The sequence below is a fragment of the Pinus tabuliformis genome, chromosome 1_1 (genome assembly GCF_031772625.1).
Source record: "Pinus tabuliformis cultivar Carrire ecotype Pingquan chromosome 1_1, CPIR1, whole genome shotgun sequence".
NCBI lineage: Eukaryota > Viridiplantae > Streptophyta > Pinopsida > Pinales > Pinaceae > Pinus > Pinus tabuliformis.
Window position 1 is genome coordinate 656,148,458 of NC_142297.1, and position 72,089 is coordinate 656,220,546.

Consider the following 72,089-nt stretch of genomic DNA (forward strand, 5'->3'; position numbering starts at 1 on the left):
TGTAATCTGTTCAGAGAACCATGAGACCAAGGATTTTCCTTCAATCCCTGGGCTCAAAGCTGTTTTTCAAGAAGATCCAAGTACACTTGAATCTCTATGTTTTGTTGCAAGGAGACCTTGGCAAGGACAACAAAATCAAGGGTTCAATAACTCTATGAACTTTCAAAACCAGCCAAATTGGAATCCTTGGCAACAATCTTGGCCCCAATCTCAGAATCCTTTCCAAGCATGGGCGCAAGGAATGCAAAATCCTTATGGGAGATTCTCTCAATTCTACCAATATCCCCCATCCTTTCCAAGTCAACAAGCTTTACAACTTCCAACCCAAAATCCATTGTTATCATTACCATTCCCTCAACAACAACCATCTCAACAGAATCCAAACTCACAACTCTTGCTTCCATTCCAACAAAAGTCGAATCAACTTCCTTCCCAGCCATTGCCAAACCCCAACAATAAAAACCCTCAAAATGCCTATATGGTAGAAGGACAACAATTTCCTACCTATATGATTGTTCCTCTCAATGATGTACAACTCAGATCAGGTAGAGTTTTAGATAAACCTTCTACAGATGCCCAAAAACAAAACATTTTTGAGGAAGAATCTCTTGAAGCAAATAAAGGTTCTGAAGCATCTCTTCAAAACCCAGAAATTCAAAATGAAAAAGAAAAAGAAATGACCCCCACAACTCCCATAGTTGAGCAACCTACATCTTCATCCACTCCTCCTTTTCCTGAAAGATTGCAAATCGACAAGGGAGTGGAAAAACAAATTTGGTTGCCTGACTATAACTTTCTAGATGAATTGAAGAATGTCTGTATCAAGATTCCCTTGTTACAAGCCATTAAAGAGATTCCCATTCTAGCAAAGACAATAAAGGAGTTGAGTCTTAAGAAACCAGGAAAGAGACCAAGAGATACCAGAAGAATTCATCTGGTAGGAAAAATTGCAGACATCATGATGGGTAAAATTACCATGCAGAAGTATGTAGATCCTGGTAGTCCTATTGTCAAAACACATATCAATGGGATTGAAATCCCAAATACTTTGATTGACTTAGGAGCCGCTATCAACATTATGAGTAGACAGACCATGGACCAGTTAAAACTTCCTAACCTTCTCTTTACACCTACTTTACTGCAACTTGCAGATCGATCAATCATTAAACCTGATGGTGTATTGGAAGACATTCCAGTGTCCCTAGACTCTTGGGAATATCCATTTGATTTTATGATTTTAACTCCCAAGAACAATCTAGGAGGACATCCTCTTATTTTAGGAAGACCTTGGTTAGTGATCGCTGATGCTTTTATCAGTTGTAGGTCTAGGGACATGTATATTTCAGATGGTAATTCAACAAAGAAATTCAATCTGTATCCTCCAGCAAAGGCAATAACAGAAATAGGAGAAGATGAGTGGGTCGATGATGAAGATACTATACAACCTGTCCTTACCATCTCTGAGATTAGTGAAGATAGTCAAATTCTGAACACATTAGAAAACTTTGAACCATCTTCAGAATATGACTCCACACAATTTCAGTTGGATTCTGACATTGAGTGTCTATCATCTAGACAGATGTCTCTTTTCTCTATGGAAGAGTTTGGTAGTTCTGCCATTGAAATTTTTCCAAGAAAAACACTGAATATCAACAAAAACTTGGAAAAATCACAACAGGAAGAGCTAACCAAAGTCTTGCAAAAGCATTCTACTGCATTTGCATGGGAGTATACCGATATGAAAGGTATTGATCCTAAGACTTGCATTCATCGCATCTATATCGAGGAAAATAGCAGACCAATCAGACAACCTCAAAGAAGGATGAATCCAAATCTTAGGGAGATAGTGAAAGACGAGCTCCAAAAGTTACTCAATGTAAACTTCATTTACCCCATTTCAGATAGCTGGTGGGTTTCTCCTTTGGTTATAGTACCTAAAAAGAATGGTAAATGGAGGGTTTGCATTGATTACAGGGAATTGAACAAAGCAACCTTGAAGGATCACTTTCCTTTGCCCTTTATTGATCAAGTATTAGATACTTTAGCAGGCAAAAAGTATTTCTCATTTTTGGATGGTTTTAGTGGTTACAATCAAATTCAGGTAGCACCTGAAGATCATGACAAAACCACATTTACTTGTCCATGGGGAACTTTTGCTTACCGAGTACTTCCTTTTGGATTATGTAATGCACCCGCAACATTTCAAAGGGCAGTATTAGGAATCTTTTCCGATCTAATTCATGATTGTGTAGAGGTCTACATGGATGATTTTACAGTTTATGGTAACTCATTTGAAGAAGCATTAGAAAATTTGGAAAAAGTCCTTATTAGATGTAAAGAAACAAATCTTTCATTAAGTCATGAAAATTGTTTTATGATGTTTACTGAAGGGATTGTTTTAGGACATCATATTTCAGGAGATGGAATTAAAGTTGATAAATCAAAAGTTGAAGTCATCTCCAAGTTACCTATTCCAAATTGTCATAAAGGTGTTAGAAGTTTTCTTGGGTTTACTGGATATTATAGAAGATTTATTGAAAACTTCACCAAGATAGCATCTCCGCTCTTCAAATTACTTACAAAATACTGTGAATTCAAATGGGATCCTGAGTGTCAATCTGCATTTGAAACTTTAAAGACTAGAATATCTGAAGCACCCATTTTGAGAGGGCCAAATTGGAAACTCCCTTTCCACATTTCTACTGATGCTTCAGATACAGCTCTAGGAGCTGTCTTGGGACAAAAGGATTTGGTCCCTCATGCCATTTACTACACCAGTAAAAATTTGACTCCCACTGAGTTAAATTATACTGTGACTGAAAAAGAGTTCTTAGCCGTTGTTCATGCAATCAACAAGTTTAGACATTATATAACCGGCTATGAAACTTTTGTCCATACTGATCATTCTGCAATTAGATATCTTATGAACAAACCTGTTACTAATGGCAGAGTTACAAGATGGCTTTTACTTTTACAAGAATTCAATATTACTGTGTTAGATAGACCAGGGAAACAAAACAAAGTAGCTGACTTCTTGTCTAGAATCCAAAACATTAACGAAGATTCTCATGTAGAGGACAAGTTTCCAGATGAATATTTGTTTGCAGTAACTACTAAAACCCCTTGGTATGCAAATATTGCTAATTATTTGGTTACAGGGAAACTACCTCCACATCTATTTCCTAATGAGAGGAGAAAGATTATTCAGAAGAGTTCAAGTTATTCATGGATTTCTAATGAATTGTTCAAAACAGGGCTAGACTGTGTGATCATAAGATGTATTCGGGAAGATGAAATACCGGACATCCTTAAAGAATCTCATGATGAACCATGCGGCGGAAACTTTGCTGACAAGAGGACGGCCTATAAAATCCTTTCTTTAGGATATTATTTGCCTTCTCTCTTCAAAGATGCAAAACAATATGTCAAAAGGTGTGACAGCTGCCAAAGAGTTGGGAGACCAACTCTTTCAAATAAAATGCCATTACAGCCACAAGTATGCATCAAACCCTTTGAAAAATGGGCTTTAGATTTCATTGGACCTATTAACCCAACATCTAAGCAAAAGAAGTATATATTGGTTTGTACTGATTATGTTACTAAATGGGTAGAAGCAAAGGCATTGCCTTCTGCCACTGAAAATTCAGTTGTTCAATTTATTTTTGAGGATATTTTTACTCGTTTTGGTGTCCCAAGAGAAATTGTGACAGATCAGGGAAGTCAATTTACATCTAACTTGATGGAGAAGTTGATGGAAGAATACAAAATCAAGCACAGAACATCTACTCCATACCATCCGCAAGAAAATGGTCAAGTGGAATCTACAAACAAAGTTCTTGAAAGCATCATCACCAAAACTGTTCATCTCCACAGAAGAGATTGGGCAGAAAGGCTTCCTGAAGCCTTATGGACCTATAGAACTACATGGAGGAACACAAAAGGACATTCTCCCTATGAACTTGTTTATGGGAAAGAAGTCCTGCTCCCTATTGAGTTCCAAGTCAAGACCTTCAAGATGGCAATTCAATTGGGGATGAGCCTATCAGAAGCCCAAAAGCACAGAATGGAGCAGCTGAATGAGCTAGATGAGATAAGACAAGATGCAATTTTAAGGACTGATCTAGTTCAGCACCAAAGAACTAAGTGGCATGATCGACACATCAAAGAGAGAAAGTTTCAAAAGGGAGATTGGGCACTATTGTTTGATTCCAAGTTTAAGGACTTCAAAGGAAAATTTCAAACTCATTGGCTTGGACCATATGAGATTGATGAAGTCTTTAACAATGGAGCAGTTCGAGTGAAGACCGTTTATGAGCTTCAGAATCCTCTCATTGTGAATGGCCACCGATTGAAAGTCTACCACAAGCCACTCTCAAAGGAGGAATTTGTTAAAATCTTCCAAGAAGATTCTGCAATGAGGCTGGTGGAGAAGAATTCTTCACCTCCATTAACCTAGTCTTTATTTCTTTCAGTTGAAAAAAAAAAAGAAAAAAAAAATCTCTTGTATAAGCCTGAAAACCAATCTTGGATTGGCGGTCTTATGCAGAAAATATAAAGTGAAAATCAGGGTCACCTGACACTTTATATTTTCCAAAAAAAAATCTCTCTTTCTCTTTCCATCTCATCCGCCATTTTGTCCATCTCATCCGCCATTTCATCCATCTCATCATCTCCATTCCACTTCATTTTTTCTTCCAGTTCATTCATTCCATCTCATTTCCACCAATAAAGTCCCTCTCAGGACTATTCCATTCAGTTAAGTTTGTTCTAATCATCTTTGTGCAGGCAGAAAAGTGTTGTTGCAGTTTCCGCAGCTAGGAAACCGTTTCCGCAGCTCATACCAAGTTTCCGCAGCCAGCACACTCTGTCTCTGCAATCAAAGCAACTATGTTTTCAAAAAGAAAAATTTACAGTCAGAGGTATCATCATCATCAAAGGGCAGCAAGGATACATAACACCTACAAGGTCAGAAAGCAATCAAAAGTTAGCCACCATAATCAACAAAGGGATCAAATGCAAACGTATGAAGGTATGTTCCAAATTTTTAACCAATAGTTTAATGTCATTTATGCATGGTTTTCAAATCGTGGTAGGAGTCACTTAATGCAATGATTGACAAGATTATCCCACTCCTCGTCCACTCCTCGTCCACGATCACGCCTAATCCACCTCATCACCCTCCTAACGGTCCCCTAATTACTATTGATTCAAACTTAATACGGGCTGCTCTTCCATTAACTACTCATACCTCAGTGACATATACCAGTGTACTACGGCTCTACATGTGATCATTTCCGCAGCCAAGTGTACGTAGCCACCCGACGCTTAAGGATTTGGCCGTTGCTTCATCTACTCATATCTCCATTTCCCGCATGCATAAACTCATTGCCGTGTTGTTCTCTACTCTCTCATACCACCGTTTCCATTCTCGTTTTCATACACCACTCTCGTTTTTACTGTAAATCTCTCTGTTTTCTTTTTCCTCACCTCTCTGTTCAAAACCCCGATCACAAGTTCTGCACCATACCGTTTATTACATTACGGCTACTCTGTTACAGCCGTAATTCCCCTGTTTTTCCCGTGAGCATTCTCCTCAAGCGTCCATATACCACTGTCAGAGCTTCAAGTAAAACTCAGAGCCGAAAATGGGGAAATTGTTAAGAGCAGAATCAGAGGGTTCGAAATTTTTAGAGGATTACCCACAGACAAAGGAAGCACTGCAGAAAGCCAAATGGTTGAAGTTCATCCAGAAATTTAAAGGGTACAATAAAGAGGTGACAAAGGCATTTGCCAGGTCATTTAATGGAAATACCGTGGAGGTAGGAGACCTGCAGTTCACCATAACAGAGAGCACCTTGGCCACAGCAACCGGTTTGCCTCAAACAGAGAACGTTGGTTCAAAAACAGAACAGTTGAAGATCAAGAGTGGAAAAATATGCTCAAGAATCCAGGTATGGATACCTCCATTTTCACTAAGGGAATCCCTATACATGTCATTAAGGAAGAGTGGACTTCATTACTGTTGCTTGTTCAAAAATTTTTAACATGTGAAGGCCGCTTTGGTACCATGTATGTATACCATGCAAGAATCATGATGCACTTTATGGATGACCATGCTATCAACCTACCTTATTTCTTGTTAGCTAGTCTAAGGAAGATGAGTACCACTGTTCAGAAACACGTGGGAAACATTGAACCCCACTTGTATCATCATGGACTCATTAGAATTTTAATTGAGGAGCAGTTGAAAATTAAAAAGGATACGTGGGAGAAGTTTCTAGTTAGAAACCATTTTCAAGAGGTAGCTGAAGCCTCTAGAAGCTCTCCTAGGATACCAAAGAGAAATAGGAGAAGAGGGAAAGAAGTTGCTACCCAAGAGACTGTTGTAGAAACTGCCCAAGAAACTGTTGTAGAAGAAACTGCCCAAGAGACTGCTGAAGAAACTGTTCAAGAAATTGCCCAAGAAATTGCTCAAGAAGAAAGGAAAAAGGGAGGCAGAACTAAAAGAAAAAAGAGGGATAAAGGGAAAGCCATTGTGCAAGAGTCATACCCTTCACCTGAGCCCTCAATTGAAGAAGACTCCCAAACACTAGCTGATAGACTTGCTCAACTCCATGCTACTGCCCTCTCAAAGAAGAAACAAAAGAAAAAACAAAGTACCTTGCAAAAGCAAAAGAGCACTAGTGTCGTGAGAAGGAGTAGCAGACTAAAAGGGAAAATGAAGGTCACTAAAGAAAAACAGCCACATTTTATTGACTTGGCAGAAAGTACACCTGAAAAGGTTGCTACCCAGCTTGATTTTGAATCAAGTTCCCCACGTGTTGAGGTCACTCCTCCACGTGAAGAAAGCCCATTTCAGCAAGACCCTCAAACAAAGTTTGAATATGAACCAAGTCCAAGAAGATCACCTGACATTGACCCTGACCAGCAGGAGGTGTTCAATTACTTGGAAACCTTAGAGCAATCAATTGTCGGTCCTAGCACTATCTTGCCTCTTGATCAACAGGTTCAATCTCTAAAACAAGAAGTGTTCGAGCTAGAAGTCCTGAATCGCCATATTAAACAGGAAAATGAAGCATTGAGAGAACAGAGCAAGGTGGACAAAATTGTCCACGACAACACAATGCTTCACTTGGATCTTTGGCAGAAAAAGAATAGGAAATTGAAGAGGAAATGCAAGAAATTGAGCAGGGCCTTGATTAACTTGAAATTTAGGTGTTTGGTTAGAAAACCGAGAACAAATTTGGCAGCAAGAAGAAAAAGGAGAAGGTTGGATGTCTTGGCAGAGGCATCTGAGCATATGGACTGAAAAATCATGACAAAGTTTTGGTTGCATGAGGACATGCAACACCTTTACAGTGGGGGTATGTTGAGCCTCAAACCTGCACTCATTTACCCATCCTCCCAGTAGCCTTTTCCTACTCATTTCTTTCTTTTGTCATCATTTCCTTCATCAACTTGTTCAATTCATTGCATTATAGGACTTTTTAACATGATTTGCTAATTGTGCTAATGATTGACTGTTGGTTTAGATTTTTGGTTCAAGTGCTGCAATTCCGCAGCTTATACAGGGTTTCTGCAGCCGATCCCAGATTCTGCAGCCATTTTCTTATTTGCTGTGCTCCAGGTGTCCTCCAGGGGAAAGGGCCACATGGGCAAGTTTGTATGACTGTGTACCTAGTGCGTGTGTTGTCAGCTCAGCCAAACTGGTCGTCTACACCCCTGGTCAACGCGGAGGTAACTCTAGTCAAACGGCAAGGTTGCAAATGGTGGCACGGCTCTGCGTGTTCAAGTGGAGCACGGAACGCACAACTGGCCTCTTCTTTAGCCACAAAGACTGCAGGGGACAAGAATCCAACAGCGGATTTATCAACCACGATGACCGTTTCCTAAATCCGTGCACGGTGCTGCTGAACGTGTCTTTTGCACAGCTGTTAGTTAGCTTAGTTTATGCACAGAACAGTTTGTGTTTCTGCTATAAATAAAGCGTTTCCACACGCTGATTAGTTAGCCTTTAAGTTAGTCTTTTTCTGTTGTTATTCAGTTTGTAAAACTCTGTTTCAAGACTATTTTACACAGCGTTTACGCTCCCCACTATATTTTATTATGTGTTGATTTAATACCAAGAAGACAGTTTTGTTCTTACCTGCGTAGCTGATCTTTTTAATTGGTTGAAGTGGATGGAGGGCCCCTGTCTGCTCCAACCATTGTACAGTAGCTTTTAAATTTATTTTCCTACATTTCTTTTTTCTAATTTCCCATGTATATTAATGTACAGTTTGATTTCTGCAATTTTGATTTCTTTTGACATGTATATTATTGTACAGTTTGAATTATGCTGCTTTACATTTCCGTACTTTTCATGACTGATCAGTGTGTGTTTTTGCAGCTTTATTAGGAGCCCGGGACAGTGTGCTTTTCCTTCTTTTTATCACTAGTGGCATTTGAAGTTGTCTTATCTAAACTGCTGACTTTTGCTTTGATTTTCATTAGTTTCCTTGCTTAGTTAGTTTCCTTGCTTAGTTTACTTTATCAAGTTTTGTCAAGTTGCTAATCTCTTGATGGTTCTTTTTATCATAATTCACTAACTTTTATGGGACCAAAACATCATTTAATTGCAGCTTGGTTTATTTAGTTTTAGACTCATATTGCTAATTCACTCCTAACTCTTTTTCACATGATCAATTTAGCTAAAGGCAGAATGTTAAGGGAGAATTAAGTAGTGTGATTTGTCACTTAATTTTTGCATTGCTTTAGATTCAATAGAGGAGTTAGAGTAGTGTTCTTGCTTTCAATTGAGTTAATGTAGATGTCATTTTCATTCTTATCAGCAGTAAAGGTATTGGACTACTGCCATTGGTCTTTTTGTTTGATGCTTTACTTTCATTTCAAGCTTTAATTTCATTCCAAGTTATTGTTCAAGTTTTCTCTTTAAATTTCAAGAAGCATTTAGAAATCGCCACATACACACACATTCACTCACTTGTTTATAACTTCATCACATCACATTAGGAAGATAAGTCAAACATGAACTAAAAACGACAAAAAGAACTAGGAAAGGTTGCTTAAGTATATATTGTACACTTCACTTCATCAGCTTACGAGCCCCGGGTTGACAATTTATGATAGCAATTTAGACAACACTAAATTGACCAAACACCGGGCACTTAGCCTTGTGGCTAAAGCATGACCCAATCATCCACAACCATCATCAAGTTCCACCCTTGTCACGGGCCTTTGCACCTTCAACCATAAGGTCACAAGTAGCCCCAACAAGTCCTGCAATAGTTGACAATCCTTGCTTCTCCATACAAGGTTCCATCATAGTCATCCATGGCAAGATCCTCCATAGCATAGGCAAACTGGCTTTGCCTTTCACTGCACACGGTCCATCTACCAAATGTCCAAATGGAACACAAGTACCAATACTTACTTCATCATCATGAGGTTCCTCCTCATTCATCCATGTTGACAAACTGCACGATCCTGGTTCAACTTGATCAGCCTCAAGTTCATCCTTCACCGTAGTCATGTCTGCAACATCTTCATCACAGAAGGGGACAACAATAGCCTTGCTGCCCTTCAAGAAATCTCGTCCAAGTATCATGTCGAATTCATTCAACTTCATCACTATGAAGTCCAACTGACCTCTCCATTCTTCTATCTGCATAGGTACATTGTGTACCAAACCGACCACCTTAGCTCTAGGGTCCACTACCTTGATCTCCATAGTAGATGTCAGCCCAACCGCTTTTGCTAACCGTGCAGTCACAAAGTTATGTGAAACATTCATGTCTACCAGAGCTTGAATGGTTTTGCCATAAACCATCAAGTTTATGTAACCCAAACTATTCTCCATAACCTTGTCACGAGCAACCCTGCTCAAACCGAGTCTTGAACCCTTCACGAGCAAACCTTGCTCACCAGCTCCGACCGAGTTTTGATATGGTTCAACACCTGAACCTTGTTCAAGTCTCCACAAGCAACCCTGCTCTGATACCACTTGTCATGCCCCCAGGCCTACGGTAGTCTTCCAACCGTGTCCGGCGAGGTGCGGCACCACCATACACTTTCTTTTTAACAATACTCGTGCACATGGACTACGTCTTTCCACATTAACATACTTAGTTTGTTTTTCTCAACTGAGTAAAAATGCATTAACCTTTAAACTTAATGAAGCCCATACACATTCATTAACCAATATGCAATTAAACCGAGAACATAACAATTGCACACAAGTATAAAGGGAGGGGCAACTCCCGAGCAAGTCTGCCCGATAACAATATATTATGATAATCTTCAATATTACATCAACAAGTGTGCTTGGCAAAGTCCAAGCCAACACTTAACAATATTTACAACAAGGCATAAGACAACCTTCTATATACACATTTGTGCACCTTTGCCCAAGAGCGGGTACCCACACGGGTCACCAAGATGTTCACACATTCCTACACAAATCCCGTGTACAGAAACTCCTCAACCGTGATAAACCTTCACATAACCCAATCCAAAACATGCGAGACTTTCTTATCTTTCATGCGCATGAGGAATGCGCATATCCTTAATACCTTCGCACTTTTTCTTGTCCTTATGCGAAGACACTCCAAGTGAAGTTCGATGCCTCAAATGAAGTTTCATCATCTCATACTTATATGCTTCATCGTATGTGTTAGTCGGGTATGTAGCCCCATGGCCGACCCCCATATTATCACACATACGCCCATACATAAGTCATGTCGGCCTACTGCCATGTGTAAAGCACCCACGCATGGGTATAAACATTCGTTCCATTCCATTAATACATACGCTCCCTTTATATGTTTTAAGGGGGGTGCATCACTCACGGCCAACCCCATTATTTACATATAAGCCCATGTATATATATATTATGATTTATTCTTTTTATCATTCACTTATATTTATATGTTACTTAACACATGCGTATAAGCCTCCATAATACATGTTTTATGTGCATTAATATATGCACTCATCACTTAGCCATATTCAGCCTAAGTGCCTTTCGTCACATATTTCGTTGCACAATTTGTTGCATTGCTACTAAGTCGCTGTGAAGGGGCGCCCGCCTGGGTCGCCCTTCCTTTGCACTCACCGTCCGCTGCTCGAACCGCGCCCACCTATGCTGTATCGCACCCGCCTTTGTCGAACCGTGCCCGCGTCGAACCATGTTGTCCACCGCATCGTCTGTCGCTCGGGCCGCCCACCCATCGGGCGCGGGTCGCCCACGGGTCGCCCGCCCATCGTGCGCGGGTTGTCCACGGGTCGCCCACGGGTCGCCCGTTAAACCATCGCACCGGCTCGTCGGGTGGCCGCACCCGCATATCAACTCACTGCCCATCCACAGCTCGGGTGACCGCACCTCGGTTTGTCGTGCCTAATCGCCAGCTCGGGTGACCACACCTCAGCTCGTCGTCCCTAACCGTCGGCTCGTCGGCTCGCCGAGTAACCGCACCTGTGGCTCAGCTCATCGTGCCCATCGCACATCAACTCGTCGGGCTGCCCGCCCATCGTGCAAGGGCGCTCGCCTGGGTCATGCCCACTGCCCAACGCCATGTGAAGGGCGCTCGCTCGTCGTGCACCTGCTCGAGTCGCGAGGGCCTTACAGCACCCCTCGTGCAAGCGCCACCCGGGCCGCCCGCGCCCTCGCCCGGCAGGCAGGGCGATCCCAGGAATTGCCCTGCCTGTCGAGCGAGGGCGCGGGCGGCCCGGGTGGCGCCTGCACGAAGGCACTGTGGCCCTACCTGCCGGGCGAGGGCGCGGGCGGCCCGGGTGGCGCCTGCACGAGGGCGCCCCCCCTTGTGCAGGCGCCACCCAGGCCGCCCGCGCCCTCGCCCGACAGGCAGGGCAATTCCGGGAATCGCCCTGCCTGCCGAGCGAGGGCGCGGGCGGCCCAGATGGCGCCTACACGAGGGCTGCCCCCCTCATGGAGGCGCCACCCTGGCCGCCCGCGCCCTCGCCCGGCAGGCAGGGAGATTCCGGGAATCACCTTGCCTGTCGGGTGAGGGCGCGGGCGGCCCGGGTGGCGCCTGCATGAGGGCGCCCTCCCTCGTGCAGGCGCCACCCGGGCCGCCCGCGGCCTCGCCCTGCCTGCTGGGCGAGGGCGCGGGCGGCCCGGGTGGTGCCTGTAACGCCCTGGCGATTTGGGCAGAGGCGCGCCTTCACCCGACGGGCAACCCGGGTGGGCGACCCGTGCACGACGGGCGGGCGACCCGGGTGGGCGACACGCGGGCGACCCGTGCACGACGGCCGGGCGCCCCGGGCACCACGACCCGTGCGCGGCGAGCGATGACAGGTTTGGCGAGCAGCAACATCCGGCGGACAAGGGCGAGCTGCGGACGAGCTGCAGCAGATTTGGACGCGGGTGCAGCTACCCGAACCGGCGGACAGTTTACGGTTGAGGCTCGGGCGAGCCGAAACGGAGAGTCGACATAAGGGCGACCCGCGCCCGATGGGTGGGCGACCCATGGGCGGCCCATGCCCGATGGACAGACCACCGAACAGCGACATGGCGAACAGCGATATGGACGCAAGTTGGTTGACACGGGCGTGACATGATTGAGCGCGTAGATGTGGACAAAGGGAGGGCGACCCGGGCGGGCGCCCCTCCATACGGCAGACGGGTAGAACGCGACCACAACCGGATGTGCGACAGCAAACGGCAGTGCGACAAAGGGCAGGCAGCATGCGATGTTCCTACGAGCCGACTGCGACGTTTTGGGAGCACTTACATAAGACTTGGAAATAATGCGATGGAGTCACAAGACTTTATAAGGGTGTAGGGAGGCCTTGCCCTTAGGCAAGGGCCGACCTGCCCATAAGTAAATAAAGAGGCTCCAACGTATGTATTTTGGGGCTCGGCCTAAAGAGCTGACACCCCTTCGTCATAGAGTTGAGATGGCTATATATTCATGGCGCAAAAGGCTCATTTGACAACGAGCACTTCGCTCTCCTCTTGGTCATTGATCTAGAGATAAGAGGACGCAGAGAAGTTCGCATCTCTCATGCGCATAAGGGAATAAGTGCGCAGTTCAACCGGGAATTGATTTGAGGACGACGGTTCGCGGGGAAGGACGATTTGGTGCAGAATTGATTTGGTAGAGTTTTGCAGACTCGGGAGAGCTCGCTCTTACCAAAGGTAATTGGTATCGAATTGTAAAAGGCTCTCTAGCCTCGTTGTAAAAGTTCTAAGTGTTGGTCGTGGACTTGCCCGGCACACTTATGATTATATTATTGAAAAGAGATTCATAATATATATTTGGGCGAACTCGTTCGGGAGTTGCCCCTCGCATTATCATTGTGTGCAATTGTTATGTGCTCGGTTTTACATTGCATATTGGTTATGGTTGTATATGAAGATTAATGCCTTGTCTTAATTAGAGAAGATGAATTAAGCATATTAATGTGTAAGGCGTAGTCTATATGTACAAGTATTATGAAAAAGAAAGTACATGGTAGTGCCGCACCCCGCCAGATAACGGTTGGAAGACTACCGTAGACTTGGGGGCGTGACAGGTGGTATCAGAGCTCGGTCCAGAGCTGGCGAGCAGGGTTGCTCACACACTTGAAGTTGGCAGTTGACAAGGTTCTTGTAGGTGACTTGGAGAAACCGATGAATGGTCGAAACTAGGTCACAAAAAAAGATGGCCGCTAACTCTCAAGCCGGGTCTAGCCATACAATGAAGGATCTCGTGAAGGATCCTCATCTTGAGTTCATGGGAAAGGTGATTGAAAGAATGGAGACTTTGGAGTCTTCTTGGAACCAAGATGTGGACTCGCTTACTAAGGAACGAGAAGCCATCTCAAAGGTTAGAGAAGAACTTGGAGAACTCCGTACACAACATGAGGAGCTCAAGACACAATATGAATACACAGATCTTTTGTGTACACAATTGGAAGGAAGGGTCAAGGAAGTTGAAGAATCAAGAGATCAGGGTCTTGCAGAGATCACAAACTTGAGAGGAACTCTTGACAAGGTAAATAAAAGTCTTGATCAAGCCAAAGATGAGATTGCGGTATTGAAGAGAGCCATGAGGTATAACTCAGGTGGAGGAGTGCCTCATGTAAAGGTCAAGGAGCCAGAATCTTATGACGGTACAAGAAGTGCAAAGACTCTTGGTAACTTCTTGTGGGACATGGAGCAGTACTTGGAACGGTTAAGTCTACCTGATGGAGAGACACAAGTCAAGGTAGCCGCTCAATTCCTGACAAATGATGCCAAGATGTGGTGGTGAAGGAGGGTGGATCAGATTATCAATGGTAATGCTGATGACATCACTTCGTGGGACGACATGAAGAAAGCTTTGCAGTCCCATTTCAGTCCTCAGGATGAAACATGGGAAGCAAGGACAAAGATCAAGTTCATCAATCAAACCGGAAGCTTACAAGCATACCAGCGACAGTTTTCAAGTGCAGCTCTGGAACTTCCCGACATGGCGGAAAGAGACAAGGTGTTCAACTTTATTATTGGGTTGAAGCCTTGGGCATGCAATGAAGTGAAGAGGCAGAAAATTAGAACACTTGAAGAAGCTTTTGTTGCGGTTGATAGGTTGGTGGACCACTATGATGAGACTTCTAATGAGAAAAAGAAGTCCGACAAACCGAAAGATAAGAAGAAGGAGGATACTCCGGAATCAGATGATGGTGCAAAGATGAAGAAACCTTTGAAGTGTTGGTTATGTGAAGGACCACACACGGTGAAGAATTGCCCATCTAAACCAAAGTTGACCGCTATTACACAACCTGCCGAGGAGGATGACAATGCTTCTGTGGGGATGATGCAGATACTTGGTGCAGCTGCTACTATGGAAGTGGCTTCTAGAAGAGATCCGGAAAGGAACAGGTTGGAGTATGTTCAGATGAAGATCGGTGGAGCTGATGTACTCACTATGGTCGATAGTGGAGCTTCATATAACTTCATGAGTGAAGACACCGCAAGGAGACTTGGGCTGAAATTTGTACCTGTGAAGGCACAAGTGAAGACAGTGAATTCTCCTCCTATGGCAATCCTTGGTATGGCCGAAAAGGTGGACACCACACTTGGTGGATGGACCGGAAAGGTGGACTTCACCATAGTGCGGATTGATGACTATGAGGTAGTATTGAGGATGGAATTCATGAAACAATTTGAAGCTATGGTTGTGCCACATTTGAGGAAACTCTTTATTTATGATGGGAGGGAAGATGTGCCCATTGGTGTTCCAACCATTGGTGTAACAAAACCCGATCATAAGTTAGGAGGAATGCAGATGGAGGACAAGGTAAAGGTAGACAAGCGGTTGTCTACGATGGAGGCAAAGATTGCAGAACAATCTGTGGTCATCCGATCACTTTCAGATAGCATCTTGGACTTATCAAGAAGGCTAGAGTTGGTGGAGGACGATGATGATGATGAGGAGCTATATGTGAGGCTGAACATCCAGAAGGAAGATCGGGAGGCATATCTACAAACGATGGAGGTTGAGGATCCTGATAGATGGATTGAACTGATTAGTAAAGGAGAGCCTCCAAGCTCTTCTCGCTCCACATCTTCTTAGATGACATAGAAGATGGGGCTCATTGTTAAGCTGCTCATGGCAGTGAGCCCTCAAACTTGGTTGAGCAGGTATGGTGAACACAACGTGCTGCAGAAAGATGGGGTTCCCATGGACCTGAGCATGGGATCGTAGAGATGAGTGTTGACACATGGCTAGGATGTGTAACACTTGTTATACATGGGTAGTTGGCACATGGAGATGACTTGATGGAGACGGGGCCTTATATATGTTGCAGAGGTATTGCCTTATATGGAGGATCCTACATCATGGTCGACATTAGTCTTGGTGAAAAAGTCACTAAGATTGTATGTTTTCGGGACGAAAACGTCTTCAGGTGGAGGAGAGTGTAACGCCCTGGCGATTTGGGCAGAGGCGCGCCTTCACCCGACGGGGGACCCGGGTGGGCGACCCGTGGGCGACCCGTGCACGACGGGCGGGCGACCCGGGTGGGCGACCCGTGCACGACGGGCGGGCGCCCCGGGCACCGCGACCCGTGCACGGCGAGCGATGACAGGTTTGGCGAGCTGCGACATCCGGCGAACGAAGGGCGAGCTGCGGACGAGCTGCAGCAGATTTGGACGCGGGTGCAGCTACCCGAACCGGCGGACAGCTTACGGTTGAGGCTCGGGCGAGCCGAAACGGAGAGTCGACCCAAGGGCGACCCGCGCCCGACGGGCGGGCGACCCATGGGCGGCCCACGCCCGATGGACAGACCACCGAACAGCAACATGGCGAACAACGATATGGACGCGAGTTGGTTGACACGGGCGTGACACGATTGAGCGCGTAGATGTGGACAAAGGGAGGGCGACCCGGGCGGGCGCCCCTCCATACGGCAGATGGGCAGAACGCGACCACAACCGGACGTGCGACAGCAAACGGCAGTGCGACAAAGGGCGGGCAGCATGCGACGTTCCTACGAGCTGACTGCGACATTTTGGGAGCACTTACATAAGACTTGGAAATAATGCAATGGAGTCACAAGACTTTATAAGGGCGTAGGGAGGCCTTGCCCTTAGGCAAGGGCCGACCTGCCCATAAGTAAAGAAAGGGGCTCCAACGTATGTATTTTGGGGCTCAGCCTAAAGAGCTGACACCCCTTCGTCATAGAGTTGAGATGGCTATATATTCATGCCGCAGAAGGCTCATTTGACAACAAGCACTTCACTCTCCTCTTGGTCATCGATCTATTGATAAGAGGATGCAGAGAAGTGCACATCTCTCATGCGCATAAGGGAATAAGTGCGCAGTTCAACCGGGAATTGATTTGAGGACGACGGTTTACTGTGAAGGACGATTTGGTGCAGAATTGATTTGGTAGAGTTTTGGAGACTCGGGAGAGCTCGCTCTTACCAAAGGTAATTGGTATCGAATTGTAAAAGGCTCTCTAGCCTCGTTGTAAAAGTTCTAAGTGTTGGTCGTGGACTTGCCCGGCACACTTGTGATTGTATTATTGAAAAGAGATTCATAATATATATTTGGGAAAACTCGTTCGGGAGTTGCCCCTCCCATTATCATTGTGTGCAATTGTTATGTGCTCGGTTTTACAATGCATATTGGTTATGGTTGTATATGAAGATTAATGCCTTGTCTTAATTAAAGAAGATGAATTAAGCATATTAATGTGTAAGGCATAGTCTATATGTACAAGTATTACGAAAAAGAAAGCACATGGTAGTGTCGCACCCCGCCAGATAACGGTTGGAAGACTACCGTAGACTTGGGGGTGTGACAGCGCCCCTCGTCAGGCGCCACCCGGGCCGCCCGCGCCCTCGCCCGGCAGGCAGGGCGATTCCGGGAATCGCCCTGCCTGCCGGGCGATCCCGAGAGTTGCCCTGCCTGCCAGGCGAGGGCGCGGGCGACCCCGGTGGCGCCTGCACGAGGGCGCCCCCTTCGTGCAGGCGCCACCCGGGCCGCCCGCGCCCTCGCCCGGCAGGCAGGGTGATTCCGTGAATCGCCCTGCCTTCTAGGCGAGGGCGCGGGTGGCCCGGGTGGCGCCTGCACGAGGTCGCCCCCCCTCGTGCAGGCGCCACGCGGGCTACCCTCGCCCTCGCCCGGCAGGCAGGGCGATTCCCGGAATCGCCATGTCTGCAGGGCGAGGGCGCGGGCGGCCCGGGTGGCGCCTGCACGAGGGCGCCCACCCTCATGCAGGCGCCAACCGGGCCGCCCGCGCCCTCGCCCAGCAGGCGGGGCGATTCCGGGAATCACCCTGCCTGTCGGGCGAGAGCGCGGGCGGCCCGGGTACGCCTGCACGAGCCTCGCTCATGGGGCTGAGGGAGTGTGGGTGAGGCCGAGGGCGGAGGGTGGGTGAGGCGGGTGGGCGGAGGGTGGGTGAGGCGGGTGGGCGGAGGGCGGGTGAGGCCGAGGGCGGAGGGTGGGTGAGGCGGGCGGGTGAGGCCGAGGGCGGAGGGTGGGTGAGGCGGGCGGGCGGAGGGCGGGTGAGGCGGGCGGGTGGGCGGGTGAGGGCGCCCGGGGGTGGGTTGGGCGGGCAAGCTGAGGGCAGGTGAGGCCGAGGGCAGAGGGTGGGTGAGGCAGGCGGGCAGAGGGCAGGTGAGGCCGAGGGCGGAGGGTGGGTGAGGCGGGCGGGCGGAGGGCGGAGGATGGGTGAGGCGAGCGGGCATCGGGCGGGTGAGGCAGGCGGGTGGGCGGGTGAGGGTGCCCGGGGGTGGGTCGGGCGGGCGGTTGAGGGCGCCTGGGGGTGGGTCGGGCGGGCGGGTGAGGGCGCCCGCGGGTGGGTGGGGCGGGCGAGCAGGCGGGTGAGGGCGCCCGCGGGTGGGGCAGGCGGGGGGGCGGGTGAGGGCGCCCGCGGGCGGGTGTGGCGGGCGGGTGAGGGCACCCGCAGGCGGGCGGGCAGGTGAGGGCGCCCGTGGGCGGGTGGGGCGAATGGGAGGGCGGGTCGGGGCGGGCGCAGGCGGGTGGGGCGGGCGAGGGCGGGTGGGGCAGGCGGGTCAGGCGCCCGCGGGCGGGTGGGGCTGGCGGGTCATGGTGCCCGTGCCGTGCGGGCGGGCGGGTCAGGGCACCTGGGGTGGGTGGGGCGTGTGGGTGAGGGCGCCCGGGGGTGGGTGGCCCACCAGAAGGGGTGAGGTGCCCAGGTGAGGGCGCCAGGAGGGGTTGGGCGGGTGGGTGAGGGCGCCTTGGCCGGGCGAGCGGGTGAGGGGGGCGTGGGTGGTTCGACCGAAGGGGTGGGGCGGGCGGGTTAGGGCGCCTGGGCCGAACTGGGCAGGCGGGTGAGGGGGGACGGTGTGTGTGGGCCAGGCGGGTGAGGGGGCCCGGGCCGGGCAGGCAAGTGAGGGGGGGCTGTCAGGGCGCCTGGAGGGGCCGGGCAGGCGGCTGAGGGCTGGCGCTGTTAAGGCGCCTGGAGGGGCCGGGCGGGCGGGCGGGCGAGGGGGGGTGTGGAGCACCCATTGGTGTTAAGAAAATGAGGTTGACCGGGCCCACCATGCTCACGATTTTTCATGAAACTAATTTAATATGAAAGTTTTCAAGAAAAAAATTTAACTTACATTTTAATTGCGAGAACTCTTCGTTGATTATGTTGTTGATAGCAATTTAGCTGCTCCACAAATTCACGACCTCTTTAAACGATTTTCAGAAAACCTGGATGTGATGTTAGTAATAGTGATAATGAAATTTTAATATGGAAGTGAAGTTACAAGGATGTTTTACTGTACAGTTAATATGGGATAATTTGTTTTACAATATTATAAAGTGAATATTATTGATTTGTTTTACAACAGGTTGAATGTGGGATAATTTGTTTTAAAATATTTTAAAGTGAATATTGTAGTATTGGAAAGCGAATATTATATGGTTTAACTATTATAATAATTGTAGAAGTTGTAGTGTACAATTTTAATTATGATTTCATAAAAAAATTTAGTTTACATTTTCCAATAAATTGTAGAACAAAGTAATAAAGGTAAATAAATTTAACAGATTTTTTGGAGGGAAATATTTTCGCGAAACTTTTTGGAGGGAAATATTTCCGTGAATTTTTTTGGAGGGAAAATTTTTGGAGGGAAAATTCCATTCTTTAAGCTATATAATATCTTTAGGAGACTCTCCATTTGTATCATTCAACATCTTCTATTTGAAAGGGATGGATTGTTCTGATAGTGAAGTTTTGATTTATACACCATCAACTTCTGCATCGCGTAACAACTCTATTCATATTGATGAACATAGCGGGAATTCTTCCACTATGAATAGAAAGTCACTTCTTCCACTTAGTCCTGATTCTAAGGACTATGAGAGTAGCACTGATGAAAGAGGGGATGGAGAATTTCAAATAAATAAAGAGTCACAGATTCCACTTAGTCCTACTTCTAAGGACTATGAAAGCCGAAGTGATGAAGAGCATGATGGTGAAGTTCAAAAGAACAGAGTGTCACTTAGTCCACTTAGTCCTAATTCTGAGGACTATGAGAGCAGTAGTTTTGAAGAGCATGATGGTGAAGTTCAAAAGAATGGAGGGTCACGTTGTCCACTTAGTCCTAATTCTGAGGACTATGAGAGCAACAGTTTTGACGAGCATGATGGTGAAGTTCAAAAGAATGGAGTGTCAGGGTGTCCACTTAGTCCTAATTCCGAGGACTATGAGAGCAGCAGTTTTGAAGAGCATAATGGTGAAGTTCAAAAGAAGGGAGTGTCACGGTGTCCACTTAGTCCTAATTCTGAGGACTATGAGAGCAGCAGTTTTGAAAAGCATAATGGTGAAGTTCAAAAGAAGGGAGTGTCACGGTGTCCACTTAGTCCTAATTCTGAGGACTATGAGAGCAGCAGTTTTTAAACACATGATGGAAAATTTCAAAAGAATGGAGTGTCACGATGTCCACTTAGTCCTAATTCTGAAGACTATGAGAGCAGCAGTGATGAAAAGAATTATGTTGATTTTCAAAAGTATGGAGTGTCAAAGTGTCCACTTAGTCCTAATTCTAAGGACTATGCGAGCAGTAGTGATGAAAAGCATTATGTTGATTTTCAAAAGTATGGAGTGTCACGGTGTCCAGTTAGTCCAAATTATAAGGACTATGAGAGCAGCAGTGATGAAGAGTGGGATGATGAAATTCAAAAGATTGGAGTACCACAGTGTCCAATTAGTCCTAATTCTAAGGACTATGAGAGCAGTAGCGATGAAAAGCATTATGTTGATTTTCAAAAGTATGGAGTGTCACGGTGTCCAGTTAGTCCAAATTCTAAGGACTATGAGAGCAGCAGTGATGAAGAGTGGGATGATGAAATTCAAAAGATTGGAGTACCACAGTGTCCACTTAGTCCTAATTCTGCGGACTATGAGAGAAATAGTTATGAAGAGCGTGATGATGAATTTCAAAATAATAGAGTGTCACTCTGTCCTCTTAGTCCTAATTCTGCAGATTATGAGAGCAGCAGTGATGAAGGATAGGATTATGCACTTAGTTCTAATTCTAATGAGTATAAAGGTAGCAGTGACAAAGGAAGGGATATAGCATCTTCAATAAGTAAGTCAAATTTTCAACGTAGTCCTAATTCTATGGACTATGAGAGTAGCACTAGCAATGCATATGAGGAAGAATATCCATTAAACATCGAGTCAGATTTTCCATTCAGTCCGAATTCTAAGGACTACGAGAGTAGCACTGAAGAAGCAGAAGATGAAGAATATCCTCCAAGTCAATATTTGAAAAGCAAGGATGATCATAGTGTGGATAACATTCCTCTTAATGATGATGAAAAGCCTTATACAAATGATGATCAAATGATGGAGATGTTGCCAAGAAACATTGTATCAAGGAGTAGGAGCAGACCTTTTTGTATCCATGCAAGTTGTTCTAGTTATACAAGGGGTAGAGCAAAATATCTGATGAGAATAAGTTCTATCAGTGCTCTCATTTCAAGTGAATGTTGCCAAAAAGATTGCTTGAAACATATGGATTTCAAATTTGCATTAGAAAGCAGGAAGAGATATTTGTCAATGAATAAAAGCATGCAAAATTCATATTTAGTTGGGTGCATGCAATCTACATTGTCAGGTTATGATTATCATATTGGGACTTTTTTTATCTGTAGAAAAGGTTTCAAAATGTTTCATTTGATTGGGAATTTTCGTCTCTCGAGAATTCAAGAAAATTTGGAAAAGGATCCCACATTTTATTCAGAAGTACGTCATAAAAGACAGTTTGGTCCATTATCAAATACTGCAATGTCATGGATGAAAGATTTATTTTCAAAGCATGAAGAGTGTATGCCAAATGGAGAGACAATACATATTCCAGATACTTTTTCAAGACGAGAAATCTACAACTTATACAAAGAATATGCAGAAGGTGCTGAGGGACATGGCCAGTTTATTACATATCAATATTTTGTGAAGGTATGGAAGAAAGAATTCAACAATGTCCGTATTCCTAAGAAGACAAGGATGGGGATTTGCAGTACATGTGCTTCTCTTAAATAAAAAAGGGACAAAAGTGAAGGCTCAGAAAGAGGTAAGCGTTTATAACTTTAACTTTTAAAATTGTATAGTCATCAACTATGAAAACATATTTCTTAATGAATCTCTTTTATGTTGTGTAGATTTAATTGTCAAACAACTTCAGGGGAATCGCGAACAACAAACAAACGATAGGAAGAAGTTGTACAAGCATCGAAAAAAGTGCTATGATAATCCGAATAAATATTTGGGTTTGATAATTGATGGTATGGACCAGAAGAAAACACTTTTACCACATTTTGTTCGCACACCCAAAAATTTACAGGAGGAAAACTTTATTCAATTTCACTTGGTCGGTTGTATGGCCTTCAATGGGAAAATGTTGCCAAGGGTGTACTTCACAGCTCCAAATATTCACAATGATGCAAATCTGACCATAACTATAATTCATGATGTAATTTCTCATTGGTCTGGTAATCTTCCTGAAGTTTTGTATCTACAATTGGACAACACTTGCCGTGAAAACAAAAATCAGGTTGTTTTTGGATATCTAAACATGCTTGTTGAATTGGGAATTTTTCAGAAGGTAAAGGTTGGTTTCCTTCTTGTTGGGCACACTCATGACCATATTGATCAGATGTTCAGTCGTTTTTCAGTCACATTGAGGAGGAAGGAAGTTGGTAGCTTGCCATCACTAATTGAATGTATTAAGAAATCATACATGCCAGAGCCTACTTTTGATGTGTTGGAAGAAACTATTGACATGCGAAGGTTTATTCTGGGATCATATGGTGAGGGGAGATGCATTGAACAACTTAATGACATTAGCTTCCAACATCAATTTCCTATCAAAAAAATTGATGGGAAAACACTAATATGGGGCAAGAAGTATTCAACTACTACAGAATGGGCACCGTCATCAGGATTGCAATTTTTGAAGTTCATTCCAGATCATCCAATATTTGCATCAAAAATATTGTTATTACAATCAGTTGGTGAAGTTCAGAATGCACGTAGACAGAACAGGGCTATAAATTATTCTGATTGCCTGGAAGAAATTAAAAAATGTATTAGATATACATATGAGTACTTTGACATTGCTGATTCAGTTTGGTGGGAGTCGTTTTCAATAATCAAAGTGATATCATTTCGACAACAATAAATGAAGATATACCTTTGAAAAATCCATTTATTTGGCCACATAATGTGTCGAATGAACATGAGGAAGTAAACATTGTTGAACAGCAACAATCTCAAGGTATTATTAATTCTTCACACGCAGAGGAAAGAGAGATGTATATTGGTTCCAGAAGATCTTGTGCACAACGTGAAGCCATGGAAGACCTTTATAGGGGTTCAGTATGGGATATTAAGGAGGGTTGCATGATTGCAGTGCTAGCAGATGGAGATCCCAATGGCTATCCATTTTGGGTTGCTAAAGTTATAAAGGTCTTTATAGAAAATGAGGATGTTACAAGTGTTGAAGTACATTGGTATGCCACAAATACACACCCATTCAATGGTGTGTATAAGCCAGAGATGGTAGTTGACAAAAAAAATAGCGGAAAAAGAAAAAGAAAGTGTACAAATGTAAATCGTCGCCGCACAGACATATTAAAATTGGAGGATGTAGACATACTTGTTTATGACTTCAATTTAACAAAGAGAGGAACTCTTCGCTTCAAGACGATAGAGATTCTGAAAAGGTTGTTACCAGAAGGAACAGTGTTGACATGGGAGTCACCTGAAACCAGTCGTAGATCTAGAAGAATTTTGAAACATGAAATGTTGGGCATGCATGTGGACTCAGATGGGGCACTAGTTGATGAAAGAGAAGAATATGGAACATCTTCGTCAGCATCCAGTCACTCATCTGAAGATGTGAATTCTGATGGTGTGCCAGAAAACATGAGTGATTTTGAATAGTTGTTTAAGACAGTTTATATAACTGATGTATGCATCGTATCTTCAAATAAAATTAATGTTTTCCATATGGTGTTAAATGAGATGTTATGAGGCATTTTTATGTTGTTGGATTATGTCTTAGTTATGATAAATTTTATTGTTTAAAATATCTACAATGCAATATTAAATTAGAGATATAAAATATGTTTTATTCAATATACAAATAATGACTTTTGAATGCATTTAGTGATGTAATTTGTTCATAATGTCATGGTTTTTTTTATTTTATAGTTGAAAAAATTTCAATTTTTTTTGTATCTAGCATGTTATGGTTGAAAACATGTTAAATTTATACTTAGGAAAGAAAAATGATATTCTACCTGTTATCACAAAATCATGTACTGATGGATGCTAACCAGTTAGATTCCATGTAACTATTTCAAACCAGGCTTTAGACTAAAGCTTAGCCTCTTTAGTCAGAGAGGGCTCTCTCACAGCTTGTGAATAGGAATTAATAACAAGGAAAGATGGCTAACTCTTTAAACATCTCATGAAAAAAAAAAGTAAACTGGCTGGACACTATCAAGTCAACTCCCATTGGGCTTATGGAGTCTCACACATCTCAGCAAACTAAAACACTATCCTTTCATAGAAGTCAGGGCACTTTACATCAACTTGTTCAAACATTTTTCACATAAACACAGCTTGCAAAGCATACTGGAAGTCAGAGCATGTAACATGAATTATGAGTGATTATGCTATTACAAAACTATAAGAAAACATTAAAAGAATAGACCATCATCACACATTTGATTGAGACATATTGTGAATCCTAAGAAGAAACAACAACTGTTTGTATTATTGAAATCGGCTTTTTACACAAACCAAAATGGACCTGTTCTTTATCAAAATCTCCCACCCCAATTACATCCTAGTCTGATCCATTTATAGGAATACATTCTTAACTCTCTAGAGCTAGCTCGAAGGCTGCTATTAACTATCACATCTACTGATTAACTAATTCATTAATTACATAAGTGCTGAACTGTAAATTACAAAAGATCCTAATTAATTCAAACTCAGATCTGTCCATCCTCGTAGCATGATGACTTTCTGATCCTTGACACCTGTATCCATTCTGTTTTGGTCGAAATATATTGGAGAAGAATCCACTGAATGAACTAGCTTTGGATACTGGCTGCGTACATGGCTCATTTATTAATTAAGATAGGTGTCCCCTGTTTCCACGGTCCTTGTCTCCCATCATTCTTCATTACTTTAAGAACATGTCCCCTGCTCTTTAATTCTTCCCAAACAACGCATATCACCATACTCTCTAATGAGCTGGAAGCTTTATGAGCTGAACAAGTGTACAAACCAAATCACCGGAAACCATAACCAGAACCCTAACAATTCGGTCATAAAGTACCTTTAACAAAGCTTTAGCTAAAGACAAAATATTTCACCTTTTCTCCAAAAAGTACACTTGTCACTCTCTGAATAGCTAGAAGAGTCTTGTATGGTCTCCCTTACGTTCTTGAGGCATTTCATTCAAAAAATCACTGACCCCATCATTAAACTCTTTGCTTTTCTTATAAAACAGCACCTACAGCAGTTTCGTAGTGCGTTACGAAACTGCTATTTTTGCTAAAACAGAGTGCATTTGTCTTAAGGCATTCTTTGAATGAATTTCTGAATCTTTAGACTTCTTCCACAGGTATCAAAGACTTATATGACTTCAAAATAATGGAGCTTAAACAAAATTGACCCAAAACTAAGAATGGCACCTTTTTCTTCAAGTCAGTGAGCTAGTTGACCTAGCTGTATCTTCAAATTTACAACCTCCTTCTTCAAGGCTTTGTTTTCAGCTCTCAGGCTCACATTCATTGTCATCAAGGGTATCTTCAACAACAGCTTTAGTAGCACTATCATTTGAGAAAACTTCCTTCAGTTCAGCTTCATATTTAACCCATAAATCTGCAATCGAACCAACTACTCCCATATGTTCTGGCTGAAAAATATGTCTTGAGATAGAGCTCGTAATTTCTCACAGAAGAAGTATTTGGAAAAGATGAAGGAGGTTTTTGTGAAACAATCCGTACTTAACAAAAACCTCTTTTGGTTTTTTAGAACACTACTCCAGTTGCCCAGAATCTGTCTTTGAAGAAGATGTGTAAAATAGGAAATTAAAGACTGCACCTACAACAGTTTCGTAGCGCAACTTTAGTCACTCGTTTCTCCCAGTTCATAATCAATTTGAAGAAACTGAAAGAGGTTTTTCTAGTTTAGTCTGTTAGGAATAAAAAACTCTTTCCATTTCCCAAAATAGGTTTTCATTTGCTTTAGAGACCTCCTGGAAGTTGACTAGTAAACGCAGAAAGCAGAGTTTTTTATGCTGAAACAGGCTGCTACAGGGGTTTCGCAGCGCGCTGCGAAACTGTTCTATCATCTTTATGCAGCTGTGATGATGTTTCCTTCAGTAGTGAACCGAGCAATTTCGTTCCTCCATTGAATAATAGTTACCATGGGACAAACAACAGGGGTGCCTTTAACCTGATGTAGTACCAAACTTTGAAGCATATCCTGGAACTGCCATATCACCGACATAAAAGCATCCAGGTGGAAGAATAGGACGCCAAATAGAGACTTTTCTCTTTGCACTATTTCCTCTGTTCCACCACACTAACTCAAACTCTGCTACATTTTGATATCTCTGACTGAATAATATGGGTTCTGGGCTTTCCAACTTCATAACCTCTTTTATGCCATTGCTACCATGTGCGGGTTTTTGCATGGATGGATTGGCACATTCTTGATTGTAACCAAACACAACATAACGAAAATCATAGGTTCTCCTCTTTATATGACCAGTTGTCATCTGTAAGGGGTGTCATTTGGCCCAGTAATTCTGAATCCCTTATTCACAGCTGGGTGTGTTGAGATATCAACCTTTAATAGACAACCTTTAGGAAATAGATCGCTTTCAGTATCTTGTATTGCAGCATATATTAAAGGCAGACAGATTTCCACTGCTTCCTTGAAATCACTGTCGCTTCTCTCATCTTATTCCCAATTCAAAGATATTGCAATAGAAGGAACCCCTGACATGAGAGTTTCCCTTGCACTTGCAAAAGTGTCAAAATAAATGATGTGATACCCACAGTCTGATCCCTTGTTTATTCCACTGATTACCACAGAAGGCTTCTTCCAAGGAAAGAGTGCTCCAGATAAACCTAATGAAACACCATCTGCTGGGGTACTAAAAAACCTTATAAACTGACAACTGTTGATGCAAACCCAATGGATTTTGATAAACATGACAGCTGGGAAAGAATGACTATGTATTCGAACAAATCCCCAATTTCGTAGCGCAGCCAGTGCAAAATATGAATTATGCGCTACGAAATCACCTAAAACATGCTGCGCTGCGAAACTTCCAAAAGGATCTATGTGCTTTGTCCTCAAGCTAGTCTGAGAAATTTTGGCATTAAAATTTTCAGTGATAACACTACCAAAAACATTAGTGTGTTTTTTCCCGCATAAACAACTTTGTTTGACACATAGAAATTTGGTTTTATTAGCATTTTTTTTAAATACTGAAAATTGACCCTAAAAAAAAATCATTGTTCCAGTGTCATCAGTTTCATTTTGAAGCTATATTTTGAACAAAAAATTCATAGTAAATTTTGTAGTCACTGCCAATTTTAAAACATGTTCAAAATTGACGCCTAAAAAATAAAAACATCGTTCCAATATACACACTTTTCGTTTTGAGCACTGTTTTTGATGTTTTTTTGGGGTTTTTTGGCCAGAGTTCCCGTTTTGAGTTTATAGTTCCCGTTTCAAAGTTTACATTGTTTACAAGAAACATCTAAGGAAAAGGGGGAAAGCGCCAATACTCGGAGAACAGGGAAGAGATGCTCTCATACACAAATGCCGCATACAACAGAAACGCAAATTTCAGAATGTTACTAAACAGATACTGATATCAATAGGTGATTCGACACTCAAGGTCAAGAAACTCACAAAAGCAGCATGTTTACAAAATTCTGAAGCTCATGCCCAGTAAAGGAAAAAGAGATAAAGGTGGAAAACGCACCAGAAAGGCCCGGATCAAAGAACAGAGGCAGCTTTTGATGCATCGCTAAGAAAATTGTTCAGAAGGCAAAGTCCCTAACTTGCTTAGTCATCCACGAGTCCAGAAGCCCAGATAGCAAAAGCACAGGCAACTAAGAGGAATCTGGGTTGTTACCAAACATACACGCAGTAAATTCGCTCAACCAGAAGATAATTCTCAAAAATATCTTCCAGTTTACTAAAAAGAGGTGCCAGCGCTTGTCATTTCTATTTTCGTAGCTCAAACAAAAGCAGAAGACGACCAGCCGACTCTTCCCAGTCAAATGTTGCATACTCACAGCACTAAGGAGCAAATGCAGAAATAGTTAGAAATTAGATTCAATTTTTAGAAATAAGTTTACTTAGTTAAAGGGCGATCATTTTGAACCGTATCCGAAATTTATGTAATTAAGTTGTTTAGTTAGCAGTATTTAAACCCTTCTCATGCATTTGGAGAAGGATCCGGAAATTTGTCAAAAAACTTGTCCTTAGAACATGCACTTCTGCACCCTCAGAGGAGGTTTTGATGAATGAATGGATCAAGGTTTATTAATGTTTGCACTTGATGTCTGCTACTGATGTTTCACTTCTGTACTCTTAGTAGATATATGAACAAGGAGAGATAAATCATTATTACTTGAAGCTTATGAGTAGGACTAGTCATAAATGGTACTTTTATCTCTTGGCCATTTCTTCTTATATTCATGAAGTGATATACAATTTTTAGTTGTTTATATGTTATTACATGAATGTGTGAGTTACCATTTCGCACTTTTGTACGGTGGAGTCATTTATTTATGTTTGATATATGAATAACTTATTATGCGATATGCTGTTCACAACTGTTTTGCCTAACTTTTTACGCAAAGTGGTTCATCTTAATTGATTTCTATTCTTATGATAGCTGAATGATCTTTATTACCAGTTGTTGTTTGAAATCTCTTTAGATCAAAGAATAGAAGAAATACACCCCGGGTTAGCATAGATTAGATGTGTTGTTTTCATTAGTTTACAATAGCATAAAATTAGATTAAAGTAACTTAGATCAGAACTCTTAGATCAACATAATCCAACTCTGCACACACACACCCTTAGATTGGGAAACTGGTCCCATTATCCCCAGTCGGACCAGCTATACCAAACAGATAAGGAGCTACCAACCAAGGTCCGGACCAGGTGGGTATCCCCCTTGTTTTCAACCCGATTTTCGGGGCTTCAACACTGTCCCATTAGTGGGAAATTACCAACTCATTTTTCTAGGGCACACTCCCAATGTGCTTATGATTCCATATGGAAATGCTAATGACCAAAACAAATTTTTTCCTTTGCCTTCCCTTCTATACTACACATTCCCTCAAGAAATCCAGTCACCCCCTTCCGTGCAATCACACACCTTCCACGTTTTGTTGTCACCCCCTTCTCTGTTGCACGATCCCTCGAGCGATCCATCCCTTGGCAAGGCTTCCTTGCATTAGAAGGTCTAAAAACCAGGGCATATCACTGCCTCAACACCATGATTCTGGTTATAACATGCTCATGGAAATCAATGGACACTAATGGACACCAATGTTCCACAATGGCCTTGCTCTTGAAGTGATTTACCAACATAATGATGCCTTTTCCAATTCCTTTTGCTTTTGTTGCTAATTCTTGTAGCCAATTTCAACCACCCAAACTAGGAGTTTTCCATGCTTTCCTATACCAAGCACATAATTGTCATGACATTCAAAACCAATTGAAATAAATTCAAATCACACCTCATTGGTAGCTCGTCAATAAGGTAAACTTTCAATTTGGTTTACTTCCTATCACAACAAACCAAACTAACTCTTTGATAAAATCATCATGTATAAACTTATCACATCTGATTAGATCAAAACAAAACCATCATAAATCACATGTAACCATCATAAATGAGAGTGATAGATCACATGCATAATAAAAATGAAATAAAATATTGATACTTATTCCTTAATTGGTCCTTTGCTTCAACCTTTGTTCTTGTCCTTTTCCTACATACATCGAATCGGTTTGCAACACCCAAAAACCACCCATTGCTTCTCTCCTCTCCAATCATGTACACACCATGCACATCGCAATAGATACACCCACACATGGTGTCCAACACCACATAATTGATTCTACTCTACAAAGATATCATGATGAAGTAGCCATTCTGCAAAAGAAAAAACAGTGTTAAAGCAATATCAGGATAAAGTCATGATGGGCTATTAGGTCGAAGAATGTAAACAAGAAATTACAACAAAGCATCCATGAGAAGTGTATTCCGAAGCATGGAAGGATGATAAAGGAGTATCTAGATGATAAGAAAACCTTATGTATGACAAGAAAACCTAATGTACTATTTGAGGATGTGTAGGGCATATTAGTACAATGCAATATCACAAGTATATCAACTTATACATAAATATCATAACCATAACCATCTGCATAGGGAAATTTAGATTATCACAATACATATAACATCAAGATCTTAACTATAATGACCATAATTATCATTTGTATGACCACAATGCATATAACAAAAAATTAACTACCATGCATGACTATCCAATGCATGTGAATATGACCACACTGATCAACTAACATCTAACATGCATGTAACTACAACCACAATAAAATGACAGGAATGTACTTAACATAACAACCATTAACCAACATACCTACATGCCAAACATGCAAACTTGTATGATGAGTTGATCTTACATCGAGGTCCAATGTTGCAACCTTACTCTAACGATATGAATCTCTTAATCCATCTCAGCATACATATCAACATCATATCATACCAACAACACCATGATGACACAAGCATGCATCACAGACACATAGACAATCAGATGTGCATACACATCAACCACATCTACCCTAAGTTCTAGTGCTACAACATAGCTCTATTACCACACTATAACCATCCCTCCCACATTTACCCAATTTCACTAGCCTTCCAAGGTAAACATGAGACAAAGAGTGGGTCCTACAAAATGACCTCAAACCGATAACTCACAACACCTGTCAGGGCTACAGGACACTCATGGGCCAAAGTACCACCCTAGGTGATCAAACCTTAAGTTAGGGTTGTATTTATCACAAATTAACCCCTAAAAACATGCATGACGAGGCATCCATGTGGTTATAAGCCTCACCCTGCATGCGCAAATATTCTTGGGTGTGGTTGTGACCCAACTTACTCAATTTTGAGGTTGTAGTTCCGAGATCTGAGCCACAATTCTAAGCTAGCCTCTAAATGACTACCCAAAACTTCCCGAGGATTCTCAAAATGATAGATGGCATAATTTCAATTCTATTCATACAAAAATTAAATAAGAACTTGAGCTAACCATGCCTAACCATGATAGTCATTTCGTTAAACATATGGTTAACATGTAAGTTATAGTTCATGAATGCATATCTAATGATAGGAGTCTAAAAATTATCTGAGAATCACCAAGAAGGTCTAATTCCGTCTCATAATAGTTTCAATATCAGTTTTTATTCCATGCATTCATCATCCATTCATACATTCATCAAAATGTGTCAAGATTTGTAGACAATATACGTCATATCACTTGCATATAACCAAAAAATAACTAGCATAAAAACCAAAAGATAACAAACATATAAACCATGGAAACTCAATCGTAATGTCACAATCATAATCAATACATATGCTCATATATGACAATAGAAAATGTCTCATATGAACATATGAAAATGCCAACCAAGTCAGGGACTTCCACGTACCACCTAACCACAGATTGGGCTAAACCAATATATGAATTTTCTCCAATCACCCCCACACCATAATTCAAGCATGAATGTGGGATCTCATTGAATAAGCCAAACAAAACCAAACTAGGGCTTCTATAGGCCAAACCACCGCAAGCCTCAAGTAGTGATTCCACCTCATGGTCAAACATCACTAAGACCAACAGGATTGATCTCTACAAAAGTTATCGAGGGCTCCAGGAAATAGTAAGTCAATGCACAACTTTCCATGGCTCTAGTGCATTTCTCCAACCCAACTCTAGGTACTAGTAACTCAACCCACCAAGTGATCTAGAGAGTTTGTTCCAACCTAGGCTTCAGGAACAGTAACTCTACCCATGTTTCTCCAGGGCTTCCAAAGCATTTATTCCAACGCACAACCATAAGGAATTATGAGCACCCACCAAAAACACTATCAAGTGGAAAATCTCGTGTTTAAGAATATAGGGCACATGTAGTTAGTGAGATTCTTCTTGACTTGATAATTATTTGTGAGGCTTTTTAATTTTATTATTAACAAAATATTCTCTTTGAAATTATTAGAGTGTTTGTTTCTTATTTCATCAAATAGCTATCAAAAACAAAGAGACAAGAAGACAAGATGTTGGCGTTTTGCCAAGGCCAAAACCTCTCCCTCTTTGTTACACTAAAAAATGTCACCATGGCTATTTACAGTCGGTATGGCTCAATCAATAGTCATACTACCCTTTTGAGAAAGTCTTATGCCTCTACTATTCATATCAAACTCCAAGAAAGAGAGAAAGTCTTTATAAAACATGTTTATCTCTGGGTACGCAGGTTCTCTCAAGCCTTGCCTGCGGGTACGCACCTTTTGTTCATAAGGTCTGCGTCCAAGGACGCTCTGTATCTAAAGTGGCAGGTGCGTCCCTCTGAAAAGGTTAAAATGCGCAAGTTTTATCTTCAAAAACTTACTTGTGGTCATTTCTAGAGCATTCTAGAAGATTCTTGGATGAGTATTGAGCGCCTCCAGATGGTTCATGCACTCCTATCAAAGAGGAACTTATCCCATCAATAAGGGAGTGATTCCATCCAAAGAGGGGACTATCCCATTGATGGTGGACCTGATTAACTTCCTCTTGAGCACTATAAAAAGAGGCATTGAGCCAGAAGGAAGAAGGTTGAAAGCTATAGATTTCTAAGGGTAAATGCTGCAGGAATTAGGACTCCCATTTAGAAGCTTGTGAGGAGAGATTGTCATCTTTACTTGTTCTATTTGGAAGTGGGTGAGCTTTGTCAAAGTAGAGGAAGACTCTTGTGGACCTTGGAAGGAGCTTGCACAACACCAAGGCTCAGGTTGTAATGGTTCCTTTTGATTACCTTTAATGCAATTTGGTCCATTCTTCTCAATAGCTTGTTGTTAATGGGTTATTTCATGTACTCCTTGGTCTATGTGTTGAATATGCTTTGTTTTATGTTATAATCAGGTGCTATTTAATTGTTTGACTGTTGGTGATTGCAGGTTTTGGAGAAAGGGAGGAGCTCATCCGGATCAACAAAGCTTGGACTTCTACAACAGCGTTTGGATAGAGGTAAGAACGAAACACTTGATTTCTCATATCATAATGTATGTTTAGAGAAGGATAGCTCCAGTTTGTTTTGTTTGTCATTAGAATGTCTTAGACTTCTAGGAAGGTCAGTTGTGTCCACACCCTTGACTGATTCCGTGTGACAAATTGGCGACTCCGCTGGGGAAAGTTTCCATTAATGAGAAGAGTCTTTTCTTTTGTTTGAACTTTGCTTTGAGAAAATTGGTTTATTTTTATGGTTTTGGCTCTGTGATCTTGTCTCTGGGTGGGTTAGCTTAGGATTAGTTTTATTTTTGGTTTTCTTGAGTTTTTCAGTAGGACGCACCCTCTGAGTGTTGCACAGTGCGTCCCTAGACGCACTTTTGCTGTGTGCACAGAGCGGGCCCGCACCTGTGCTAACGGGTTGCCTGCGTCCCCTGCCAAAATTTAAGAAAATTCCACTTTTTGCCTTTTTTGCTCTTGGATTTTGTTTTTTCTTAGTTTTTTCTGCCCAGATTCATCAGTCCCTTGTCCAGAATCTTCACCTGAACTAGTTTTATTAGCATTAAGTGTTTTAGTGGATTTTGTCGAAGTGTAAGCCTTAGGGTTTGATTTTGAGTAGGTCTTGTAGTGACTTTAGCGGTAGGAATTGTCAAGCCTTAGATATCTCTGGTTTTGTCAACTTTCTAAGAAGTCAGACCTGTTCTAAAGTCTACCTGTAGAAGTAACTTACCATCAAGTTGTCTTTTGGGGCCATTTTCGAAGTGCTTGTTATTTAAGTCTTGAATTCCATTTTACGAAAAGAACAAAAAGATTTGAGTTTTGTTTTGGCTAGTCTTTTGATTCTGCATTAGCTAGTCCTTGATTTGATTTTGATCAAGTAAAACATCCTAGAATCGCCTTTATGAGCTTTCGCCTTGTTAGGTTTACTTAGAGTAATCTCTCTTTTGGTTTGCTTGTGAGTCAAATTTTCATAGTTTTGTAGCTTTTGAGATTGTTTTTTGTTAAAGGTAGGTTTACATGCTTTATTGAAAAAGAAAATACAAAAATATCTCCTTTGAAAAGTTTTGTTTCAAGTAAGCTTTAAAAGTTTTTGAAAAAAAGAAGAAGAGTTTTTCGTGCAAGTGAAGAGTGGTTATGTTTGTGTGCTCGAAAAGAAAAAGAGAATTGTTTCTTTGATTGTCTTTTCTAAGGAAGTTGTTTTCTTTAAAAATTGCATTCTCTCAACTCTCTTAGTTAAAGATTTTCATTGAAAAAGCAAAAGTAGTATAGATCATCTTAGGTGCATCTTTGTAGTGGTTGGAGTCGAGTCTGCACACCATTGGATTCACTTCCATCACCTTGTGACTTTAAAGAACAACCTTAAAAGTAACGCTTAAAGTAAAATTGAACTAGTAACTTTTATTTTCTAGGGCTCTGAAGCACCAACATAGCTTAGGCTAGTGTCTTGGAGTAGGTGAGTACTTAACTCTCCAAGGCAGTAAAACAAACAAGTAGTCGATCTTGTGATAGAATCAAATCCAATTGTTACATTTACACTCTGGGAAAGCTCCTCTTAAAGGAGAAGCATGAGCTCGTCTCCGAACCAGTGAGGGGATCATTCCCCCCTCGTTGGGAACGACGCCAGACAGTACGTATTACAAACGGTAAACCTCGGATTAACCATTGTCGAGGAGCCAGGGGTCACTTATTGGTAAACCTTGGATTACTGTCAAGGAGCCGGTAAGGGGATTGAGCTTGCTACTCTGCCCTTGCGTGCTGTCGGAGTTTAGACTGTTCTCCCAGGTGTACTTGTGGCCGTTGGTAACTTTAGTGACCATAATCTCTAGGATTCTACCCAAGGTGACGGTGGAGGGAAGGTCCCACTGTACCTGGAGCAGACGTCGGCTATACTCACTTGGATTTTCTGGGGGGTTCACTTCACTCGAGACGGTTAAAGTGGAGGAACTTGGTCCAGTCTATTCATTAAGCAGGTTGTCGGCGTAACTGTTCCACCCGCCATTTCTGTACTGAATCCTGCGAGGTTGGACCTAATCACCAACTAGCGCTTTTGGTCCGGAAGATACTGTTTGTGTTTGGTTTGACGCCCTAGATTCTTTAGGCGTGTGGTTCAAATTTGTTTGGTTCTTTAGAGACTTTAGGTGGTTTGATTTGAAATTTTATTTTGTTTTCGTGTGTAGTAGTTAAAAGTTTTTAGCTGTGGCGGAATTACCGAGACAGTCCCGTAGAATTCGGGGCCAGTCTCCTGAAGTTGTTTCTGTGGCCGAATTGTTGAGAAGATCCCGTAGACTTAGGGGTGAACCTCCTCGAGACGACCCCAGTAATTTAGAAGGTTTAAAGGTCCTTGTAACTCCTTCTAGTGGCAGTAGAGTAGGTTCACCTGAAGAAGGATAATCTTCCTTGGTAGTCCATCCAGATTACCAAAGTTTAGAAACAGGTTATAATCCCGAAGCTGTTACAGTTTCTGAGCTTGTTAGTAGTTTTTCGTCTGCTAGCGATACAGGCGAAGAACCAGAAATATCTGAACCTGTTACTCCGACTCCTAGTGTTCCTGATTCACCGAGAATAGAAAGAATTATCACCGAAAATCTTCCTGTTGGTTTAATTGCTATAGAAGAACTTGTTCCAGAGGAAGAAATAGGCGTCTCTGATCCTGAAGATCAAATTACCCTTGATCTAAGGGAGCGTGAATCCATATTTTACAGTCCTCCTAGAAGTACTACTTGGTACCTTTCGTTAACCAATTATTTAGACAACTTTGGGCTAGGTTTTTCTACACCTCGTACTCATTTTCCACCTGGAGGTATTCATACTCCTGTAAATATGTCTGGTCAGTCATCTGTGTTTACACAAAGTCTTGAATCTTTTTTACATGGCGGTCCTTATGTTCCTACTGGGTATCAATCTCTTTCTGGTACCTTTGCGGGAGCATCTCCTCAACCCATTGATCATGGGTTATTAGTTGGAAACAGTGGTAATGTACCATTGAGTGTAGGAGACATTTACATGATGTCAGGTTCAGTTCCCGTTACCCAACCTCAAGGTGGCCAATTACCGCCTGGGGGGCAGCCTTCGTTAATGTCTGGGGGCAACCTCAAGGTACTTCATTCGTGTCTGGGGGGCAACCTCAGGGTCAGTACGCTCCTATGGGGCAATACATACCTCAAGGTCAACCCCAGCCTCAATATGTACCCCAAGGTCAACCTCAGTATCAATATCAACCTCAAGGATGGCAACCTCAAGGATGGAAACCCCAAGGGTATCAACCTCAAGGATGCCAACCTCAAGGTCAAGGTCAACCCCAGTACCCGTATTTACCTCAAGGTTATCAACCTCAAGGTCAATACTCAGGTCAAAGTTATCAACCACCTCAAGGGCAATCATATGGGACTGCGCCTTACAATTATCAATCCTATCCTCAATCCGGCTATGGATCTCAGTACCCTCAACCTGTTATGGGTCAATACCCTGGAATGTTAGTGAGGGATCCGTCACAAGGTCAACAGATGTTGCAGCCAAGTATACAGTGGGTACCGCAAGCAGGACAACTTGTAGTTCCTGGTCCACCCCAGCAACCGCAACCTGTCTAGTCAAGTGTTCAGACCTCTGTAACTTCGGTAGTTACTCAGCCGCCAATTGCACCTAGTACTCCATCTCAAACGGCTGCAGCAACTACCGCTACATCTACCATACTTACTTCTGGAGTATCGACGGCTCCGGTTTCTACTGTCCCTGTAACCACTCCTCAGGCATCTGTACCATTGTCTGGATCTACGATTCAAACCACAGTCCAGATGCCTGTAGGCCAACCTGGTATAAGTACGGTTGTTACTACTCAACCTCAATTTGTTCAACCTCCGTACCAGGGACAGTATCAACCTGAGCAAGCTGTCCAACAACCGGTTTACCAGTATCAACCGTATCCTGGGTACACTTATCAACAACCTCAGCAACCCCAGTACGGTCCGGTTAATCCTGGTTTTCCAGGAGGATATAATATCCCAAATGCGACTCCTGTTCCTAGTTATCCTGGATATCCTCCTCCTGGGGCTGGTATTGTGACCCAGAGTTTTAGAGATCCTAACCGGCAGTTACCATTTATCGCAACTTTGGATTTACCAGACTTGACGCGCCTAACGAACGATCCAATTCAATATCTTCCGTTCTGGCTGCCAATGCCAAATAATTTGCGCAGCGATATACCCAAGTTTGAAGGTAAGTCTGGAGAGGATCCGTCCAATCACGTGATGACTTACCACCTCTGGTGTGCTTCAAATTCCATCTCGGATGATTCAATCCGTTTACGTCTTTTTCAGCGTACACTCATTGGTCTCGCGGCCAAGTGGTACATTGAGTTACCACGAGCCTCTTTTTACAATTTTAGCCAGTTAGCTACCTCGTTCTTAACTCACTTTCAGTTACCGGTCAAATACGATAACGGTACGGAGTTATTAACTTCACTAAAACAATCAACCTCCACGTATATTTCAGATCACATTCATGAGTGGAGACGTCGAAGAAGGCTAGTGAAAGTTTTTATCCCGGACCAAATCTTAGCTGAATGGTTTGTTAAATCATTATTACCAAGAATTACTGAAGATGTAGCTAAGGCCGGAGTAGTTACTGAGGAGCAAGTCATTGCTCAGGCACAATACCTTGACTTAGTTTACACGCAGTCGGGTACATTACACGAGAAGATTCTGGATCTTCCAAAGTCAAACCAAATCGCTGTTGCTCCTTCGGGATCTCATGCCGCTGATGGTATGATTGGTATCGTGAATACAAAGAGCAAGAAGAAGTCTTCCAAGGCTTCAACTACTCCTATTATCACTTTTCCCGATTCCCCGACAGGAGAGTCTTCTCCTGAACTTACCGCCGATATTCACGTTCTAGAGTCATCTACGGCCAAATAAAAAAATGGTGGAAAGAAGAAAGGAAAGAAGAAGGCTAAAGCAGACAAGGCTCCAAAGGAGAAAACTGAAAAGTCGGAAACCAATGACGAAAAGCGCAAACCTCGATATCCTTGTCTTATTTGTGAAGAGGATCATTTTACGAGAGATTGCCCTCATCGGGCCGAGGTAGTGAAAATAGTCAAAGGTTCTCCCACTCCTGCTGTGTTAAAAAATCCATTTCCAGAGCAGGAGAATAAGATGATAGGCTCTTCCTCGAATGCCAGTGAAGAACCCATTTTGATGATGTCTCATGTAAGGATTGCGACTCGATCGCAAGATTATGGTAGTAAGAATCCTGTTGATGGTAAGGAAGCATAATCTTCTCACTCTAATCCATCAACCTCAGCTCCTGGTTCCGATCCACTACAGATCGAGAAACCTAACCCAGACTTAGTCATTAAACTGCCCACCAAGGGTGTACTTCGAAGGTCTGCTTTCAATCCACATGCGAGAGCGGCCCAGAATTACAACATTGTTGAGGACTTAGCTGTTTCACCCTCAGCAATGTCGGCGTTAGAAGTGCTGCAATCATGTCCAGCACAACGAAAATTGCTTTTGTCGGCTATAGGAGCTGTTGACGTTCAGGATCCGAATCTGATGATCTTCGATCTAGAAAATAGTACACCACGACTCCCCCATCAAATGGCTTTCCAAATTCCAGTGATAGTAAAAAACAGGCCTATTCATCGAACTGTGATTGATGAGGGAGCTTCTACGTGTATTATGTCAATTCAATGTTGGAGATCCCTTGGTTCTCCTTCGTTGAACCAATCCCCCACCATCCTTAAGGCCTTTGATGGCCGTGGGTTCCGTCCGTTTGGTATTCTACAGGAATTGCCTATAGGGGTAGAAGGTAAAACCGTTAGTCTGGATGTGGAAGTGGTTGATGCCCCTCTAGACTACAACCTTCTTTTGGGTCGAAGTTGGTCATATGCTATGACAGCAGTCGTTTCATCGGTCTTCAGAGTATTTAAGTTTCCACATAACGGTAAGATCGTGACAATTGATCAGGTGACATACTTTTCATCCGATCCAGCCGCTTCAGAGAGTATCCAGCATGTCGGTAAGACGACAATCCCTTATCGGGACGTTGGTGTAGGTTTAGTTAAGGATTCCGGTTTACTGGGAACTTTTCCTCTCCCTCCACTCAGCGTAGAACCTTCGTTTGCAACGATTCATATGATTACGTCAGAAAACATTATTTATGATGATCCTTGGTATGTTCCATCTGACTCTGAGATAGACTCATTCGGTAATGCTATGCCTTTGAGTCCCTATGAAATTGCTTATGAAGCTCTTATGTCTTTTACCGACTTCATTCAACCGAAGTCGACCGAATGAATGTGGTCAGTGAAGAATCACTTTTCACCTCAACCTTAGAATGGATATCGTTTCCCGAAGTCGTGTCATCTGACGAACAACTTCGCGAAATCCTAAGTGTAGACAATCTACCATGGGAAGATCTCCATCACAGATCTTCGTTTTTACCTAAGGATGATGCATTTGAAAATGATTTTTCATCTATCTTTACCGCTGAATATGTCAAAGACGCTCAGGATCCAACGAAACATTCTGATTCAGAGTTGAATTTAGGGAATATTTCTCGTACTATTCCCATTGATATTTCAGTGAAGCCCGGAATTGAGGAGAACATTCATATAGGTGCCTCATGTACAGAAGAAGAAATCCAAACTTACAAGGCCCAATTCCAAGAATTCCGCGATGTGTTTGCATGGTCTTACGAGGAAATGCCGGGAATCGATCCTGCCATTGTTGTTCATGAAATCAAAACCAACCCGGATGCTAAACCCATTTGGCAACGGTTGCGTCAGATTCACCCTCGAAAAGCGGCTGTGATTAAAGAAGAAGTCGAAAAGCTATTGAAAGCAGGTTTCATTTATCCGATCCCGTGAACGGATTGGGTATCAAATATTGTTCCAGTCAACAAGAAACAAGGAACAATAAGAATCTGTATCGACTATAGGGATATCAATCGAGCTTGTCCAAAAGACAACTATCCTACGCCTTATATCGATCAAATTATTGATGATTGTGCCGGAAGTGAAATGTTTTCCTTCATGGATGGTTTTTCGGGCTATAATCAAATCAATATTCTACCTGCCGACCAACCAAAAACAACATTCATTTGTCCATGGGGGACATTTGCTTATTGCAAATTACCTTTTGGGCTCAAGAATGCCGGGGCCACTTTTCAACGGGCGATGTCTTACGCATTTCACGACATCAAGCACATTGTGCAACCGTATCTCGATGATTTGCTTGCTCATTCTTTACATCGAGCTGATCACCTTGACCACTTACGAGCAATCTTTATGAGGTGTAGGCATTATCGAATTCGGTTGAATCCCCACAAGTGTGTTTTCTGTATAGAAACAGGTCGATTGCTGGGATTTGTTGTTTCAAAAGCCGGCATTCGCGTCGATCCCTCGAAAGTCGAAGCGATCATCAAATTGCCTCCTCCTTCGAGTTTGCGCCAACTCCAAAGTTTGCAAGGGAAAGCGAACTTTTTACGTCGATTCATCCCAAACTACGCCGAGGTCACTAAAGGTTTTACACGGTTGTTGAAACAGAACATTCAATTCTTTTGGGACGAGATTGCCCAACAATCTTTTGATGCACTTAAACACGCGTTGACCCATGCACCGTTGTTGCATCCTCCCAACTACAACCAGGACTACTTCTTATACCTCGCAGCTTCATATTCCACTATTGGAATGGTGTTAGTTCAAGAAGATGAATTCGGAGCGGAACATGTGATATATTATCTCAGTCGAACCTTAAATCCCACTGAGTTAAAATATTCACATGTGGAGAAATTGGCCCTGGCAGCCGTTCAAGCTGTCCAGCGTTTTCGTCACTACATTCTTCTCCGTAAAACTACAGTTATTTCGGATTGCAACCCTATGATTTACATTTTGACAAAACAATTGCTAGGGGGCAAGTACTCTAAATGGATCGTTATCCTGCAAGAGTTCGACTTGGAGTTCGAGAAGTCCAAGTCTAAGAAATCCTTAGTCTTTGCGGAATTGATGTGTGATTTCCCGCGTACTGACACAGAGACTGTGGCAGAAGAGTCCATTGCCAACGAATCTTTGTTTCTTATCAGTAATTTAGATCCGTGGTTCGGGGATATAATCATCTATCTCCAAACCCAAACCTTTCGGCCTGAAGCTTCCAAAGAGGAACGGCGAAAAATTAGGTTTCAATCCCAGCAATACAAAATTATTGGAGATACACTTTATCGCCGGGGGGCAGACTTAGTTTTTCGACGTTGTCTAACTCACGAAGAGGCTGAGAGAGTTTTGAATGATTGTCACTCTGGAGCATGTGGCGGTCATATGTCTGGGTATGCCACAGCTCAGAAGGTGTTGCGCGCTGGTTACTTCTGGCCATCTATGTTTAAAGATTGTATCATTGCAGTCCGGAAGTGCCACAACTGCCAAGTGTTTGATCGAAAGATGCGCGCACCACCTGCTCCTCTCCACCCTATAATTGCCGTTGGTCCATTCGCCAAATGGGGTATCGACTTTATTACTTGTAACCCTCACTCGGCCGGGGGGCATGCGTATATCATCCTCGCAGTTGATTATTTCACTAAATGGGCCGAGGCGATGCCTACATTCGACGCAAGCGGCAAAACAGCTGCAGTTTTCATATTCAATCATATAATAACTAGGTTTGGTGTCCCACAAGCAATTATTACTGACCATGGAAGCCATTTTCGAAATACCATGATGACTAAACTTACGAGCCAGCTTGGTTTGCGCCATGACAGCTCTACTCCTTATTATCCGCAAGCCAACGGTTTGGTTGAGTCTATCAACAAAGTTCTAGTTATCATGATCCGACGAACCATTGGTATTCATCGGTCGAATTGGCACAACATGTTATTTTCGGCGCTATGGGCATACCGAACCTCAGTGAAAACCTCAACAGGGTTCACTCCTTTCCAGCTAGTTTATGGCTTAGAAGCAGTGTTACCCATTGAATGTGAAATCCCATCACTTCAAATGGCTGTCGAATTACTTCCAGCTACTTCCGAAGAGGAGAAACGCTTATTGTACTTAGCTAAATTAGATGAGACTCAACGTGACGCTGCATTGGCAATTGAGACTCACGTGAAACGAATGAAAGCTCAGTATGATAGAAATGTGACCCCTCGAAATTTCTCGGAGGGAGACCTAGTGCTCTTATATGATCAAGCTAACGATAAGCTAGGTGCTGGAAAATTCGTTCCTATGTGGCATGGACCCTATATTGTAAAGCGAAAGCTAGCAAAAGGGGCTTATGAGCTAGTAGATTTTGATGGGGACTCTTTGGATAAACCCAGAAATGGACTTTACCTAAAGAGGTATTATGCTTAAATGGTGGGTATGGAGAATTTTTAGTTAGGTTAGGTTTTCTTTCTAGCTAGTTTGATTGTTAGTTAGTCAGTGACAAGTGTGCTTAGCTTAGTGAGTGTGTTTTTCGTCGTTATTCTGGCTTATCTTGGTTTTTCTCTTGATATTGTAGATGTCGACGCCCCTCCAAACATACATTGGATTTGCTGATGGTGCTTGTCGTAGTACACGGAATATCTCTTCCGCAGCTTGGGTTATCTATTCACCCTCTGACGAGTTAGTTTCTATGCATGGGGTAAGCCTCGGTCAAACAACGAATAACATTGCAGAATACGGTGCAGTGGTTGAATTATTATCCGAATCTATTTCATTTGGAATTCGACGTTTGATAGTGAGGTTAGATTCTGAACTTGTTGTATTACAGCTTAATAGAGTTTATGCCATTAGAAATCCTGTGTTATTAAGGTTGTTTTTGAGAGTGCGTCTCTTGGAACGTGAATTTGATTACATTGAATATCAGCATATTCCAAGGTCTTTGAATACATTAGCAGATGCAATTGCTTCTCGAGTGTTGGACAGACATTTACGATAATCATGCAAGTAAATTTTAAAAACATTTCATCACACATGTTAAACAAGATAAGCCGGTAATAGTGATATATATATAGATAGGAGTGTGTCAAAAAATATGCATCGTCTTCTATCATAGGTTGAAAAACACCTTATGATCGGAAAAATGATAAGTACAAAAAGACAAAAATGTCACATGTGTCTACAAAGTGACTAGCCAATCACTGGTGGTGCTCCCTGTACGACACCACTGCACGGGCTACTTTGCGCAAAAATCTCCTCAACGGTCCAGGGACCGCGACTACGTAGCGCTGATGTCTGATAGGAATATCATCCATAGATGTCTCCGGTATATCCGCCGTCAGACGCTGTAGATCATGCTCCAACTCAGTCAGTACCTCCGCAGCCGCCGCGTCCTGTGGGGCCGGTAGCGGTGCAACTGGATGTCGCCTCTCGAAAATCCGGAGGTTGGTTGGACGCTGTGGACCAACATCTGCATTTTGAAAATTTTACTGTCAGTTTGAGACGATATATATAAAAAACAAAAAAAAAATACATAATTTGAAAACTCGTGAAAAATAAAGTACCTCTGTCATCCCATTGTTCTCCCTGTGGAAGAACCATGTCTGGATCACCTCGAAAATCTATTCCGGCATACGGAAAGTCCTGAATCGCGAACACCTGGTCCTCTAACCAGTGAAAATAACTATCAGTAAATCGAACAATTGCCGCACCCTCGTCCGGATGCCGGGCCATCACAGCAACCCATCGTACCAGCTTTGGCTCCTGAGGACCCGAAATATGAACAGTGAGATGTTGAGGGATCAGCATTGGTATCCTCTCTAAGGCAAAGCTCACGACTATAGGCCCATATCCAAAGGTCTTTAGTCTGCCGGTCTTTGCCTTGGTCAGTTGGGCTTTCAAGTTAGCCAACAACGCATCACACCAGTTGAAAATGGTGCCTTGGAGACAATCAATTGCCATCCGAAATTGAGACCCAGTAGCAATATGTAAAGTGGCTGAGCCACAAATCTTGGTCACAGTGAAAGCTAAGACCATGAGTTCACGTTGAGAGACATATTTGATCTCTATGCCTTTCTTGTGCTCTCGATCAGGTAGGCACCAATCTGCTCGGAGACTATCAAGGGATTGGCCACCCGGCCTAGTCCCAGCCAGATTGAGTTGCTCACCTCTGTTCGGCAAGCCAGTAAGAAGGTAAATGTTAGCAGGCTCTATCTCGAGTTGTTGCCCGCCGATATAAAAGCATTGTTACGGAACGTTCCATCTCTCAACCAGCCACTCCAAGAACCTTACCTGAGCTCTCATATCGGTATGGACCAGTATTTGTATAAACCACATCCTCTTAGGGCATCGAGGGAAGGTTGATGATTGATTGCAGCTTCATCAACCTCCTCATGCTCTCTTTCTCTCCAATCCAGCATGATAAGTGCCCTACACATGAATAAACAGGCATTAAAATTAGTTTTGAGAAATTTCAATGGTTGGTTTGGGAGTTTGGGGTTTCAAAACCCGCGTTTTGCGGAGGACGCACCCCGCGTTTGGCGCACAGTGCGCCGGGACGCAGTTGGCCTGAAGGTAACCTGCGTCCCCCGACCTTTTCCCTGTGTAGGAAAAAGTCGGGGGACACAGGCCAGCCTTTAGGAAACTTGCGTCCCCCGCAAGGCGGTTTCCAAAACCCAAAACCCCCCAAAAATAAAAAATGAAACTTAAAACAAAATTCTAAACGGATGAAATTGACAAGGAGGATGTTGTGAAATACCTGGAAGAGACGGCGTTCGATTCTAACGGTCGGATTTTCCGCAGCGACCACGGGAAGTTTCTTGTCAAAAGCTCCTTTTTCAACCTCAACAGTCAAACGGTAAAAATGACATGGTAAAAAGTCTTTTTATAGGTTTTTTGGATGAATTTGTTCATTTTTCACCATGGAAAGATGTTTTTCAATGAATTTTTGCCTATCTTAAACAGGTATGAGTAATGTGTCGCTTTTGTGCAGGACAAAGGGACTTAGAGGGAAAATTGTAATTTTTCACAAACAAATATCAGAGTCATCTTTTAAGCCCTTTTCTGACTCCTAAAATATGAAAAGATTTCCGAGCGTTTCTTTTACACTCGTTAAAATGGAATTAAAAGACGGTCCCCTTATAGCTCTTTTCTGACCGTAAAATCAGGAAAAGATTGCCGTGTTTTTGTCGTTTCAAACTTGATACGGAAATAAAACGACGTGTCCTTGATCGCTTTTTACTTTTCAGGTCAGTGACACTAATCATGAAAGTACTCCTTGGTCGCAAGATCAAGCAGTTCCCCCCGGTATTATTTTATACTTTTTCGGGCTTGAGGGACACAAATTTACGAAAAAGTTCAAGTTGGAGTTTCCTTAAGTTTTTCAGACTCTCTAAAATTGAAAAACGCTGAGCTTCTCCTATACTGGGCTCGTTAAACATTTCACAGTAAAGGACCTGTTCAATTACAAACAGGAACGAACCACTCCTTCCTAGGGTTCGAATCAAAACTGGGTTGGACTCGTCCGAAGGATGAGCTTATAATCAAGCATATTTTATCCTCCTCAAGCTTGTTAAAAATAAAGAGGTACTTGCCAGAAATGGTGGGGGAAAAGAGAGAAGAACGAACCTATTTGTTACCTTTTGTCTCAAAAGAAACTTTATTACCACTCTTGGACACGACACTTTTCATTCACCTGGGTTGGGAAATCTTTTACCTCACAGTCAATCAAACCACTTTTGAAAGTCTTCAACCGGGTTCCGGGGATTAACTTTGAGTTATTTAGCACCAAACCATCTGTCGTGTCGTTATGTGTTCAAGAGGTCTGCAAACAAAATTTTCATCTGCAAAATACTTGTCATCCATTTGACCATCCCTGAGTCAGTCCTTACAGCAATATTTCTTCAACTTGAACAATGATTTCTGTTGTGGGCTTGCCTGCAACGAGTCTCTTTCTATCGACATCAGCACATTATCTAGAGAGATGACTTAGAAATCGTCAGTGCCTTGAGGTCTGCATGCATCAATGGCAGGTTTCTCGCCTTTGACGTTAGTTTACATCATTGACTTTCGATCGAAGGATTCCGTGAAATGTTCGACATCAACTCATTCATTCACATTGCATGGATTCAACTGGGTACTTTGAGAACCATTGACATTACTGGTGGTCTCTCTCACGCTTGTTAACAGTTCACATCATCGACTGGTAATCAAGTGGTTTCTACCATGTTCGACATCGACTCATTTATTCGCATGGCTAGAATCGTACCAATTCGAGAAGTAGGAATGAAGACCCTGGATCAAATCTTTATCGTCCAGGCTGCGAGGAATTTTGTATTCATTATCTAAGTAGACTAATCATAAACAGATGGTTGCGCCCATACTGTGTCTACAAAAGTCTATGATTATGATGTACTACAAGATCATTTCTGTATCAGAGTAGTTAGTCTGTTAGTTAAAGTTTTTATCTGAGTATGGGAATGCCTACCTCAGTGATGATATAATCTTATCCATGTATTTTGTGTTGAAAATTGCAGGTTCCAACCAGGTTCTCCATGAGATAATCCTCGAAATGATAAAGAGCTTCACCCTTCCTAGATAATACAAAACCCTAATCTATTCCAGGCTTCTCACTTTAGGGGGCAATCTGTTACACTAAAAAATGTCACCATGGCTATTTACAGTCGGTATGGCTCAATCAACAGTCATACTACCCTTTTGAGCAAGTCTTATGCCTCTACTATTCATATCAAACTCCAAGAAAGAGAGAAAGTCTTTACAAAACATGTTTATCTCTGGGTACGCAGGTTCTCTCAAGCCTTGCCTACGGGTACGCACCTTTTTTTCATAAGGTCTGCATCCAAGGACGCTCTGTATCTAAAGGGGCAGGTGCGTCCCTCTGAAAAGGTTAAAATGCGCAAGTTTTATCTTAAAAAACTTACTTGTGGTCATTTCTAGAGCATTCTAGAAGATTCTTGGATGAGTATTGAGCGCCTCCAGTTGGTTCATGCACTCCTATCAAAGAGGAACTTATCCCATCAATAAGGGAGTGATCCCATCCAAAGAGGGGACTATCCCATTGATGGTGGACCTGATTAACTTCCTATTGAGCACTATAAAAAGAGGCATTGAGCCAGAAGGAAGAAGGTTGAAAGCTATAGATTTCTAAGGGTAAATGCTGCAGGAATTAGGACTCCCATTTAGAAGCTTGTGAGGAGAGATTGTCATCTTTACTTGTTCTATTTGGAAGTGGGTGAGCTTTGTCAAAGTAGAGGAAGACTCTTGTGGACCCTGGAAGGAGCTTGCACAACACCAAGGCTCAGGTTGTAATGGTTCCTTTTGATTACCTTTAATGCAAATTGGTCCATTCTTCTCAATAGCTTGTTGTTAATGGGTTATTTCATGTACTCCTTGGTCTATGTGTTGAATATGCTTTGTTTTATGTTATAATCAGGTGCTATTTAATTGTTTGACTATTGGTGATTGCAGGTTTTGGAGAAAGGGAGGAGCTCATCCGGATCAACAAAGCTTGGACTTCTACAACAGCGTTTGGATAGAGGTAAGAACGAAACACTTGATTTCTCATATCATAATGTATGTTTAGAGAAGGATAGCTCCAGTTTGTTTTGTTTGTCATTAGAATGTCTTAGACTTCTAGGAAGGTCAGTTGTGTCCGCACCCTTGACTGATTCCGTGTGACACTCTTGGAGAGGAAAACTCTCACATAATACTTCTTATAGAGATTCCAATAGATGAACACCATGGCCATGCCCCTTGACTATCTATGTCACTCCAAGACCAAGGCACCAATCCTCTTCTTTGTCACTGTTGAAATATTCTTCATCATTGTTGCTTCACTAAGGTCATCATTAGAGTAGTACCATTCTTGCACCTTCATCTAGATGATTTCTTCCATTTTACTGAGATCATCACTATGTCAACTAGATCTTTATACCTTCATTGTCTTCATCAAGATCACAAAAATGTTGAAAAATCTTGGGCAAGTGGTATTAATGTGATTCTTATAGACTTCATAACAATTTGTGAAGTGCTTTGACAATTTATCTTAGCTTGATCTTCTTCTTATTATTAGTGTGTGTGTTTACTTCATCAAAATGCTACCAAAACAAAGACACAAGAACACAAGATATTTAGCTTTCTGCATGAGCTAGATCCTCTCCCTCTTGGAGATGAAAACCCTCACAAAATTCTTCTTATAGATATTTTAATTGACGAACACCAAGACCTTCACCCTTGACCTGTTATGCCACTACAAGACCAAGGCGCCAATCCTATTCTTCTCACTGCTAAGATCATCATCATTGCTTGACCATTGAGACCATCACTACTGCACCATAGAGACCTTCATTATTGCTGCACCAGGACTACAACTTCATTGAGATCTTCATCTCTGTTGCATCGATGATACATCTTCATCGAGGTCTTTGTTATAACAATTAGATCTTCATTCTGAGGTACATATATGATAGTTGAACTGAGTTTTTCCTCATGATTTCAACTATGCCAAGGTCATGACTATGTTTAGGATATATGCCACATCGAGATCCTCCTCATGAGACAATAACTATGTAACTATGAGATAAAATGGATAATCCACATCACACATGACTATGTTAGGTATGTCGAAAAGGAGATCATGATGTCCATCCGAGAAACATAGGACTGTTGTCCTCATATGATATTCTGAGCCACTTAATTTATCTGAAATATTGTCCCAATGGAATTTATCCAATATGTCTGCTCCCTTGTACCTTGTACAAGATTTCATAGGTTCGAGATAATATTCTCCTGTAGTGAAAATTATAGTCCTGGTTATTCATCGAATCATCTTAGAAAAATGTGAGTTTCTACAGCTCCGAAGTTGCAGAGATATCAGAAATTATCTTACTATAATTCTAAACTTTACACACCTATTTATAGTGGTTTGAACTTTTATTTGTGCCAACATGACCAAGTTATTTGTTGTGTCATTTATATGATACGACATGTAATCTTTTAGTTTTTTAATTCATTTTTGCAGATCGACATGATGTTCTCTTCATCATTTTTCTTGTAGTCTTGTTTATTTAGGAATGGTGCTTGTCTTGGAGGGCTTCTTGACACAACTTCGACCCATGCACATTAAATAAATGTTCATAAAGAGATTTTTAACATAATCTTGACTCTTTGACTTTCCTAGACCTATGGAATCAACAAGGAACCCATTCATATAATTATATGAAAATAATATACAAAGAGATTTTCCCTAGATCCCAAAACCGAGACTACCATTTTTTTTTTTCATTATGTTCCTTTCAATGTTACAATACACATATATACATGCCGAAGAATCCATAAACCATAATCCATTAACACTGGATTAGAACATAACCATAGTTCCCTTCACCGCATCTACAAAATACCATGGACCAAAAACCATCGCGCCTAAAACCATGTGTGAATCCATGCACAAAACCATAGGTAGGTCCACCCACCTAATATAGGATCCAAAAAATATTTTCCTGGGGTGCTACACCAGATCCTGTAGAGGGGTAGCTGCTGGCCCCTGCTGTGCCCGACACAATGAGGGGGGGGGGCCTCCATCCCTGGCTTAGCTACTGGGGATTGTCGTGGAAAGAATATAACACAACCCAACATTCCCCCACTGTTTTTTTCTTTCCATAGGTGGCTGCAGGAGAACTTAATATTGATCCAACCCTGAAACACCCATTGTTTCTGTACACCAAGAAAGCTTCTCATTTCTCACAAACTTTGTCAATGCATTTGCATTATTCTTCAAAGTTTCCACCTTTACCAGCAACACCTTTTTGTCTTCTACCATATCCCTCACCATGTGATACTGAACATCAATGTGCTTTGTCTTTGAATGATAAGTAGGGTTCTTTGCCAAGAAAATTGCACTTTGGTTGTCATAGTCTATCCTTATAGCTTGTTGTACTAACCCTATACTTGAACACAATCTCTGCAACCAAACTTCTTCCTTGCTTGCATGAGTGGCTGCCATGTATTATGCCTCTATAGTTGACAATGCCACTACAGTTTGTCTTTTACTCATCTAAATGAATGCACCTCCAAATAAGTTAAACACATACCCACTTGTCGATCTTATTTGATCTAGATCTCCAGCCAGAGCCTTAAATTATTTAAACCTATCAAAGACTTCATATTTATTCTTGAGGAAATATATAAAATTATTCCTTGGGAAGTCATCTATAAATGATACATAGTACATAGACTTACCCAGTGATGGAGCCGACACAGGTTCAAACACATCATTATGAACAAACTCTAATATTTTTTTTTCCCTCTTACTACCAGAGGGGAAACTCACCCGATTCAGCTTCCCATATACACAATTTCACATAAATAATAATCCAGAGAGATATTAGACATACCTTCTACCATACCTTTACCATGAAGTATTGGAAGGCCCTTCTCTCCAATATGTCCAAGCCTTTGATGCCATAACATGGTCTTTTCTCCAGAGACCACTATATTTTCTGCTCCACTTTCAGGAATCACAGAACTGTTGAACCCATCAATAACAATGCTACCTTTCAACTTGTATAGAGTTCCAATATGAACTCCCCACATCAACAACAGTGCTACCTTGCAGCTTTCATAGAGTTCCAATCTAAAATCCCTGCATCAATAACAATGCTACATTGGAGCTTATACAGAGTTCCAATCTGAACCCCCCGCATCAATACCAGTGCTCCCCAAACCTTCTTGCAGGTATCTTTCTCAAACACTATTTTAAAACTTGCATCATCTAGCTTTCTTACAAAAATAAGATTTCTAGCTAATGTAGGAATATGCAGAACACCCGTAAGTGTTCTAATCCTTCCACCTTGCAACTTCAACTTGAATATCCGCAACCAATTATTCTAGCCTTCCTTTCATCCCCTAAGAAGACATCACCACCATCATATTTATCATACTCGTAGAACCACTCTCTATGGGAGTGAAGTGAAGGAATGCACCTGAGTCAATCAACCATGCCTCATGATATACATGTGTACTTGAAGAAGAAGCCAAGTACACATCCCCACCTTCATCTGAGGTGGTTTTTTCCTCTACAGAAGGAGCATCATCATATCCATTTCGTTTCTCAGGAGATTTAGATTTACAGTCCCTTTTGTAGTGCCCTTCCTTTCTGCATTTCCAGCACACCTTTACAGGTTTTCCCGAAGATTTAGATCTCCCACTTGAGGAGTTAATTTTATTTATTTATTTATTTATTTTTTATTTTTTATGGTTCTATCCTCATACATACAAGGCATCACCATTTTTTTCTCCATATTTTTCCCTCTCATCTCCTCTGTTATCAAGGATGAGACTATTTCATCAAACTGCAATTGCATTGCTACTTATTGCAACAACTAGACTATCCCACGAATTTGGTATAGAACACAACAAACTGATGCACTTATCCTCATCTAAAATTTTAATATCAATAGATAATAACTAGCTTACCACAATATTAAATGCGTTCAGATGCTTTGTCACTGAGTCTCCATCTTTCATCCTCAGGTTATACAACTTTTCCACAGGAACACTTTATTCACCAAAGACTTAGATTGGTACAAATTCCCTAACTTGTCCCATAAAGCCTTTGTCGTAGGTCCCCCTGATACATTTAACAATAATGAATCTGAGACAGACAATCATATTGAGATTTTTCCTTCCAATCCAACTTCTTCCATTCTTCATCGGACATTTTCGTTGGTTTGGTACATAGATCTACTATGATCCATTGATATTTATCCACCAATAGATCCTCCATCTTGAGTTTCCACAACTCAAAACTCTGAACATTAAATTTATTGATCTTTATCTTTTGAATGCTCACCATATTCTTTCACCACAAGAATCGATCTCACAGATCTCCCATTGAGCAGGGTCTACCACAAGCCCAAGCAAAACCCCTCAGCGGCAAACGTTTCCCCTTGAAGCCAAAACAACCTTGATACCAAATGTAGGTTTTAACCTCGTACAAAAATTACTTGCATACGAATTCTAAAAACAGAAAATAAACAACGGCGAGAGCATAACACATGAAACAAATACACACAAAGATTTTCCCTTGGATCCCAGAAATGGGACTACTAGATCGATTTTTCATTATATTCCTTTCAATGTTACAATACATATATATACATGCCGAAGCATCCATAAAACTTAATCCATTAACCCTCTATTATAACATAACCATAGTTACCTTAACTGGATCTACAAAATACCATGGACTAAAAACCATCGCGCCCAAAACCATGTGTGAAATCGATGCACAAAACCATAGGTAGGTCTGCCCACCTAATATAGGGTCCAAAAAAAAAATTCATGGGGCACTTTCCTAAACCCCATAGAGGGGGGCTACTGCCCCCCTCAAATACCCCTACAAGGGGGGCTGCTACCCCCCCCACTTCACCCCACACAATGAAGGGGGGGCTTCGCACCCCCTCCAACCCCTTGGCTTAGCTATTGGGGATAGTCGTGGAAAGAATATAACACAAACAAATAGGATATAACAACATTAACATTTTAGTGCAAGATTTGTTGGTGTTTGGGCTAGACATTATGCCTACAAGGCTTCCCAACTAAAGTGAGGAAGTATCTCTCTTTAGCGAAGTTGAAAGGACCCTAATACACCAAGCGAACCCTCCACACGTGAGAAAACTAGGGCAACATAACAATGTTACAATCATACACCCATATCTAAAGAAGGATCTCATTTGGTCAAAGAATAAGTCTACTTGAGCAAGGGATAGTAGAGGAACATCTCATCTAGAAGGCTCACTCAAGGAAGTTCTTTCTCTAGATAAGAAATAAAGAAGGAGGGCAAAGTGTTGGAAGGAGGAAACCTATGTGGTGAGGAACAAAGTGCAGAAAAGAGGAGAGGACTTGACTTGTGCTTGAAGGACATCCTAGTCAATGGTCTAGGGTTTCAGAGTGATCAACAAGAAGCCTCAATAAGAGAAACTTATCAAAGGTTTTTCCTCTCTAAGAGAGAGAGTTTTTGGCCCTGGAAGAGAGCCAACATATGTGTTCTTGTATTTATGTTTCTGGTAGTAGTTCGATGAAACACACACACTAATAATAAGAATAAGATCAAGCTAAGATAATTTCAAAAGTTCTTGACAAATTTATATCAAGCTTAAGAAGAATCACACTACACCTAATTACCCTAGATTCTTCAACATGGTATCATAGCTAAGGTGACACATCAAGGAAAGGCATCTACAAGGTTGAATCATCAAGCCAAATCTACTCAAGGACAAGAAGGCCTACCATCTATCATTCATAAAGGAAGACTAAAAAGCAAGAAGAAGAGCCTTACATAAAGGCACTTACAAAGCAGAGAAGATAAAAGAGGGACCTATATCATCTGCAAGTCAACAAGAAAAATATTATCATCAAGTCAAGTCCACTTGGAGAAGACAACTTGAAAAAATCAAGATCCTAGGAAGGCAAGCCATCAAGTATTCAAGGAGAAAGAAAATCCAATACATCTCAAAATATATCAAGTAAGTATATGCCCCCTTCTAAATATACATCAATGTATTTTTGCAAGGAAATCAACAAATTGGTAGGTACCAATAACTTTCTTGCATGGAAGAAGAGGCTTGGTTTACTTTTCAAGGAGAATGAACTACTAGAACATGTCAAAGGGAATAACACTATCCCTGCTAAGGAAAAAACTCAAGCCTTAGCCAAGTATAACAATTATGAAACACAAACTCAAAGGATTATAATAGAACCAATCAAAGACTCTCTATTTACTTATGTCTCCAAATTTGAAACATCAAAAGAAATCTATGATAAGCTAGTAGAGCTATTCTCAGTATCCACAAGCATAGAAGTGATATCTCTAAGAAATAAGTTGTACAAGATGAAGATATCAAAGGAAGGAATAAATCCCTACTTCACCAATATCTCTGAAATGGGGGATCAACTTCAAGAGCTTGGGGAATTCATGTTTGATAGAGAAATGACTACTGTAGTACTCCATGCTCTACCTGAGGATTGGGGAAGCTTCACATCAAGCATATATACCAAGAAGGAAGAAACAACACTCAATGAAATGTGGTCTCTATGAAAGACAAAAGAAACTAGACTTAAAGAAAAGGAATATGTGGGATCGAAGGAGAAAGCATTGATTACCATGGCCAAAAGAAAGGGAAAATTTGGTCCACAAAGAAAAAACAACAAAGACATGTCCAAAATCCAATGTTATAGATTCCAAGAATATGGACACTACAAAAGAAATTTTCCTAAGCTTAAGAAGGAAAAGAACAACAAAATAAAGAGGGAAGAAGCTCACAAGACTCAAAAGGTGAAAGAAGAAGAAAAGAAGCAAAAGAAGCAAAGGAAGGAAGATCCTCCAGATCTCTACTATGAATAAGTCAAACTCTTTACTTCAAGTATTGTTTCAAGGTTTTTAAGTAGGATATGAGGATGTAGGAATAACATAAAAATTGCATGGCCAGAAAAATTTTCTAGAACCTAGAAGCATGAAGTACATAGAGTTCTAGATGCTCATGAAGAAGTAGCATTTATAATGAGAACAAAATGCACGGTTAGAAATGTATTCTATAATATAAGAGCACGGTAGATATAGCTCAATATATTCATGTAGAATTAGCATACCTAGTATAGGACTTCATCCACGATGAAATAAAATTGATCATGATTAAGAATATTAGAAGACTTCCATCATTAAAGGAAAAGAAACATTTTCAAGGAAAGGGTCTTGTTTACGGGCCAAAATGTACCACCAACGACCAGGGATCTCCCTGGTGTGAAGTCCCAATTAGTCCTCGCACCATTTGGGATAGGAGCCCCATCCGGTATGTGGACCTGACTGCCACCATGAATGTTTTCTTCTCTTGTTTATCAAATGATAATGTGCCAGAGTGGGGCAGTAATGAAATGCTCAGGTAGCAAAACAAAATCAGCTCAAGGTTGAAAAATTATAGAAATAGGTGCAAACAATTCACATCAACGATAAGAAGAGATAAACAATGAGAGGGATTATTGAGCTAAAACCCCATCATACATAATAAACAAGATCATGCCAAAGGTCAATTGCGAAGTAGATCACAATAGGTCACAGACATGGCAAGGAACATGTAAACACAAATTTGAAAGCAAAACATACATGCAAACACTATGTATTAGTACATAATATCTTGTGTATATGAAAGCACACATACAAATGTGGTGAGGTACCAGATAACTAATACAACCACCATGAGTAAGCATGGGAATCATTGCCAAAGATAAAATAAAACATCTTATTAAAATGCTACAACTTCAAATACATATCATGCAAATTGTCAATACCCAATAGTGGAACATGGGCTATTCATACCATTAGCCGATGCTAAAATCCTAGCCCAATTGCAAGTCCACTCTTCTAGATACCAAGAGATTAGTGGCCCTAGCTCTCAAACATAAATCATCTTCTATATTGGCCTCAACTCAAGTGCTAAAGTCCTCTTCTATGAGGCATGAGGACACATTTAAAAAGGTCAGGTGACTGTTCACCTACCATGACCCTTGATGTTCCCACATGCCCTTTCGGCTACCCTCTCGAATCTTGAGCTTCCCCACTTCTTTCTCAAGCTAAGAATGATTGTTACATGCCCACATCAGTCCCAACACAGTGGATGATATAATGGTGGCTGAAATTTAAAATATGATGAAAAATATAGGGGAGGGATGTAGAGGTCTATTGGAAACCCTAGAATTCTTGATGCCCATATCTCACAATGATGCAGATGCTTGGTCCTGAAACCAACTTGTTTTCTTGCTACCATGCTTCGCTCTCATTCATTAATCTTCTGGTGATGTGCCTTTGATTTACTGAAAGGTCCTTGGAACTTGGGAGGGCCCATATGGCTTGCTGAAGGAAACCTTAGTCGTGCAAGCTCCACTAGGAACCCTAATCCCTTTGTGTAGACAAACATTTTGTGCCTTTCCTTCCACCGCGCAAAGGTAAGATAGCTTGAAATCACCTATCTCATCCTTGTTTTTCACTATCACCCGTGGAATCTCCTTCAACAATTCTCTTTCCCCTTTTCCTGCCATGGATTCCTTGGAGCTAGCTTGACTTCAATATCTGTTATTGACCAAGATCATGCATTTTTGCGACATTGATACCTTGGGTCCTTTTGGCAATCAATTCAGCTTAAGTGTTAGCATAAATGGTAGGGATCTGCCTCCACAACTTTCGTCCTACACATACACAATCATTAATTAAGCATCAAGAAAAAATTATTCTGATGAAATACAATTAATAATGAACAATAATTCTTAGGCTTGAAATTGTTTGCGATTCTTGGTCACAAATTTGTGTATTTCTCTACTCCATGTCATGCGATCAAGGTGGAAACAATGGTTTCTAGCTCCTTCAGGCACATTTTTCAACTCGCCTACCCCATGATAGGTCACATAGTCGCATCCAAGTATAGGTTGCATCTTTTATATACTTTCATTGAGGTCTAATAATGAAATGGCGTGACCTGGGTAGAGATACAACTATCTGGAGGTCGCATAGTCATGTGTTGGCCATATCACACTTTTTTGAGCCTTTCTTGGTAATTTAAATGCAACCATATGAATTTGGGAGGGAGAGAGATCTATGGGGTAGCCTAGTCACAATTTGTTGATATGGCACAACCTAGGATTTTTTACCTAGACTAAACTACGATTGAGTCAACTAATTGAGGCAGCGACCTCCTTTGGGGAATGCGCTCTGATCACACTCAACAGAGTCACACCACGAGTAGGTCACATCCTCCAAGTGTTCGGGAGTGATCCAAAGATGCGACCTAGGCAAGTCGCATAGTCGCCCTCCAAAGCAAGTTGCACTCTTGATGCATTAGTTAGAAATGAGATTTTGCAACCTGTTTGAGAGGGGCTTGTGACCTTTGGGGCTATTGGTCGAGAGTCAGAGAGGTCACACTCTAGTGGTCTAGAAAATTTTTCACTTGACCACTTATGAGGATACCTAACTCGATGGAAGTTATGTGGTCACATCGAAGCTTGGAATGTGTCTACTGGAGATCACTTCTATGATTTTCTCAGGCGTTTCTCTCCTTTTCGTCTGAATCTAGCAGTGCCATAAGCTTCCTGATTACATCGCTATTTCTTCATTCCTGCAATTCCCATTGACAGTTTTGCATGCACGGCGGTGTCATCATGACTTTACGATTTTAGTGGCTTATTTGACCTTGAGTCTGATCTGCTTTCCACCATAGATGTATTTCCAACTACCATCCAACGTGATTATATTACGGATTCTTCAATCTAAGGAATATGTATTTCCATAAATGGTCTCGGTAGTAGCATTCTCCAAATACTTGTCACCATCATTCGAACATTTGTTGTATACCATGAAATTCATGTATTTGAGGGTGAATTAACAGTTTTCTGGTCTAATGAAGGCCATGCAGTGTTAAGTTCTTGCCAAGACAGCTCAACCATTTGAGAGCATGGGAAGCCTTTGAACCAAAACTATAATGCATTTTCTTTGTATAGGAACCACGAGATATAGGTAGGTGAGGTCCTAAAGATCCGAAGGCATTCCATGCAGTTCCATAGTTTAACTATAATCGTCAAATCGATCTCTTATGCTCTGCTGAATCTCAATCACATTGTGCTCAATCATGATCTCCCTTTGCGATTTGATATTCCCTTTGAAGCGTCAAATTTGGTGGTGAAATAAGAACTCCTCAATGCATAAGATTTTATTTTACAGGTATGGTTTGAGATCTCTTCCTAATGCATCATTTGGGCCACCCAATGTTAATTCCATCATCACCTTCTCGTTGCCCTTGAGTGCAATGCATGCCCTTGCATTATTTTAATGGGAGGAATTTTAACAACTACCCCATAATGAGCACTTTCCTAACTCCTTGTATTAGTGCTTAGCTTGAGAGAAAGACGATGGCAGAGTTGTTTCTACACACACACACACACACACACACACACACATATACACAACAATCAATTTTATGCCCAATGTATATATGTATATTAACAAAACAGTCTTCCATTCTTACATTTCCTCGTTGTCAAAACCCTTCAAGTCCATGTTTGACATTAGTTTTTTGGTAAATAGTTGCCTCATTGGATATGTGCCTAAGCCACCTCCCCTTGATCCCTATAGAGATGGTGAAACAAAACCAATCAATTTACGTAAACAACATAGACATGTATACATTTGCACGTGGAAGCATGGAACTTAATGAAAGTCATGGCAATAACTCATTAAAGGAACATGCATCCCAAGTATTCCAAATTAAGGTGTCATAAATTGTATGGTTGAGTTCGAAATTCAAGCACCTTAATAGGCTTACTAATTAAAAGCAATCATGGTATTATATGAGGCCCAAGGTAATTTCCTACTCATAGGATAAACACCTAACAATATCTGTTAACACACATCTTAGAGACTGAGGACTAATTCGGAACATGGTTAGACCATCAATCACACATTCTAGAGTTATAAGGATGTAAGGGAAAGCTATAATTCCGACAGACCCTAATTCAAATGCTGAGGTGAAGGATCTACCAATGGCCTAAGGAAAATGTGTTGCTATGACTCCCACGGTGATACCATGTGATTTCGATAAGAGTATGCCCCTAGAGGCATGCGAATTTGGTGACAATATGGAGGGCATAACTCTTCTGAAAATCTAGGGTTTCTCCCAAATCCTAATATTGTCACTCTTATGGGAAGCCACCTTGAATGCGTGCTTGTTCAAAGATAGGACATCCACTAATGGTGATGTGTATCATGTGATGATCAGTTTTAAAATCATGAGAAACTCTTAACACATCAATGAAGCCATTAACATTCAAAACCCTAATGTGATCCTAAGGCCTATATCTGAGGCAATACATGATGCATGAATGCAATGCATGAAACATGAGTGGAAGCACCAAAGGGGTTGGATCAACAAGGTTGTGTGGAAAGAAACCAGTTGGGGGTGTTATCAAAACCCTAGTAGCTTGGGGCAAGTGGTGGGGTACCTGAAATTTTGAATATGCCCAAAAATTTGGGTGGTGTTGTAGTAGCTACAACAAGTCTTTAAGATCCTATGATGTAATATTCAAAAATAAGGTTCATGAACCAAAGCAGATGTATCACTGGGAGTCCCATTCATGGGGTTCACAAAAAGGATGATATGCATGCAAGCTAAGATGAAGCAAGAAGTGCCACACCGAGGATAACATAATGAAGCTAAGATGATCAAAGGATAATCAACATGAGGTATATATGCATCGAATTTTAGTCATGTTATCATTTTTATATTATTGACTCATGGGAGTAGTTCTATAACATCATCAAATATGAAAGAATCTCTTTCACCATGGACATGATCGAAGTCATGTGCTACATTGCAATGAATGTCAACAAAAGGATATGCTCACATAGGGAGTATAAGATTGCTAACAAAGAAGCAAGAAGAAATGTTGGCTAAGCAAGCGATGAATAAGTGCTCTCATAAGGAGCATAAGCTGGTTGACCAATCTATCTAAGAAGAAGCAAATGAAGAAAAATATCCAACATGTGAAGAACGCCATGATCACTCAAAATCACTATCTCACGAAAATACTTTGAATATATATCATGAAAGAAGGAAGAAAAAATCTAACAAAGGAAGGAAGGAACCTTGAAACATATGAAGGCCTTGGAGATATGAAATATGCAAATAATTGATTCTACTCTACAAAGATGTTGTGATGAGGTAGCCATTCTGCAAAAGAAAAAACAATGTTAAAGCAATATCAGGATAAAGTCATGATGGTCTACTAGGTCGAAGAATGTAAACAAGAATGTAAAACAAAGCATCCATGAGAAGTTTATTCCGAAGCATGGAAAAACAACAGAGGAGTATCTAGATGAGAAGAAATCCACTTTCCATGAAGGAAGCAATGTCATGACAGACCAAGAAGGAAAGTGATCAATGGATGGTGCCCTACCTATAAGAAGTTCAAACAAGGACTTCATGACATCAAAGAAAGGAAGGAGATCAAGTACTTGGAGGACCCACGAAAAAGAAGTTTTTTATGATTGAAATAGTCCCTAGTTAAGAGGGAGATTTGACAAGTACCTTATCAAGAGGGAGTTTTGGATCACCTCTGATTACAAAGGAGTGACAATGTGTTTTTCCATTTCATGCGTCATGCACTAGACCAGGACTAACAACCATAAGTCTAGATGAAGGCCATGAATGGAAATGTAGACACAAGATAGACACAACATTATTGTTGTAGGTTTTAACCCTGTATAGAAATTACCTGCATACAAATTCTTAAACAAAGAAAATAAACAATGCGAGAGCATAACCCATAAAACACATATGCACAAAGATTTTTCCCTGGATCCCAAAACCGGGACTACCAGCTTGATTTTTCATTATGTTTCTTTCAATGTTACAATACATATTTATACATGCCAAAGCATCCAATACCATGGACCGAAAACCATCGCGTCCAATACCATGGACCGAAAACCATTGCGTCCAAAAAACATGTGCGAAAATCATGCACAAAACGATAGGTGGGTCCGCCCAACCTAACATATGGTCCAAAACCAAAATTTTCTAGGGCGCTACCCCGGACCCCATAAAGTGGGGTTACGGGTGCCCTTCGAACCCCCTATTAACTACGTGGAAAGAATATAACACAACCCAAAAATCTCCCACTTGTTGTTTTCTTTCCACAGGGGGCCACAGGAGAGCTTAGTCATTTTTTCAGCCTTGAGATTCCCATTGCCTCTCTACACCAAGAGAACTTATCAGAGCTCACAGATTTTGTCAATGCATCTGCAATATTCTTCAAAGTGTCCACCTTTACTAGCAACACCTTTCTGTCTTCTATCATATCCCTCACAAAGTGATATTGAACATCAATGTGCTTTGTCTTTGAATGATAAGCAGGGTTCTTTGCCAAGAAAATTGCACTTTGGCTGTCACAGTCTATTCTTATAGCTCCCTGTACTAACCCCATACTTGAACATAATCTCTGCAACCAAACTGCTTCCTTGCTTGCATGAGTGGCTGCCATGTATTCTACCTCTGTAGTTGATAGTGCCACTACATATTGTTTCTTACTCATCCAACTGACTGCACCTCCAAATAGGTTAAACACATACCGACTTGTATATCTTCTTTGATCCAGATCTCCAGCCCAGTATGCAACAACAAAGCCATGAATATCCAACACTCTGTCCAATCCTGGTCTTCCTTGGTAGCACAAACCATAATCACTAGTGCCACGCAAAGACCTGAAAACCCTCTTCACTGTTGTCCAGTGCTCCTTCCCAGGTTTTGACATAAACCTGCTCAATACTCCCACTGCATGTGCAATGTCTGGTCTAGTATAGACCATTGCATACATCAGGCTACCCACTGCACTTGCATATGGAACACGGGACATGTCCTCTTCCTATTCTTGTGTCTTGGGACACTGTTCAACAGATAACCTCACACCTACAGGAATAGGAACCTTCACCGGTTTACTATCCTGCATATTAAACCTCTGGAGTATTGTCTCGACATACTTCCTCTTGTTTAACCATAGCTTCCTCTTTGACCGATCTCTTTTAATTCCCATGCCCAAAATATAGTTTGCAGCACCAAGATCTTTCATGTCGAATTTGGAGGACAATTGAGTCTTCAAATCCTGGATAATTTCTTTGTCATTTCCAACCTGCAACATATCATCCACATACAAGACCAAATAAATAATACGGTCACCAATTAATTTAAAATACACACAATGATCTGCTTTGCTTCTGGTGAAGCCAAGTCCCCGTATAAATGTATCAAATTTCTGATACCACATCCTTGGTGACTGTTTTAACCCATACAGAGACTTCTTTAACTTGCATACCAGTTCTTTCTTACCCTTTACCGCAAAGCCTTCAGGTTGCTTCATGTAGATTTCCTCTTCCAAATCCCCATGAAGAAATGATGTCTTCACATCCATCTGTTCTACCTCAAAACCAAAAGCAGCAGCAACAGATAAAAGTAATCTAATAGAAGTTACCTTGGCAACAGGAGAAAAAATATCACCAAAATCAATTCCCGGCACCTGGGAATAACCTTTTGCTACCAACCAAGCTTTGTATTTCTCCACCTTTCCTTCTGCATTTATCTTCTTCTTGAACACCCATTTGCTACCAATGGGTTTCCTTACAGCCGGCAACTCCACAAGATCCCAAGCTTCATTTTTGTGCAAAGATGTCATTTCATCGACCATGGCCTCTTTCCAGAGTTTTCCATCCTTTGAATCCACTGCTTCCTTCACAGTTCTAGGATCATTATCAGTAACAGACAAAGAAAAATTTGAATTGAAAGCAGATAGACTATACCTTTCTGGCTGCCTTCTTTCTCGAACTGATCTTCTCACAGCCGAAGTTTGTGGCTCTTCATCTTCTGATTCATCCTCTGCTGCAAAGTCTGATTCTTCCTCCTTTGGCTCAAACTCTATCTTCTCAGGTTCCTTTGGTTGGAATTCATGTTGAATAACATCTTTTACCTCTCTGAACAACACATCTCGGCTATACACAACCTTCCGTGTGACTGGGTTCCAAAGCTTATAACCCTTTAAACCATCCTTATACCCAATAAAGATGCACTTTTCAGATTTACTATCCAACTTGGTTCGCTTCTCCTTTGGAACATGTACATATGCATCACATCCAAATACCCTTAGATGTGAAAGAGAGGTTTTCTTACCAGTCCATACTTCTTGTGGAGTCTTATCCTCCAACGCTGAGAAGGTGATCTGTTGATCAGGTAACATGCAGTATCCACCACCTCTGCCCAGAATTCCTGTCCTAACTCGGCGTGCTTCTTGCCCTTTCCATCAACGTCTTGTTCATTCTTTCTGCGACTCCATTTTTCTTAGGTGTATATGGAGTAGTCTTCTGCCGTGCTATACCACACTTCTTACAAAATTATTCAAATTCCTTGCTACAAAATTCTCCACCATTATCTGTCCTCAACACCTTTATCTTCTTCTCTGTCTGATTTTCCACCAGAGCCTTAAATTCTTTAAACCTGTCAAAGATTTCAGATTTCTTCTTAAGAAAATATATCCATGTATTCCTTGAGAAGTCATTTATGAATGATACATAGTCACAAACTTACCCAGTGTTGGAACCTTCACAGGTCCAAACACATCACTGAGCACAAGCTCTAATATCTGTTTCGTCCTCTTACCACCAGAGGGGAAACTCACTCGATTCTGCTTCCCATATACACAATTTTCATAGAAATCAAAATCCAGAGAGCTATTATTCATACCTTCTACCATACCTTTACCATGAAGTATTCGAAGGCCCTTTTCTCCAATATGTCCAAGCCTTTGATGCCACAACATGGTCTTCTCTCCAGAGACCACTAGATTCTCTACTCCATTTTCAGGAACCATAGAACTATTGCACTCATCAACAACATTGCTACCTTGCAGCGTGTATAGAGTTCCAATCCAAACTCCCCGCATTAATATCAGTGCTCCTCGAACCATCTTGCAGGTATCTTTCTCAAACACCATCTTTACACCTACATCATCCAACTTGCTTAAAGAAATTAGATTTCTGGCCAATGCAGGAATATGTAGAACACCCAGAAGTGTTCTAACCCTTCCACCTTGCAACTTCAACTTTACTTTTCCTCGACCAATGATTCTAGCCTTCCTATCATCTGCTAAGAAGACATCACCACCATCGTATTTCTCGTACTCGCAGAACCACTCTCTATGGAGAGTGAAGTGAAAGGATGCACCTGAGTCAATCAACCATGCCTCATGATCTACATGTGTACTTGAAGAAGCCAAGTACACATCCCCACCTTCATCTGAGGTGGTTTTCGCCTCTGCAGAAGGAGCATCATCAAATCCCTTTCCTTTATCAGGAGCTTTAGATTTACAATCCCTTCTGAAGTGCCCTTCCTTTCCACATTTCCAGCACACCACCTTTGTAGGTTTTCCTGGAGATTTAGATCTCCCTCTAGATTTAGATCTCCCACTCGATGACTTATTTTTGTTTCTGTTCTGGGACCGTCCCTGTACAGACAAGGCATCACCATTCTGGTTGTCCATATTTTTCCGTCTCATCTCCTCCGTCAGCAAGGCTGAGACTATTTCATCAAACTGCAAAGCAGTTGCATTGCTACCTATTGCAATAACCAGACTATCCCACGAATCTGGTAGAGAACACAACAGACTGATGCACTTATCTTCATCTGAAATTTTAATATCAACAGATAATAACTGACTTACCACAGTATTAAACGCATTTAGATGCTCTGTCACTAAGTCTCCATCTTTCATCCTCAGGTTATACAGCTTTTTCCGCAGGAACAGTTTATTCACCAAAGACTTAGATTGGTACAAAGTCCCTAACTTGACCCACAAAGCCTTTGTTGTAGCTTCCCCTGATACATTCAGCAATACTGAATCCGAGACACACAATCGTATTGTGCTCTTTGCCTTCCGATCCAACTTCTTCCATTCTTCATCGGTCACTCCTGATGGTTTAGTACCCGGATCTACCGCGATCCACTGATCTTTATCCACCAACAGATCCTCCATCTTGAGTTTCCACAACTCAAAATTCTGACCATTGAACTTCTCAATCTCTATCTTTCCACTACTCGCCATCTTCTTTCACCACCAGAATCGATCTCGCAGATCTCCCACTGAACAGGGTCTACCACAGGCCCGAGCGAAACCCCTCAGCAACAAAGGCGTCCCCTTGAAGCCAAAATACCTCTGATACCAAATGTAGGTTTTAACCCTGTACAGAAATTACCTGCATACGAATTCTTAAACAAAGAAAATAAACAATGCGAGAGCATAACCCATAAAACACATATGCACAGAGATTTTTCCCTGGATCCCAAAACTGGGACTACCAGCTTGATTTTTCATTATGTTCCTTTCAATGTTACAATACATATTTATACATGCCAAAGCATCCAATACCATGGACCGAAAACCATCGCGTCCAATACCATGGACCGAAAACCATTGCGTCCAAAAAACATGTGCGAAAATCATGCACAAAACCATAGGTGGGTCCGCCCAACCTAACATATGGTCCAAAACCAAAATTTTCCGGGGCGCTGCCCCAGACCCCATAAAGTGGGGTTACGGGTGCCCTTCAAACCCCCTATTAACTACGTGGAAAGAATATAACACAACCCAACACTTGTCTTCAATTTGGAAGAAAGAATGGGAGGATTGGGTAATAATCTGGCATCTGATACTCTTTGAGGATGTGTAGGGCATCCAAGACAAGAGTAGGCAAGAGGACTAATATTCTTTGAGGGATGGAAACCCAAATAAGAATAGTCCTAGAAGTTCATACTCAGGAACACCTAGGTGGGTATGTACCTTGAGAGAAAATGACTAAGGTGTCTATAATTCATTGGTCTTACCAACATTGTGCTCTAATATATTGATAGATAGAGCTGTCAGTCAAGGCCTTGTTGTGTAAATAATGTTGGTTATTATGATGCTATAATAAATGGATTGAAAATCTGTACACCTTGTAATGTTGTATGAATACCTCCCTAGTTGATAGTGAGTGTTGAAGGAAGTATAACTAGGTCTGGTCTTCATAAATGTAAGTTTGAATTTTATATTTATTGAAGAAAAGAAAAAATATTTTTATGATATTTGTCAATGAGTCTCTTGCTCATTGTATTAGGTCAAGCACCTGTTTAAGTGCTTCTAGGAAGTCAAGAGTTAATGTATTTATGTAAGACCATTTGAAGGCATGTTACATTATGTATAAAATAATATAAAGGTCAAAGGAATACCACCAAACAAAGTCCAAGTCCTCTCTATGTAACTCTGCCATCAAAATGAAGTAAAATGAAGAAAGTAATGAAGATACGTTCAAGTTGTCTTGAAGACAGAATGTTAGCCTAGAGGAGGGGAAATCCTCTATAAATAGATGTTGTCCACACCCTCATAAAGCGTATAACACAAGTTATGAAATCAGCGAAGGTGGAAGTCAATAAAGTGAAGGGAAAAGCCAAGTCTATGGGTATCCAAGAAAAGTGAAGAAAGGAGGAAGAAGACTGAAGTTTAGGGATTGTTTCTAAGGCTAGAAACTGTCACACGTGTGAGGATAAGGAGGATAGATTATGGATTAACAAAAGTAACATTTCAGTGCAAGATTCATTGGTGTTTGGGCTAGCTATTAGGCCTACAAGGCCTCCCAAGTCAGGCGAATAAGTCCCTCTCTCTCTAGCGAAGGTGAAAGGACCCTAATTCACTAAGGTTACCCTCCACAGGTGAGAAAGCTAGGGAAACAGAACACCAATATAGTCATACACCGATATCTCGGGAAATATCTCGTTTGGTCAAAGAAGAATTATACTTGAGAAAGGGATAGAAGAGGAAAATCTCATCTAGAAGGCTCACTCAAGGAAGGTTTATCTCTAGATAAGAAACAAAGAAGGAGGACAAAGTGATGGGAAGCAAAGTGCCAGAAGGAGGAAGCCTATGTGTCGGGGAAAAAAGTGAAAAAAAGAGGAGAGGACTCGACTTGTGATTGAAGGACATCATAGTAAAGGGTTTAGTGTTTGACAGTGATCAACAAGAAGAATCAATAAGAGAAAATTATCAAAGGGTTTTCCTCTCTAAGAGAGAGGTTTTGGCCTTGGCACAGAGCCAACTTTTATGTTCTTATCTTTATGATTTTGCTAGCAGTTTGATGAAACACACACACTAATAATAAGAAGATCAAGCTAAGATAATTTCAAAATTTCTTCACCAATTGTTATCAAGCTTAAGAAGAATCACACTACAACTAATTACCCTAGATTCTTCAACACAAATAACAAAGCACCGAAAACACAAAACTAGCAACATGCACCATGACTTGATCCCGATGGGTTCCCACTACTTCGAATGGAAATATCAACCCAAACCTTCTTCAAGATTTCATAGAAATCTATTTTTCCATGCAATCCCCTGCATCATATTTCCATAAACACATGTTAGTTCATAAATAAACATATCAATATACCAATTACCTTACCTTGTTGTACTAAACACATTGTCATGTAACTGAACACATGCACATATCATCTCTCAGGGGACTCCAATTCCTTGATGAATCTAGCCATAAATGGAAACCAACTATTATACCTCTCAAATACATGTTCTAGAATATAGCACAAATCCACATAATGTCAGATAGAATCAAGAATAAGAAGATTTCATGTATTCATGTAAAGCATTCATTAATTTGGAATTGTAGTTTCCAATCATAGCCAAAGGAATTCTCACCCAATTCCTTTCTTTTAACTTTTTCCTTCCTACAATTTTGTCTTATTATGTGTTGTCACATTACCCAACTGTTATTTATATAAAAAAAGTAACTGTTATGTTATCATGCTAATAACAAGCATGTTTCCTTGCAACTGTTCACACATGTCAGTCACATGTTACAAAGATCAAGACAACATATCTAATAATTTGAAATCAACCTTTACCAAGACTAACAACCACTTCATAATATACAATCAAATCATAGTCATAAATCATAATACTACCACTAGCACCCACTTGCACTCAATTACATATCATCTATCTTAGCACATAATGTGTTAGTACAACCGTCTTAAACAAGATCATTCTTCATACAATTTCATAGAAACATACTTATATCATGAAATTAATCACAGATTCAAAAAACTTGTAAACATACCATGTTAGAAAAACCAAATAGATGACATAATCAGACTCATACCTTAATGTATCTGAGGGGAAGCTATCACATCCACAAAATTCAGTCCATATTAGTACAATGCAATATCACAATTATATCAACTTATACATAAATATCATAACCATAACCATCTTCATAGGAAAATTTAGATTATCACGATACATATAGCATCAAGATCTTAACTATAATGACCACAATCATCATGTGTATGACCACAATGCATATAACAAAAAATTAACTACCATGCATGACTATCCAATGCATGTGCATATGACCACACTGATCAACTAACATCTAACATGCATGTAACTACAACCACAATAAAATGATAGGAATGTACTTAACCATAATTCTTATAACAACCATTAACCAACATACCTACACGCTAAACATGCGAACTTGTATGATGATCTGATCTTACATCGAGGTCCAATGTTGTAACCTTACTCTAACAATCTACATCTCTTACTCCATCTCAGCCTACACATCAACATCATATCATACCAACAACACCATGATCACAAAAGCATGCATCAGAGACACATAGACAATTAGATATGTATACACATCAACCACATCTACCCTAGGTTCTAGTGCTACAACATAGCTCTAATACCACACTATAACCATCCCTCCCACATTTACCCAATTTCATTGGCCTTCCAAGGTAAACATGAGAAAGAGAGTGGGTCCTACAAAATGACCTCAAACTGATAACTCACAACACCCCTCAAGGCTACAAAACACTCATGGGCCAAAGTACCACCCTAGGTGATCAAACCTTAAGTTGGGGTTGTATTTATCACAACTTAACCCCTAAAAACATGCATGATGAGGCCTCCATGTGGTTATAAGCCTCACACTGCATGCACAAAAATTCTTGGTTGTGGTTGTAACCCAACTTTCTCAATTTTGAGGTTGTGGTTCTGAGATTTGAGCCATAATTTCAGGATAGTCTCTAGATGACTACCCAGAACTTCCCAAGGCTTCTCAAAATGATAGATGGCCTAATTTCAATTCTATTCATAGAAAAATTAAATAATAACTTGAGCTAAGCATGCCTAACCATGACAGTCAGTTCGTCAAACATATGGTTAACATGTAATTTATAGGTCATGAATGTATATCTAATGATAGGAATTTGAAACTTATCTAATAGTCACCAGGAAGGTCTAATTCCCTCTAATAATAGTTTCAATATCATTTTTTAGTCCATTCATACATTCATCAAAACGTGTCGAGAGTTATAGACAATATACATCATATAACTTGCATATAACCAAAAAATAACTAGCATAAAAACCAATAAATAACCAACATATAAACCATGGAAACTCAGTCGTAATGTCACCATCATAATCAATACATATGCTCATAGATCACAATAGAAAATGTCTCATATGAACATATGAAAATGCCAACCAAGTCAGGGACTTCCATGTACCACCTAACCACAGATTGGGCTAAACCAAATATGAATTTTATCCAGTCACCCCCACACCATAATTCAAGCATGAATGTGGGATCTCATTTAATAAGCCAAACAAAACCAAACTAGGGCTTCTATAGGCCAAACCACCGCAACCCTCAAGTAGTGATTCCACCTCAAGGTCAAACATCACTAAGACCAACACGATCGATCTCTACACAAGTTATCAAGGGTTCCAGGAATTAGTAACTCAATGCACAACCTTCCATTGCTCTAGTCAATTTCTCCAACCCAACTCTAAGTACTAGTAACTCAACCGAGCAAGGGATCTAGAGAGTTTGTTCCAACCTAGGCTCGAGGAACAATAACTCTACCCATGCTTTTCTAGGGCTTCCAAAGCATTTATTCCAACCCACAACCATAAGGAATTACGAGCACCCACCAAAAAATCTATCAAGTGGAAAAACCCATGTTGAAGAATCTAGGGCACATGTAGTTAATGAGATTCTTCTTGAATTGATAATTATCTGTGAGGATTTTTAATTTTATTATTAGCAAAATATTCTGTTTCAAATTACTAGAGTGTTTGTTTCGTATTTCATCAAATAGCTATAAAAAACAAAGAGACAAGAAGACAAGATGTTGGCGTTCTGCCAAGGCCAAAACCTCTCCCTCTTGGAGAGGAGAACCCGCACATAATTCTTCTTGTAGAGATTCCAATAGACGAACACCAAGACCATGACCCTTGACTATCTATGTCACTCCAAGACCAACACACCAATCCTCTTCTTTATCATTTTTGAAATCTTCTACATCATTTTTGCTTCACTAAGGTCATCATTAGAGTAGTACCATTGTTGCACCTTCATCTAGATGATTTCTTCCTTTTATTGAGATCATCATTATGTCAACTAGATCTTTATACCAGCCTTGTCTCCATCGAGATCACAACAATGTTGAAAAATCTAGGGCAAGTGGTATTAATGTGATTCTTCTGGACTTGATAACAATTTGTGAAGTTCTTTGACAATTTATCTTAGCTTGATCTTCTTATTATTAGTGTGTGTGTTTGGTTCATCAAAATGCTACCAAAACAAAGAGACAAGAACACAAGATATTTAGCTTTCTGCATGGGCCAAATCCTCTCCCTCTTGGAGAGGAAAACCCTCACAAAATTATACTTATAGATATTCTAATTGACAAACACCAAGACCTTCACACTTGACCTATGATGCCACTCCAAGACCAAGGTGCCAATCCTATTCTTGTCACTACTAAGATCATCATCATTGCTCCACCATTGAGACCGTCACTACTGCACCATAGAGAACTTCATTACTACTGCACTAGGACTACACCTTCATTGAGATCTTCATCTCTACTACACCAATGCTACATCTTCACTGAGGTCTTTGTTATAACGAGAGCTTCATTCTGAGGTACATATATTATAGTTGAATTGAGTTTTTCCTCATGATTGCAACTATGCTGAGGTCATGACTATGTTTATTATATATGCCACATAGAGATCCTCCTCATGAGACAATAACTATGTAACTATGAGATAACATGGATAATCTGCATCACACATGACCATGTTAGGTATGCCGAAATAGAGATCATGATATCCATCCGAGAAACATAGGACTGTTTTCCTCATATGATATTCTGAGCCACTTAATTTATCTGAAATACTGTCCCACTGGATTTTATCCAATATGTCTGCTCCCCTATACCTTGTACAAGATTTCAGAGGTTAGAGATACTATTCTCTTGTAGTGCAAATTACACTCCTGGTTCTTCACCGAATCATCTCAGAAAAATGTGAGTTTCTACACCTCCGAAGTTGTAGAGATATCTGAAATTATCTTACTTTAATTCTAAATTTTACATACATATTTATAGTGGTTTGAGCTTGTATTTGAGCCAACATGACCAACTTAACTGTTGTGTCATTTATATTAGACGACATGTAATCTTTTAGTTGTTTAATTCATTTTTGCAGACTGACATGATGTTATCTTCATCATTTTTCTTTTAGTCTTCTTTATTGAAGAATGGTGCTTGTCTTGGAGGGCTTCTTGACACTAATTTGACCCATGCACATTAAATAAATGCTCATAAAGAGATTTTTAACATAATCTTGACTCTTTGACTTTCCTAGACCTATGGAATGAACAAGAAACCCATTCAAATAATTATATAAAAATAATATATATTTTTTTCTTGACAAGTACAAAGATCAAAATTACATTGACAAATATTGAACCTAGTTACACTTTTCTTCAACACTCCCTCTTAACTAGGGAGGTATTTACAATGATACGTATTTATTCTCAATCTAAATATTTTCTCATAAGAAAAAATAGATTTGTAATTCCATCTGTATAACATCATATCAATCAACATTGTCATAGTGGAAGGCCTTGACTAACAAATCCATCTCTCCACGAGACCATGAGCTACAATGCTGGTGATACCAATGATTTACAGACACGTCCATCATTGTCTCTCAAGGTACATACCCACTCGGGTGTTCACTGAGTATGACCTTCTAGGACTATTTTTACCTTAGGTTCCCAACCCACAAAGAATATCGATCCTCTTGCTTACTCTTATCTTGGATGCCCTACATATCCTCAAAGAGTATAAGATGCCAGATGT